At 43.0% G+C, this 71340-nt stretch overlaps 1 protein-coding gene and 1 long non-coding RNA gene across 3 annotated transcripts, besides 4 other annotated features; one reads left to right on the plus strand and one right to left on the minus strand.

Annotated features, from left to right (window-relative positions):
* Positions 9480 to 13222, minus strand: LOC124904329 (uncharacterized). Its single transcript, XR_007066422.1, has 2 exons — positions 12619 to 13222; positions 9480 to 11328 (listed from the first exon to the last, which is right to left on the minus strand). It is a non-coding gene; the product is annotated as an uncharacterized LOC124904329 (long non-coding RNA).
* Positions 11255 to 11926: an enhancer, noted in NCBI's record as "H3K4me1 hESC enhancer chr18:74961440-74962111 (GRCh37/hg19 assembly coordinates)". NCBI's record gives its function as "activates a minimal SCP1, AML or CMV promoter by ChIP-STARR-seq in naive H9 embryonic stem cells {active_cell/tissue: H9 hESC(naive)}" and the evidence as "EXISTENCE:reporter gene assay evidence [ECO:0000049][PMID:30033119]".
* GALR1 (galanin receptor 1) lies at positions 11619 to 39671 on the plus strand. 2 transcript variants are annotated; one of them, NM_001480.4, is made up of 3 exons: positions 11619 to 12985; positions 17929 to 17994; positions 30356 to 39671. In NM_001480.4, the coding sequence occupies exons 1-3, from the start codon at positions 12320 to 12322 to the stop codon at positions 30671 to 30673; spliced, it is 1050 nt and encodes a 349-aa protein (NP_001471.2). In that variant the 5' UTR covers positions 11619 to 12319; the 3' UTR covers positions 30674 to 39671. The 2 variants fall into 2 exon arrangements, with proteins under 2 accessions (NP_001471.2, XP_016881180.1); XM_017025691.2 differs by lacking the exon at positions 30356 to 39671 and adding an exon at positions 27226 to 27363.
* Positions 12598 to 13269: an enhancer, noted in NCBI's record as "H3K27ac-H3K4me1 hESC enhancer chr18:74962783-74963454 (GRCh37/hg19 assembly coordinates)". NCBI's record gives its function as "activates a minimal SCP1, AML or CMV promoter by ChIP-STARR-seq in naive H9 embryonic stem cells {active_cell/tissue: H9 hESC(naive)}" and the evidence as "EXISTENCE:reporter gene assay evidence [ECO:0000049][PMID:30033119]".
* Positions 52321 to 52821: an enhancer, noted in NCBI's record as "H3K4me1 hESC enhancer chr18:75002506-75003006 (GRCh37/hg19 assembly coordinates)". NCBI's record gives its function as "activates a minimal SCP1, AML or CMV promoter by ChIP-STARR-seq in primed H9 embryonic stem cells {active_cell/tissue: H9 hESC(primed)}" and the evidence as "EXISTENCE:reporter gene assay evidence [ECO:0000049][PMID:30033119]".
* Positions 52822 to 53322: an enhancer, noted in NCBI's record as "H3K4me1 hESC enhancer chr18:75003007-75003507 (GRCh37/hg19 assembly coordinates)". NCBI's record gives its function as "activates a minimal SCP1, AML or CMV promoter by ChIP-STARR-seq in primed H9 embryonic stem cells {active_cell/tissue: H9 hESC(primed)}" and the evidence as "EXISTENCE:reporter gene assay evidence [ECO:0000049][PMID:30033119]".

A 71340-nucleotide genomic window follows, 5' to 3' on the forward strand; every position in this document is an offset into this window, starting at 1 on the left:
GATCAGCAATTGGCATTGTTTTTACTATTGGTCCATTACATTAACAGATAGTTGATTACATCATAAATATGGAGAGATGTGATAAAGTTCTGTCATGAGGAATGCAAGTATCTTAAATAATAGAATCAGCTGAACTACAGAGAGAAGGAATAAAATACTAAAATAGTAGCATGTTAGAAGCAAGTATGTTAAAATGCAAACATTCACAAGCTGAATGGATGGATAACTTAAAAGTAGCATTTTTTCTTGCTTATTTTATGCCGTCACTTTTCTTGGAACTTTACATCTATTAGTTCATTTAATTTTCAGAACAACTCCATGGGGGAGGGACTATTATTATTTCTGTTTTACCAATAAAGCGTCTGAGGCAAAAGAAAGGAGGCAACTAGCGTAAATCCCCCAAATCGGAACAGTAGCTCAGCTGGGGTTACCCTGGGTTAGAGAGAGGACAGAAGAAGAAATTGGTTGTTTACTGCCAGCTCCATTAATCTATAATGTCTAAAAAATTTAAAAATCATTTTGCTATTTATTTTAGCATCTCACATTACACATTACTTCCTATAAGTAACATATGTGTTTCTCCTTATGATAAACAAATGTGATCATATGGAATGTGGAACAGTGTTTACCCTCAGCTCCTCCCCACTGTCAGGGCCTTGGAGCGAGGAAGCCAAGGGCTCAGGAGGCTTGGCAAGGGCAAAAATGCAGGAAGGAAGAAGGGAAGTTCCTGTGGCAGATGTGTGTTTCTGCAGGGGTTGGACACTGTTGGGAAAAGCTGGGTATTGGGAGAAGCTGAGGCAGGGCTTGCATGTCTGACATAATGTAAAAGAGTCTTGGAACATGAACAAGGTCCAGGGTCGAAAACCCCTCGTGGCGTTTGGAACACCAAGCTCTGTGCTAAAGGGTAGAAGGCTACCCTGACACACCACAGTCTAAGCCCAGGGCATAAAACCCCTCGTGGCTTGGATAGAATCCAGGGCTTGTGGCTCTGGAGTGTGTCTAGACTTGCTGCTTCCTTGCTCCTTGCTCTCCCAGGATCGATTGTATCTTGAGTTAAAAGAACCTGCTCCCCGTTATCTCAAGTAGCAGAGCAGATGCTAAACCATCACAGCTGTAAATCATGTGCTTAATGCAACCCTTCCTTTCAACCCCACATTCTCACCACCTGTTTCTTTGTTTGATCACCAATAAATAGTCTGGGCTTCCAGAGCTTGGGGCCTTTGCAGCTTCCACACTCGCAATAGCCCCCTGGTCCCACTTTCTCTCTCAAACTGTCTTTTCTCATTCTTTTGACTCTGCCGGACTTCGTCACCCCCATAACCTAGTTTTGGGTCTGATCACCCCAACAGACCCAAGGGGAACCTGTACAGCTGTAGCCTGGGCCCGTCCCCCAGGGGCTGCTGCTGTAGCCTCCCTGACCCTGTGGGGTTGCTGCTCTGCTGCCTCCCTGACCCTGTGGGCTGGCCATTCCTTCCTCACTCTGCTCCTCATTTCTCTTAACTTCTGAAGGGCCCCTGAGTCTCAAGGACTGCATATCACCTTTTGGTGAGGCCAAAGTTGGATGTATTAGTCATCTGAAACTGCTGGGAGTAAAATGTATACAGCAAAACAATAGATGGGAACTATATTTTAAAACTCAACAGATGGCTGGCCATGAGGTTCTCACCTTAAATTTGTCAGAAAACCGTCTCACTGTAGTCTTTGTAAGTTATTATTCTATTTTATTTGATTGAGATGGGTTCTTCTCTGTTGCTCAGGCGGGAGTACAGTGACATGATCATAGCTCACTGCAGCCTCCAACTCCTGGGGTCAAATGATCCTCCCACCTCATCCTCCCAGGTAGCTGGGGCCACAGGCACGCACCACCATGCTTGGCTAATTTTTGTATTTTTTGTAGAGATGGGGGTCTCACCATGTTTCCTAGGTTAACTCATTCTTTACATCTATTCTGTAGTTTAAGAAAATAAAACCTGGAGTGCAGTGGTGTGATCTCGGCTCACTACAACCTCCGCCTCCTGGGTTCAAGCGATTTTCCCACCTCAGCTTCCCAAGTAGCTGGGATTACAGGCACCCACCATCATGCCTGGCTAATTTTTTGTATTTTTGGTAGAGACGGGGTTTTGCCATGTTTGCCAGGCTAGTCTTGAACTCCTGACCTCAGCTGAACTGCCCACCTTGGCCTCCCAAAGTGCTGGAATTACAGGCCTGAGCCACCACGCCCAGCCCCCTTCTAGTTATTTTGATGCAAAACTTAGAAATGGAATAGAGGGATAGGTAGGAAATAAACTTATAAATAGACTTGGATAGATGAAATTGATAACTCCTTTAAATATTGGAATCCAAATGGACTTTAAAGAAGGGAAATAAGAAGTCAAATGTGTTGTTCAGAATGGACAAGTTCCAGTATTATATTGACATATAAAACATCAGCTATGTAAGTGGAAGATAGGCCATTTCTTCAGCTTAATTAGCCAGAAAACATTTACGAGCTGCAGTAGGTGACAAGCCGCGTGGGATTATCCATAATGTGCTGAATAATGTAAGCCAGACCCCCACCTCTAGGATTTATTAGTAGTCAGAAGTTAGGAACCAGTTCACGAAAGACACTCCCAGCTGCTCCAGTTCTTACAAGCATACTTCAGTGGGTTTTGAGGAGATTGATGAGGAGCTTCCGGAGGGCAGCCCTCGTTATTCAGAGATGCCCTGTTTCTGTTTTACACAGCTTTTGTGTTAGGGGACACAGTCCCTTTCTGGGAATGCAGAGGACTCTAATTGTAAGGCCCCTGCTTTCTGCATCTTCGATTTTCTTGCAGCATCCCCACCCCCAAACACACACTGACCTGCATTTTATGGAAGGTGTGTAAATGCAGCTTTCTTGAAGCACTGAAGAACTTTTGAAGATCTGCCACTCTGTAGACTTCCGATTCATGCACCTTTTTGTGCATTTATCATGCAAGTGAGTAAGATATGCTTGTTTAGGAAAAGCTGCACAGGGTAATCCTTTCTTAGTGGAAATTTCCTACATTTCATGCGTAGAGGAAGGAATTGTATTATGATTTAAATTTAAGTCTATTCCTTTGATGATTGAATGAATGAATGGAATGAGTTAATACAGAAAAAATCTTTAAAGCAATGACCTCTCTCAAATGCATGACCCCTTACTATTCTTTAAACTTTATTTTCTTAGTGACGTTAAGGGAAACAGTGATTACCTTAAATCTAAGTAAGAAGAAACTGGGTATGGTACCTCACACCTGTAATCCCAGCACTTTGGGAGGCCCAGGGAGGTGAATTGCTTAAACCCAGGAATTCGAGACCAGCCTAGGTAACATGGTGAAACCCGTCTCTACAAAAAATACAAAAATTAGGCTGGCATCGTGGTGAACACCTGTGGTCCCAGCTACATGGGAGGCTGAAGTGGGAGGATGGTTGAGCCCAGGAGGTAGAGGTTGGAGATTGCAGTGAGCTGAGATTGAACCACTGCACTCCAGCCTGGATGACAGAGAAAGACTCTGTCTCAAAAATAAATAAATAAATAAGCAAAGAGATAAAAAATTAAAATATTTAAAGTATTAAATCTGGAAAATAGACCAGAAGTATCTGGTTTCAAGTACCTATTTAATTTTTATCATTTTGCATTCTTTTTTCTTTCCTATGTATTTTATTTCTCAAATTGAGCACAAATAAATAGCTAAGATGCATTATGTATATTTCTCATGAAGCAGTGCTACATCAGGCCTTTTGTTGGTTGCAGAAACTTAACTAAAATGCACTTGTGAAGAGCAGGAGCTTATCTCATGACACTGGCAAGTCTAGGCGGGGCACTGGCTTCAGGCACAGCTGGATCCAGCAGATATAGTGACATCCTCTGGGCTTCTTGATTTCCATTTTTCACTTGGCTTCCCTCCACATGATTGGTGGCCTCAAGGGGCCTACTTCACACAGTGACAAAAGCAGCCGCCAACAATTCTAACTTTTTGTAGATGTGGCAGTTTGGAATATCAGGGGAAGATTAACCTGTGGGGTATTTGGATTGGCTAGGCCTGGGTAGATGCTGATTTCTAAAGCTAAGATGCATTATGTATATACAATATGTATATATTGTATATGATGAAGCAGTGCTACATCAAGCCTTTTTTTGGTTGCAGAAATTTAACTAAAGTTCACTTGTGAAGAGCGGGAGGTTATTATCTCATGGGACTGGCATGAGATAATATTCTAGTCCCATGAGATATGCCCCTCCACCCCATGAGTAGGGGGACATCTGGGGATGAATCTGCTTTACCATAGAGTGGTGAAACAATGTTTCTCGAAGGTAGGGATGCTGGACAGATAAATATGTACTTGCTTCAGGTATTTTCTACACAGGGAATGAATCTCCATGAATTTGTTTCAGAGGATACCATCTCTCACTATACTTTGACTGACATAGGTATATACTAAATATTCTACAACAGTATAAAGATTAAGAATATTGTATGTGGATTGAAATTGATCCAGCTTTAAATCCCATCACCACAAACAAAAATGTGCATGAGTCCTAAGGTTGGTTTAACCTTTCCAAGACTTGGCTGTTTGCTTGTAAAATGGTGAAAATAACACCAACTTTATAGAGTTGTTATGAGAATTCAAAGAGATAGTGAACATATTTCCTACAGTATAGCACATAAGACACTCTTTCAAAATTATTGCTAATTATTAATGACTTGGTTAATGCTGGTTTATTACTATTCATTCATTAGCATGCTCACATGCTAGCTTAGGATGCAAAGATGAGGAATGTGTCTGCTGTGTTTCAGAGTATGGAGGTGGTTAAATGAATGTGGCCAGATAATACTTTAAATGCTTCCTTTTCCATTTTGTTCTAGATATTTTATTTCTGTTCTACACCCTGTATATCACTAAAACCTAACTATTAGACAGGATTATGTCCCTCAGGGGGAAAATTACAACAGTCCCCAATGCCAGAGGTAGGGGTAAGGGAATGGCGTCCAACTTCTGCTGTGAGTTCCAAAACCTGCTGTTTAAAGCTACAGAGAGAGAGTGGCCTTGCTGGAACAGTGGTCCCTGTGTGGAGCCTGGAACATCCTAGAGACCCGAGAGTGGGGAGGGGTGCAGCGGACACCGAGGCTGGTGCTTGTGCCGTACCCTTGGGGCTGGATGCAGGGCAGGAGGGCCCAGCAGGGACTGGCTGGGAAGCCAGGGGGCTGGGTCAGTGGCAGAGGGGATGGTGGCCCCCTGCCCCCCCAAATCCCCAGGAGTTTGTGACTCCAGCAGTGCCTGTGCAGCTGCCCTCAGACCCCAGGAGTGTGCTTCATCCACCCAGTGGGCTGCCTGCATCTCCAAGGTGACCGGAGCAGCCAGGTCCCCAGGCTGGCCCTGCCCCTGTTGTCACAGACACACAGGGCCCATGGGCAAGCAGGGAGGATGCCGATGGCATCCATCCCCAAAAGTCCTTCCCTGGCCAGTGCCTGGCTGTGTGGAAGACCTCCAGAGACCCAGAGCAGCTGCCTGGAGCCGACCCCAATGTGCTCTGGAGAGACTCCCGGGTTAAAGGACTGCGAGATGCTTGCCCGCGACATGCGAAGTTACAAAGCATTGTGAGGGTGCTTTGGGAAGCCAGGACAGAGTTTTCTGCGAGTATAGAGGGAGGAGTGATGCGCCCTAACAGGGACAGCCAAAAAGACTCTGGAAATGAGATAACATTGCAGCTGGGACTTGAACGATGAGTCAAAACATCCTAGGTGTAATACAATGAAAATTGACATTCAGATAGGTGGTCTGTCTGTCATGTAGGAAGAAAAAAAAATTAAGGAAGAGCAGAGTATGTTAGGACGCTTACTAAGAGTCCACTTGGCTGGAACAGCTATGGGGAGGGTTCTTCCATGTGGCTTGGAAGCTTCTCTTTCTTTTCTATTTGATTGGACATAACTGATTCTGCAGACCTGCAAAACATCAATGGGGCTGAGAAGTGCAGTCTTCCAGGAGCCTGGAAGGGGAGAACTGAAAATGTGGTGAACACACATAACATCTGTCACAGATTATTATTATTATTTTTTAGAGATGAGGTCTTACTCTCTCACCTAGGCTGGAATGCAGTGGTATGATCATAGCTTACTGCAGCCTCCAACTCCTGGGCTCAAGCAATCCTTCTGCCTCAGCTTCTCAAGTAGCTGGACTATAGCAGGTGCCAGCATGACCAGCTAATGTTATTTTTATTTTTATTGTAGAAATGGGATTTTGCTTTGTTGCCCAGGCTGGTCTCAAACTCCTAGCTTCAAGCAATTCTCCCTCTTTGGCCTCCCAAAGTGATAAGATTATAGACATGAGCCACTGTGCCTTGCTGAGTTTTAAAATTTCCATTAGGAGAGACTAGGTCGTCTTGAATTCAACTCTAAGAGAATTGGAATAAGACAGAATAAGACAGATAATTGAGACCCTTGTAAAAATGCAGGATCCTTGAAAGGCTACACTGTTAGTGAAGGATTCACCTATAAAAAGTTTCCTGGCAAAGAAGTGCTGTAGTCAGCTTTTGCTGCATTAAGCTGCAGTAACAAGTAGCTCACAGCCACAAAGGCTAATTTCTTGCTAAGGGGACATTTTAACTGGGGTCAACTGAAATCCTGTGGCACGTATTCATGGAGAACACAGCCCAAAGCAGCAGCCTGCACTGGGATGCACAGTCTTCGTACCTGAGGGGGATGCTCAGTGTTCGTACCCGAGGAATGAATCCCATGGTATTGCTTAGACCTTGAGCTCAGGATGACCTCACAGCTGTTGCACTCACATTGTCTCAGCCAAAGCCTGAAGGAAATGGGTAAGACTCATTTCTGCCCTGAGAGGAGCACAGAAATTCACCTGGGAGAGGCAGGATTACAGAATCTTCCAATAGGGAGCGCAGTAAATGAGTGGGAACAACAAAGCAATCTGCCCACAAACACTTCTAGAAAACTCCGTGGCAGCCTTAGGGCCAGGTGGGAGGGAAAGACCTGAGAATTCACTCCCCCATTACCTCTCTTATGTAGGTTTTGGGGTTTGAATTTACCCTTGTGTGTCCTGATGCATATCATGCTGAGAAATTAACTTAAAAATGTCCTGAGTTGATGGTACCATTGGGCCAATGGCAGAGCAAATAAAAACACTTTTATAGGAGTATGCACTTAACTCAAGTCTATCAAATCATCACAGGTATGTTCTGGCTTAACAGAAATCTAAAGGACAAAAACAAAACAAAACAAAACTGGAAACAAGCTACGAGAATAGGAACTTGGTAGAAGTAATAAAAGCATAATTAGACTCCAAGGACTTCAGATATTAGAATTTTCAGAATATAAAATCAGCACATTTAAAATATTCAGATAAATAGGAGAGGTAATTAGAAACATCAGCAATGAGGAAGAAAATATTAAAAAATAGGCCTGGCACATTTGAAAAAATTCTGTGAGAACTTAAGGAGAGTAGTTAAATCAAGGGTGTACAGCTGAAGAAATACCAATAAATTGGCACAGATGAAGAGATGAAAAGTATGAAAAAGTGAGTCAGTGATAGGAAGGAGATAGTGGAAAGGCCTAAGCTATGTCTCTCAGAATTCCAGGAGGAGAGAGTGCCAAGAATGGGGAAAGTAAAAGAGATAATGGCTGAAAATTTTTCCAGAACTGATGAAAAATATATTAATCTTTAGCTTCAGAAGCTCAACAAGAAGGGCTAAAAAATGAAAATCATCACAAACCTATCAAAGTGAAATTATAAAACATCAATGATAAAGAGAAGATATTAGAAATAGAGAAAAAAGTCAGATTATCTCTAAAGGAGTGACAGAAAGCACATCAGCTGATTTCTCAAGAGCAGGAGCAAAATCCAGAAGGTGGAAAAATATCCTCAGTGTACTGGGAGAAAAGAACTGTCCATCTGGCCAACTCCCATTCAATAATAAGAGCCAATGAGCAATTTTTATCATTGACTATCACTAAAGGAAAACTTAAAATATATTCTCTAAAAACAAGGAAAAGGCTTAAGATGAATAGAGGAAGGTGCAGAAAGCCATGGGTAAGAATGTGGGTCACCAAACTGGATATTGCCTGTATCACACAACAAATATGCCGAATTGGGGGGAAATTAAAAGAACTAAACAACTGGGCAACAAAACCAGGTAGAATGACAAAAAGTGACTGGAGTTAGAAGGCTTCCTGAAACTTGTATGGCTTGGGAGAAGGGGAGTGATAACAATTAATTTTAAATTCTATTTAATATTAATAGAATTTTAGTAACTTCTGAATCCATGTCTCCAGCTCTGGTCTCTCTCATTAACTCAAGACTAATCCACCCAACTGCAGTCTTGTCAGTCCCATGTCTAGCAAGCACCTAAAATTTAACTTGATGCTCCACACCTCCAAACCTGTTCCTTCCACTCTTTGTGTCAACTCAGTAAATGGTGATTTCCCATCCAGGCTGTCAGACTAAAACCGTGGTAGTCAACCTTGCTCTCCCTTTTCTCCCACCTTAAATCCATCCACCAACGAATCTCATTTGCTACAACATTGAGATATCCAGAATCCAGGTCCTTCCCACCACACCTAGAACGATCTGTTGTCTGGGTTCCTGCAAGCTTACTGGTTGGTCTTCTGCTCTTTTCTTTGCTCTTCTAATCTGTACTCCAGAATCATCATTCTGAATCGCAGGTCAGAGCATAACATCTCTCTGCTTGAAACTCCCTATAGGACTTCCTCCGAAGTCCAGAATGAAGTCCCAGGCCCCTTCCTTGCTCTCCAAGGTCTGAGGTCATCCATCCCCATTTTCCTGAACCAATGTTTTCTGACCTCGTGGCTGACAAATCTTCTTCCCAGCTGTTTCCATGACAGCAAAACTGTACTCCTCGTTCTTCACACAGCTTCCTCTGCTGCACTGTTTCCCGGGAATGTGTCATGCCACGTGTTTAAAAGGTTTCCTTCTGTACTTCCTTCAGGTTCCTACTCAAATGTCAGTTTTTCAGATGTTTCTCCCTATTGCCCTGTATATAGTTATACTCTCTAACTGCTCTCTATCCCTTATCCTGCATTCTTCTCTTTTAGGGTTGTATTAGGCCATTCTTGCATTGCTATAAAGAAACACCTGAGGCTGGGTACTTTATAAAGAAAAGAGGTTTCATTGGCTCACAGTTCTGCAGGCTGTACAGGAAGCATGGTGCTGGCATCTGCTCAGCTTCTGGGGAGGTCTCAGGAAGCTTCTAATCATGGCAGAAGGTGAAGGGGGAGCAGATACATCTTACATGGCAGGAGCGGAAGCAAGAGAGGGAAGGGAGGAGGTGCCACACACTTTCAAACAACCAGATCTTCAGACTCACTGTCCCGAGGACAGCACCAAGCCATGAGGGATCCACCCCATTGATCCAAACCCTCCCACTGGGCTCCACCTCCAACATTAGGGATTATAATTCAATAAGAGATTTGGCGAGGACAGATATCTAAAGTATATCAGTAGTGTTTACCACATGTGACATTATCATTTTATTTATTTTTAAATGTCGTGTCCATAATGAAATGTAAAATCCATAAAAGAAAGTACTTTGTTGTGTTAATTGCTCTATCTCCAGAACCTACAATAGTTCCTGGCACATAGTAGGCACTCAAGGGTAACCAGTAAAACAATAAATATACACTATATTTCTTCCTTTTCCAAGAATGTGGAGGGAGGGAGAAAACACTTTAAAATGCAATTCAAAAGATGTCATGAAAAGAGAGAGAGAGAGAGAGAGAAAAAGCACAGAAATAGAAAACAAATAAAAAGTACAAAATAAAATGTTAAAAATAAATCCATATAGGTTAGTAATAACAATAAATATAAATGACCTAAACTCACCAGTTAAAAACTAGAGATTTTAAAATTGTGTTTTAAAATAATTCAGTTATGTGCTATATTAAAGAGATACCTTTAAATTGCAGGACATAACATAGGAAGGCTGTAAAAGATGTAACAGGCAAATACAAAGCAAAGAATGTTGTTGTACTTATAGCAATAACAGACAAATTATACTTTAAGGCAAAAACAAACAAAACATGTACCATAATACCAACCACATAATGTTAAAGCAAAAAAAAAAAAAAAAAAAAAAAAAATCACCACAATATATTAAGATCATATGCGTATGCCAAAAATGTATAAAGAAATGACTAATAGACAACAAATTTAGGTTACTTGGAGATAGTGGGAGAGGTGGAGGTTGTGACTGGAAAATATATAAAAGTGACTTCAACTCTAGTGATAATATTTAAAAATTATTCTAAGCTAGATGGTGGGTGCATTGGTATTCAATGTAATTTTATCATATCTGTTTCATGTGAAAATAGTTCATAATTTAAAAACTCTCCCAAATCATATTACTACTAACTTTCAATGCAACAGAGCTGTCAAATACAACATGATACTTTGAAAGCCTGGGTCGGAGAGCGTCTCAGGGAAGAAAAGCAATACGGATTGGCAAGATCACCTGAGGAAGTTTCAAGGCATTCTCTCAGGTCGGGGCAGGTAAGAGCATTCTTGGCTTTAGCAGGATACCCAAATAGGCAAGTTGCTTACACTCAATTTTGTCTTCCAGAAAATGTGTGTGAATAGAACAATTCCCTTGCAAGGAACTCCCTAGCAATGAATGTAGATAAAATACATAGATGTTCAATGAACTGCATCAAGATTTATCTGGAAATGAGGCAGAACAGAGCTAGCAAGGTAGAAAAACAAGATCCTACTTCCTTAACTCCTCAAGGCAAAGAGCCCCTGCCCTCTTTGGTCTTTGGATTACCCATCCCCTCAGGCACTGCGTCCGCGCATAATGGACAGTCACCAGATGGTGAATGCTGGAAACGCATCGGTGTTTTTGAAAGTGAAAACAGACAAATCACCGCAAATAAAGGAATCAGTGTCAGCTCTCTAGCTGGGAACCACCAAGGTTACAAAGCTAACGTGACTGGCCCTGCTATACCGAAACGGCTTAATTTCTTTCTGGCAAATCCACATTTACGGCAGTAAGATACTAAACACTTTCTTTCACTTTAAAAATATTTCGTTTGTCACTGCTGCAGTTTATGTCCCTCAGATGAGTAATACAAGGCAAAAATGAAGTGAGGTTGGGTGGTGTGAACAGCCTTCCCCTTCCATGTCAGCCACGTCTATAGAGAAGCTCACGCGGCCCTTTCCCTTTGCACTTCTCTCCTCTGTAGCAGGCCGCGGGGTGAGGGTGGGATTAGGCGGCCAATTTTACAAAACTCCAGGGAGCGTCGCCAGCCTCGATTTCCTGGGGTTATTCCTGGGAGAGAGGCGTTCTCACGGACAGCCACCCTGGGGAGGAGGAGGAGGAAAGGCACTAATGGATGAGGAGGCCCGCGCACCCCTCCGCCTCCCACCCCGGCGCGCCCTGGAACGCCCTGGAGCGCGCCCGGCTTCCCTCGCCCGCCTGGCCCGCGGCATCCGGCAGCCCCGCCTTCAGCCCGCCGGGCAGGTCCGCACTCCGCAGAGGCGAGCGCGCTCCGGTTCCAGCCGGGAGGTGGGCGGCGACCCATCCCGCTAGAATCCGTCCAGTCTCTGCTCGCGCACCGTGACTTCTAAGGGGCGCGGATTTCAGCCGAGCTGTTTTCGCCTCTCAGTTGCAGCAGAGAAGCCCCTGGCACCCGACTCTATCCACCACCAGGAAGCCTCCCAAAAGAGCTCTCGCCCTGTGGACGACTCGGAATCCCTGGAAAAGCCGGGAGGGAGTCGGAGGCGCCAGCCCACTGGGGAGGTGGCGCTGGGCGCGCGGGATGCGCGGGGAGCCTTCTCTGCAGGAGCCGCACAGTGCACTGCTGCGCGCTGGGCAGTGCGGGGAAGCGCCGCGGGAAGGAGCGGCTCCGAGCAACAGGTGCAGCACGCAGCCCCTCCGGGAGCCAGGGAAAACCGCCGGCGAAGATCTGGAGCGGTAAGGCGGAGAGAAGGGTCTTTCCACCTGCGCGGCTGCAGCCGGCGGATCCCTCTTCCCAGGCTCCGTGGTCGCGCAGCGGGCGGAGGCGCCCGGGAAGGGGACCCCAGTGCTCTCGAGATCACCGTCCCTTCCCGAGAAGGTCCAGCTCCGGGCTCCCGAACCCACCCTCTCTCAGAAGGTCCCGGCGCAAAGACGGTGCCACCAGGCACGGCCACCGGATCCCCGCTCCCGCTGGCTCGCGCCTCGGGGGAAGCTCAGACTCCTAAACTCGCACTCTCCGTGCTTTGCGCCGGGACCCCTGGCCACCCCCGGCGCCTACTATCCCGCCCTCCCTCCCCGCGCGCCCCGCCGCTCGCCGGGACAGCCCCGCGGGCCATGGAGCTGGCGGTCGGGAACCTCAGCGAGGGCAACGCGAGCTGGCCGGAGCCCCCCGCCCCGGAGCCCGGGCCGCTGTTCGGCATCGGCGTGGAGAACTTCGTCACGCTGGTGGTGTTCGGCCTGATCTTCGCGCTGGGTGTGCTGGGCAACAGCCTAGTGATCACCGTGCTGGCGCGCAGCAAGCCGGGCAAGCCGCGGAGCACCACCAACCTGTTCATCCTCAACCTGAGCATCGCCGACCTGGCCTACCTGCTCTTCTGCATCCCCTTCCAGGCCACCGTGTACGCGCTGCCCACCTGGGTGCTGGGCGCCTTCATCTGCAAGTTCATCCACTACTTCTTCACCGTGTCCATGCTGGTGAGCATCTTCACCCTGGCCGCGATGTCCGTGGACCGCTACGTGGCCATCGTGCACTCGCGGCGCTCCTCCTCCCTCAGGGTGTCCCGCAACGCGCTGCTGGGCGTGGGCTGCATCTGGGCGCTGTCCATTGCCATGGCCTCGCCCGTGGCCTACCACCAGGGCCTCTTCCACCCGCGCGCCAGCAACCAGACCTTCTGCTGGGAGCAGTGGCCCGACCCTCGCCACAAGAAGGCCTACGTGGTGTGCACCTTCGTCTTCGGCTACCTGCTGCCGCTCCTGCTCATCTGCTTCTGCTATGCCAAGGTGCACGCCGGTCGCGGGGCCGAGACGCGCGAGGGAGGGCGGAGGGCCGGTGGGGGCCCTGGGGTCTCAGTGTCCCGCGGCCCTGCCGGAGCCTTGGCGGCAGCCTGGCCCCGGTGGTCCCCACTCTGGCGGCGCTGGTACGGATCTGTGCAGAGAGGCTTCCTGGCCGCTGCTGGAGCGTGCCATTGGCTTGCGCAAGAAAGTTACTTGGAGTCTGAGAGATGCTGGGGAAAGTTTGCAGTTCACTTCGCATGGTCCAGTAGAACCAGTTTCTCCTCCCCTCCCCTTCCTCGGCCCTGCGGCCCTTCAACGCCCCCAGGTTGCCTGGGCGGTAGGTAGGCGGGCGCTGCCGCATCCTTCCCGGTACAGCAAACCCCGCTCGGTTCCAGCAACTCTTCAACCAGATCAGCTGCGCGGGGAGGTTACCGCCGCGGCGCTGTGGGACCTGAGGAGAGCTCTGGTGGTCACCAGAGCGCGGACCTTTTGCGAGGGTGACGGGTCCCCACAGCTCCCTCCCGGGCTCTCAGCTGGCCGTGGCGGGGGGGACTCGCGGGGCGGCCCCTCTCCCCCGGGGTGCGCAGTTTGCCCTCGCTCCGAAGGCTTTGCGCACACCGGGCTCTGTGAAGCCGCTGCTCCCGGGGACAGAGCCTCGAATTTTATTTTATTCTGAAGCTTAGCTTTGTAAACCCAAGTGCAAAAGGGTGTTTCTTTACAGAGTCTTGACCGCAGGCTCCAGGAACTTGGAATGGAATGGACTCGAGCTTTCGGCTTCCCCATTTCAATCCTTTTTAGAAAGGTCTCCTGAACAGGGTGAAGTGGTTGAGGCGGCGGGTCTTCACCCTAACTGTAGCAGAGGCACCGTCCACGCGTGTGGGAGATAGTTTTTCCCTTTGTACAGCCGGGCAGAGCTCAGCACTCACATTCTTTTTCTCATTAAGTCCACAAGGGTTTGAAGACTTTATACTGATCAAAACGTCTTCAGCCTTTGACATACGTGTTTTTATTTGCGTAAACGGGAGCTTATTTTAATAATCAGGTGATGGCGATTCACCGGGTAAACCCTAATGTGCGCAACCTCCTCGCTCCAGAGCATCGCCATTTGAAATACAGCTGTTACCAGTTCCACCCGACTTCACCGCTGTCTCTCATTCTGTTTCAATAAGGCTGTGACTATACGACCACAAATAACCTGACTAGGTAGAACAACTATCACTTTTAATACTCAAGTCACAAGGTATTTTTATCAACAAAAGTGTTTACTATAAGCCACCTGTTTCCCCCCACCTATTTCATCTAGGTAGATTGTGTCTATTTTGAATAATAATATTGCTGGATATTATCTGAACGGCCTGCACCAAAAGGTTAAATATGAAGAAATACAGTACCACTTTGGGAGGCCGAGGTGGGTGGATCACCTGAGGTCGGGAATTCGAGACCAGCCTGACCAACAGGGTGAAACCCCGTCTCTACTAAAAATACAAATATTAGCTGGGTGTGGTGGCGGGCCCCTGTAGTCCCAGCTACTCCGGAGGCTGAGACAGAAGAATTGTTTGAACCCAAGTGACGGAGGGTGCAGTGAGCCGAAATCGTGCCACTGAACTCTAGCCTGGCTGACAACGGAGCGAGACTCTGTCTCAAAACACCACCACCACCACCACCACCACCATCACCACCACCACCATCACCACCACCACCACCACCACCACCATCACCACCACCACCACCACCACCACCATCACCACCATCACCACCACCATCACCACCATCACCACCATCACCACCACCACCACCACCACCACCACCACCACCATCACCACCATCACCACCACCACCACCACCACCAATATAGTAGCAGTAAGGGAATTTGGAAAAGAACTCTAGCTTAGCTATTTGGAAAATGGCTGGTTTATTAACGTGGTCTTCCGCAGATGCTAAACAAAGGCTATCTTACATAGCACAATTATCTGATATGTGCACCATCTCATTTAATTTGCACAACTCTGTGGCTTGGAGCTATTTTATTATTTACCCGTATTTTATTATTTAAGGAAAAAGAGCTTTGGAAAGGAACACCTGACCCAGATTATGAAGCTGGTGAATGATTCTGGAAGGATTTTAACACAGGGATTCCCAGTCTTCTGAGGACGGGACAGTTGGTGAGGCCTTGAGGACATTGAAGTCTGAGATTGAGATTCTTAACATATATGGCTGTTAAGTTCCTAATTACTGTGGAGAACTGAAGCACACGCTTCCTTATTTCCCCAAAGCCTTCAGGGAGAAGAGCTAAAATCTTCTTACTGGAAATGACAAAGTAAGATTTTAGGAGTAAATTGAATTCAGCATAATATTCATAATATTTGCAAGTTAATTTCAGGGCTGTCATGGATAGGTGGAGATTTCAGTTATTTCAAGTTGATTTTCTTTGGCTCAGGCATTAGGTGTGCACCATCCAGTTAAGGATTTTGCTACTTGAGTATTAGTTTCAGGATTAGCTGTTCCTCCAAACCCCAGGCCTTTTGGATAGCCTGAAAAAACACAGATGGCTAAAAGGGAACCTGAGGTTATGATGCTTTAAATAAACAAAAAAACTTAAGACAATTGCATTCCAGAGTTGCCTTTTGCCTCCAAATTCTCACAAGTTTGTAAGGGAGCAGTCTTTTGCACCAGACAGTTTCTGGGAAACTCATCGAATACATGGGTGGGAGGATGAGTCGAAGTGGTCTGCCCAGTGCCCCCTGAAGAGCCCTCCCCTCTGCTGCTATGGAGCTGTTCTTCACCAGGTCTGTGCCCCTCGCTCACTTCCCTTAGAGTGAATTACTGTCCAGAATCTCCTTGGTCTACCATGAGGATAAACTCAATGGGCCCACTCGACTAAGTTACTCCGAATCCCCAGGATGTAGCCAGCAGGACCTGGGTTTGGTTTGAGCTAGCACCTTCCTGTGCACACTCAGAAATTTACAGACTCACCAAGAGACCCCAGTATGTTATTATCACTCTCTTCTTAAACGTCGTCATACCCTATCATGGTACCTACATTCTTCCTCCTTTGCTGCTGAGACCTTCAGTGGGGTGCATCATAATATATCATTCTGTGCTCATAGTAGGAGCTATTGAAGAGAAGCAGAGCTAATAAAAATAGACTTGAGTATTTTCTCCATTGACCATTTAACAGCATTCAACATTCTTGGGTGTTTTGAAGTGGCTGAGCTGTGATCCGAATTCCTTTTTGGAAGGAACAATTGGAGCTCGGCAGCGTTATGAAGCTGGTCACATTTGGACATTTTGTTGTGATTTGTCCAGGTGTCCCTCTTTGATTTTGCTTGTGCGGCCTCTCCTGTTGTCTCTCCTGTGTCCTCAGTGACCAGTGTTGTCCTGTGGTTTCCCATTGGGAAGGCTGCCACTGAGCCATCTAGGCAGTCCTGTCCTCTTGGGCAGGGTCCTGCCTCCTCCAGCCCTTTCCTTCCCCTTTGAAACGCTCTCATTTGCTCCTGCAGGAAATCCCTGTTCTGTCGTTGCCTTGCATTCAGGTTTTGATACTCCCATTTCGGCTGGTAGAACAGTAAACTAACACCTTGTCAATGTATTGAGTGTTTTCCCAAATGCTCCTGCGGCACGTAAACACTTGTTTTGTTGCAGATGTTGCTGAGTCATTTCAGGAAGTGGGAAGCATTTCGGTAGGGGAGAGAATTTAAAGTCAGAAATTCACGTCCCTGGGGTGGCTGCTTGTTCACCTGCATAGGGCCTGGGCAGCTGGTAAATATATCCTGTGGCTTCCAAGTAAGGTGTGACTAATTGCTCTGAAAGTGCCTCATCTGGCTGAATGGAGCAGGCTTTTGCAATAAGTTCAATTCGATTAAATTATTTCCATGCTACAGGGAACAAAGAACTGGTTGGAACATGGCTTCCGGTTCCTTGAGAGACTTCTCAGCAATCTACAGATGCTCTAAAGCACTTAGTCGCCCTGGGGCTAGATTTTCTCTAGATTTTTCCCTCAGATGGGATATAGCAATGAACTTAAGTGACAGTTCTGCAGGCTTGACAACGTTGTCTAAGACCAAATATATGTTGGAAATTCCTACATCTAAAACCCCACATTTTCATATCATTTCTCCTGAGTATTACACTGGCAAGAAAAGACAAAAATAGTTTCTGTAATTGAGGGAGTCAGTGTGTTTCAAGGAGATTCCCTGACAGGGACATTAATTGTCAAACCTTGCAAAAATGTTCTGTAAATCATCAGTGACGCTGAATCCCCAATAAGTTGTCTGAAAGCACAGCACAGTGGGTAGGATTTGAATAAAGAATGAAAGGAAGCCTGATGGGAGGTGATTTGCCATACGGAGAATTGCAGTGGAGGCAGCCCATAAGAGGAAGGAGAAAGAATATTTTGGCACAAACGCTGGCAATATTTGGGTTGGCTGCACTGAAGAAATGTCTGATGATATTATCTTCATTTGTTTACTTGCCTGCTTTCCGCATCAGATGGTGAATTTTGGAAGGGCAAATCTCTAGTTTTTCGATGCATCCAGGATCTAACTTTGTGCCTGACATGTAGCAGGGACCTGGTGTTTATTAATATATGGGGTCCTGGAAGAAACCAAGGAAGACAATAGTGTAATAAGCACACCTGAGTGGGTCATGGCATGGCTGTTTCTGGGCAAAACCCCAGAGCTCCACGCCCTGGGCATTCTCTGCAAACAGGTGCTATGGCTGTGAACTTGTCTGGCTGTGCATCAGCCTTCCTGGCTGCTCCTAAGTGTTAGAAAAGAATGTATTTGGCAACTCATGTTCATTGTTACCTAATTACCTAATTTGAGTTTTTATTTTAATGATCTTATAAATAGTGATGTTACCATTTCAGCATGTCAATAATTGTTAATGCAACATAGGCAGTGGGTTATGAGAGGTGAGGCGAACTGATTTCAATAGTCTGTGTCTTTCAGGTCCTTAATCACTTGCATAAAAAGTTGAAGAACATGTCAAAGAAGTCTGAAGCATCCAAGAAAAAGGTAATGATCACAAATATATATATATATGTTACTTTTCAGAGCTTAGTTTACCTTTGTTTTTTTTACTTGTCCTCACGTCCATCCAAAGCCTGTAACATTTAGGACCCTTGGTGTGGCTAAGGAGGTTTGAGATGAGCCTCCCACCGTTAGGATGGGAATGGAGGGTCGGCCTTGGCAAGGGCACCGTGGGTCACTCCGTGCTGCATTCAAACTTAGCTGAAGATCTGGGGAGATGAGGAAATGCGGATTCTGCTGATTGTGCGCCTCACCAGGAGGTGAGTGCACTTAGGTTGACTGAGACAGAGTGCAGAGTGCAGAGTTGCTGACATGCATACTTAGAGGGAAAGTATAGTCATTTTGTTTTATGTTTTCAATCTCTGATGTGATTCCGAAAAGCCCTGGTTTGGTTCTTGTTTAAGACAACATTGTTATAATCCCTCCCTAAAGCCACCAGAGTGCTGGGCCATTCTTGCCTCTTTCACCCACATGTGCTGACTCTGACCCGGCAGGTAAAGACTGAAGAGTGGACAAGGCTGAAAGCAGATTCCTCCCGTTGCTAACTGACTTTCTCATCCCCCAGCCCCGATTTAAACAAGCTTCTCCTGAGTGGTATTACAGCATCTAACTTATTGATGGTCATGATATTCTACATTTTGGGGGAAAACTATTTCACAAATCAAGGTTAAATGAACTCTTACTCAGAAAATATCTATATAGCTTCTAATTTTAGGAAGTAGAATGAGATTATTAGGCAATATGACTAAGGAGTAGGAGGTTATAACCAGATATTTTAACCCAAAAGTGTAATAATAACATCTTAAAATACCTTGTTTTTTCCTTATATTTATTATGATCAATGACATACCTAATTTATAGAAATTATAGTTTAGATCATGTTTAATCATGTTTACTTAAAAATTCTACTTGAATAAAGGACAGCTCTTCCTGACTTTCCTTCTTTATGAACAGTAATGTGGCTAAAAAGCCATCTGATAGTCCAGAGTCAAAACCAGTGGTAGAGAATTGGTTATAGAGCACAAACATTAAGACTTTTTTTTTTCCCTGGCAGCAAAAAATTAGCTTATGTTAGAAATGCAATCATACAGTGTTTAGGATAACCACCTAAGAATACAAGGTGCAGTATAAATAACAAGACCATGCTATGGCTTTATTCCATTGATCCTTTCTTACATCTGAACAATTATTATGAATATTTCATTTTAGGCATCTAGGCCCCGCATTAGAGCAGCTGACCAAGTGCTAAGTTATATGAATGGAATAAACCCTGTAAGTTGGTGCTTTCCTCCTCTCTTTTTAGTGATGTGCTGTTATGGTAGAGATTTTCCATTTTTCTGGTATATCTATTGATTTTTCCTCTGAGTCACACTTCTTATTTCTAAGACAATGGTTCTTTAAAGACAATTAAGGATAGTTTCTGACTTCTCCTAGGACAGTTATTTTTAGAGCACCTGCTCTGTGTAGGACCAAGCCGATCCAGGGGATTCTAAGAGGAACTGGCTCCGCATGGAAGCCAACATTGTAATGGAAGAGATCAATGTGTGAGTCCCAGAGGCCTGTTCAAGGGGGCAGTGTTTGGAGCATCAGGGAAGGGAGAGATTAATTTCCCTTGGGAGGGATTGGGCTCGTCAAACTTTAACTGAGAAGACACCATTGATCTGTGATAAATGTGTGTTAATGATTCAAAAGATTTTATGCTTACCAAAAGAAATAAAACCAAACATTTATTTAACATTTGCTGAATCTTACTTGTGTCGATGGTAGTTTTAGTCTCCATATTTGAAAAAGTATTGGAGAGAAATTGTGAAGGTCTCAGAGAAGAACAAAATACTGAAAAAATAGGTCTTATAAAAATGATTAGAAAAGCTTCTATTTTATTTTACAATAAAAAACCTAAAGATCAGTGATTAGTTCAGTCATTAGTTATATACACATACACATATATACACAAATATTTAGATTTATGTGAGTATATGTATATATAATACATATGTGCTTACATATATACATATACTAAATATATCTATATAAAATTATCTTTTGCTTATTCTTACCATGAGGATCTAGCATTTGAAGAAGGGATGAAGATTTTCTTTTTCGTTTTCACAGCCTCTGACCCTTAACAGCTACTGAACAGATGTCAGATCTTTGTTGATGTATTTAATTGCCTCCTTGTTTGCACAGAATAAATAAATGTGGTGGTGGTGGTGGTGATGATGGTGGTGGTATTGGTGGTGGTGATGGTGGTGGGTGGTAGTGGTGGTGATGATGGTGATCATTGTGGTGATGGTGGCGATTGTGGTGGTGATGGTGGTGGTCATAGTGGGGGTGGTGGTGGTCATGGTGGTGATGGTGGTGGTCATGGTGGTGATGGTGGTGGTGGTGATGGTGGTGATGGTGGTGGTGGTCATAGTGGTGGTGGTGGTGGTCATGGTGGTGATGGTGATGGTGGTGGTGGTCATGTGATGGTGGTGCTGGTGATGGTGGTGATGGTGATGATGGTTATGGTGGTGATGATGGCAATTGTGATAGTGATGGTGGTGGTGGTGGTGGTGATGGTGGTGGTGGTCATAGTGGTGGTGGTGCTGGTGATGGTGGTGATGGTGGTGGTGATGGTGGTGGTGATGGTGGTGATGATGGTGGTCATAGTGGTGATGGTGGTGGGCGGTAGTGGTGGTGATGATGGTCATGGTGGTGATGATGGTGGTCATGGTGGTCATGGTGGCGATTGTGGTGATGGTGGTGGATGGTGGTGGTGGTCACAGTGGTGGTGGTGTTGGTGTTGGTGGTGGTCATGATGGTCATGGTGGTGATGATGGTGGTCATGGTGGTCATGGTGGCGATTGTGGTGATGGTGGTGGATGGTGGTGGTCACAGTGGTGGTGGTGTTGGTGGTGGTCATGGTGGTCATGGTGGTGATGATGGTGGTGATGATGGTGGTGATGATGGTGGTGATGATGGTGGTCATGGTGGCGATTGTGGTGATGGTGGTGGATGGTGGTGGTGGTCACAGTGGTGGTGGTGTTGGTGTTGGTGGTGGTCATGGTGGTCATGGTGGTGATGATGGTGGTGATGATGGTGGTCATGGTGGCGATTGTGGTGATGGTGGTGGATGGTGGTGGTGGTCACAGTGGTGGTGGTGTTGGTGTTGGTGGTGGTCATGGTGGTTATGGTGGTGATGATGGTCATGGTGGTGATGATGGTGATCATGGTGGTGATGGTGGTGATGGTGGCGATTGTGATGGTGATGGTGGTGGTGGTGATGGTGGTGGGTAGTGATGGTGGTGGTGGTCATAGGGGTGGTGGTGATGGTGGTGATGATGGTGGTCATGGCAGTGATGGTGATGGTGGCGATTGTGATGGTGATGGTGGTGGTGGCGATGGTGCCAGTGGTGGTGGTGACAGTGGTGGCAGTGGTGGTGGTGGCAATAGTGATGATGATGGTGGCAATTGTGGTGATGGTGGTGATGGTAATGGTGGTGGTGGTATGTGTGTGTCTAAGAAAGAGATGGGAGAGAGGAGCAGAGAAAGGGTAAGAAGAGGGTGTGGAAGCAGAGGCGTGATGAGAAGGGAGGTGGCGGAGAGAGGGGGACAGAGGCAGGAGAGGTGAGACAGGGGAGACTCGGGAAGGAAAGCAAGAATACATGGCAACTTCCCTGAAGACAGGAACTGGGTTGGTCCATCGTGGGTATTTCCCCAGGTCTCAGCACAGAAAATTGCTACTGGTGCACACGTGTTCATCATTTGATTGGTAATGGAAGATGTGACAGGGATTTGGCTACTTGTTTCCAGCCCTTTCTCTCAATGTATAAGTAAAGTTCCCTTTCTCAGCTCTGTATCCACTGGTCTTAGTACGTTCAGGCTGCTTTAAGAAAATACCATAGTCTGGGTGGCTCATAAACAATGGAAGTTTATTTCTTGCAGTCCTGAAGCTTGGAAGCCTGAAATCAAGCTCCTGCAGATTCAGTGTTTGGTGAGGGCCGTTTTCTGGTTCATAGATGGCCCCTTCTCTCTGTATCCTCACAGAGTGGAAGGTGAAAGGCAGCTCTCTGCGCCCTCTTTCATAAGGGGACTGGTCCCATTATTCATAGGGTGGGAGGTGTAAGGCAGCTCTCTGGGCCTCTTTCAAAAGGGCACTAGTCTCTGTGTCCTCATAGGGTGGGAGGTGTGAGGCAGCTCTCTAGGCCCCCATTCATAAGGGCACGGATCCCATTATGAGGGCTCCCCCCACCTCATGACCTAATTACCATCCAAAAGCCCCACCTGTTAATACCATCACCTTGGTGATTAGGTTCCAATTTATGAATTTTTTGGACGGGGTGGGGACATAAACTTTGAGATGGTGCCGCCGTCCATACGGGGCTTTCCTGTTGAGAGTTATAATTATTATGGGGTGGGGAGATTGGTCTTTCATGATAAACATGCTAACAGTTATTCTCCATGTTTGGAGCAAGTGCAAAAGAAGAATAGGATTTCTACTGCAGGAATAAAGGGCTAGGATTGATCACATGCTTTTCTTAAACTCTGCTAGACATAAAGAAATGTTTCTGGCTCAAAGCTGATTGTTAAAACCTTGGAAGACCTCAAAATGGGATAGACACCCATACTGGATGGTTGCTTCCTGGAGAAAATTGGATTAAAGGACCTCTTGATGTCCTATCAAGCCACTGGGTTCTTTTAATGTTTGCTTTTTTTGTTGTTTCTTTGGCTTAAAGTAATTCAGTAAGGTTTTTGGATGTCATTTATACAATTTGTGAGGTTTTTTTTTTTTTTATCATTCTCACCTTTTATTCAGTTCTTTTCTCCCCAGCCAAATTCCATTAGACATATTGTGAGTAAAATTCTTTGAAGAAAGAACAGACATCTCAGATGATTTGAAAAAGAGCATCTCACAATAAGAAGAGAGACTAATATTTTTTCAGATACTTTCAGCAGAAGGAGCACAAAGAAACCATGCTATTAAAAGACCTAAACTCAAGTGTAAGAAGAATTTGTATAAAGATTTAGCACATAATTTTAAACAATAATTTTTTCTCCATCAAAAGATAATGTTGAGATTCTATACGCTAAATAGACAAAGGAGGGAAGCAGTGCACACACAGGGGACATGCCCGTCTGACGGAGACGGAGGACCCTGTAAGAGAGTAGAAAGAATCACGTCATAAATAAATTTTAAAAATCAGCCTCGTCCTCCACAGAGGGGAGTTCTCTATGTTACTTTCTCTGCGCTGTATCCACTGGTCTTAGTCTGTTCAGGCTGCTATAAGAAAATACAACAGCCTGGATGGCCCATAAACAACGGAAATGTATTTCTTGCAGTCCTGGAGTTTGGAAGTCTAAAATCACGCTCCTGCAGATTCAGTGTTTTGTTACTTTCTGATGTTACTTTCTGATGTTTCCATGGGAAAGACAGGAAGGAAGTGGCTTTTCCAGCCCTTTCTAAGGAAAGGAGATGCTTCAGCCTTAGGGGTTGATACCAAGCATTTTTTATTGCCTTTAAATTGAGGTGGGGAAGACAACTTTCCTTTTGTTGTGACTTTTATGTAATTCATCAGTGGTTCTCCAAACAGTTTCTTGAGCTCCTTTTAAATTTATTTTTAGGGATGGGGTCTTGCTTTGTTGCCCAGGCTGGGGTGCAGTGGTGTGATCATAGCTCACTGCAGCCTCAACTTTGTGGGCTCAAGAGATCCTCCCACCTCAGCCTCCTGCATAGCTGGGACTACACGTGCACACTGCTGCACCCGGCTAAGTTATTTGAAAACATTTTTTAAAGGTGGGGACTCAGGATGTTGTCCAAGCTGGCCTAGAATGCCTGACCTCAAGCGATCCTCCTGCCTCAGCCTCCCAAAGTGGTGGGATTACAGGCATGAGCCACTGTTATCTGGCTGAGCTTTTTAAAAAGGCAGATTCCTGGGTAACTAGTAAACTCTACCAATTGCTTTAAAGCCATAAGAGATGAGGTATAGCTATCCGAATTAAAAAAAAAAAAAAAAGCTTTGCACTGGTTGAGGATGGGCATACTAACCTACTTAAATCCCAGGGTTGAAATTAGTACACGTGCATTATTTTGCCAGATCTTTAACTTTGAGCGTGTCTATGCTAGGCATATATCGTTTCCCGAGTTTGACAGTGTGGAGCAGTAGTAAATCAAAAAAGATGGTTTTCCACTGGCATGGAACTTCTTGCCCCGTGTCCCATCTTCTACCAGCATCCGTTGCAAGGGAAGAATGAAGACAAAAATCATCTACTGTTTTCAACCATGCACATGGGTGTATTTGCCACATTGTCATTGCTACGACTGAATTGGACTCACCTCAAAGATAGCAGGACCAGGTGCCCAGGGCCTGTTTGCATGGAGTTGGCTTTTACCAACCAGGAGGCCTTCAACTTCAATGGCCTGAGATGCTTGATAAACAAGAAAATAGTAATCCCCTGGAGATATTTAGCTGGGAGGATAGTCAGTGTTGACAGGCCTTCTATTAAACTCTTTTGGGAACAATCTGAGACAGATGATATAGTTTATGCAAATACCCATTAAGCCTTCTTTCCTGATATTTATGTTGCAAACTGTAATTCCATCTCATTTCAAAGCTGCTGGTAAACCAAGAAAAAGAACCTGATTCTTATCCATGGCTCTAAGAGCAATGGGACTAGTAAAAATTAAAAGGTAAACTTGGAATGAGTCACAGACACACAAAGTTAACAAACACTGCCAGAGAAAACACTCCGGCCTCAGGGCACACTACCATTTGCCCTGTGGATGTTGATAAGGCATAGATCTTATCAGTAAGCTGCTGGGATAGATTTCTGCTTTGTACTTAGTAAAATTGTCTAAAAGAAACAATGAAATGCAATACCCGGAGGGTAACCATTCTGTGACATAGAGAGATGGTCTGATTGTCTTAGAAAGAAATGATGATGTTTTATATTCTATTTGTAGGTATAATTATATCTAGATTGTTTTGATTAAATCATCTGAGAATGGCATTTCTCATCCACTAATGGATAAATGGATTGATAGAAGGCACTCCCTTAATATATGTGAGCACATTATCTGCTTGCTTTGTGTGTCATGCAATAAGTGGCTTTAATATGTAAGCTTGTACCCTGTAAAACCCGTACTTAGATTTTTATACCTGAGTTGTTTGTCGTGTTTAAATAGATGAGGCATGGTCTAGGAATCATTTCATTGGTTCATCTTATTCTTAGCTGAGGAAGTTGAGGCTCAGGGAGTTTATGACATTTTGCAAAGGTCATACAACCAGCTTATGGCATGGCCAGGTGGGAACACAGACCTGCTGTCAGTCCTGGGGTCTTGTGCAATCCCTGGTGCCTCTCGATAGGGAGCTTAACTCTCATCTCCTGTCCACCTCGCTAGTAGGATTTGTCCTGGCCTTGATCTGAGATCTAGCCCTCCCTCTACTCTCTCTGCCTGGATCCTGGGCACAGCTTCCTGGCTTCCAGTCTCCCTCTTTGATAAACATCATTTCACGTCTTACTTTGCTACCTCATGTCAATCCTTGAAGAGCTGGCATCTCATGCGTTATAGTCTGGTTGTCATTTCTATTGCAGTGGGACTCCAGTTCATGGGAAGTGATAAGAAGAGTCTTTTTGGCCAGGCACAGTGGCTCATGCCTGTAATCCCAGCACTTTGGGAGGCTGAGGCGGACAGATCATGAGGTCAGGAGTTTGAGACTAGCCTGACCAATATGGTGAAAACCCGTCTATACTAAAAATACAAAAATTAGCCAGCGTGGTGGCACACACCTGTAATCCCAGCTACTCAGGTAGGTGAGGCAGAAGAATCGCTTGAACGTGGGAGATGGAGGTTGCAGTGAGCCGAGATTGTGCCACTGCACTCCAGCCTGGGTGACAGAGCGAGACTCCATCTCAAAAAAAAAAAAAAAAAAAAAAAAAAAAAAAGAATCCTTTTGCTATGTAGGATTTCCCCTCCTAGCAGTGTGGAGCTGTGGTTCCCACTGCCCTGTGATAGTCCTGCAGGGTGTGAGGTCCATGCAGGATCACTGTAGGAAGTCCTATGTCCCAAGGGAAAATCTGTGGTGGGACAGTGCTGTCTCAGTCATGGAGTCACTTTCCCATGTCTTAGTCTTCCCTCCATGTGAAGTTATAAGAAAAATAAGGCTCTGTTTATTTTCATTCTTTTTCTCTTTCTCTTCGTTCCCCCCAACTTTTCTTCTCCCACTTATCCATTTTAGAGTATTTCTGTTTAGAAAACAGACTGGTGGCCACAGGTAAACCCTTCATCACATCTGTATGCTGTGATGGGAAGGCCAGGGGAGGGGGTCTGCTTTCCTGCTCCATGAAACCCAGTGAGGTCTGGGAAGAGAGTGGGTATATTAGTCTGTTCTTGCACTGCTAATAAAGACATACCCAAGACTGGGTAATTTATAAAGAAAAGATGTTTAATTGACTCACACTTCCACAGGGCTGGGGAGGCCTCAGGAAACTTACAATTATGGTGGAAGGGAAAGCAAACACGTCCTTCATATGGCAGCAGGAAGGAGAAGAATGAGAGTAAAGGGTGGGAAAAGCCCCTATAAAACCATCAGATCTCATGAGAACTCATTCGCTATCATGAGAATAGCATGAAGGTAACTGCCCTCATGATTCAGTTACCTCCTTTTGGGTTCCTGCCACCACACATGGGGATTATAGGAACTACAATTCAAGATAAGATTTGGGTGGGAACACAGAGCCAAACCATGTCTTACTGCTCCTGGCCCCTCCCAAATCTCATGTCCTCACATTTCAAAACACAATCATGCCCTTCCAGCATTCCCCCAAAATCTTAACTCATTCCAGCATTAACTCAACAGTCTGAGTTCAAAGTCTCATCTGAGACAAGGCAAGTCCCTTTTGCCTATAAGCCTTTACAATCAAAAGCACGTACCTATTATACTTCCTAGATACAATGGGAGTACAGGCATTGGGGAAATACAACCATTCCAAATAGGAGAAATTAGCCAAAACAAAGAGGCTACAGGCCCCATGCAAATCTGAAATCCAGTGGAGCAGCCAAATCTTAAAGCTCCAAAATGATCTCCTTGGACTCCATGTTTCACGTCCAGGTCACACTGATGCAAGAGGTGGGCTCCCATGGCCTTGGGTAGCTCCTCCCCTGTGGCTTTGCAGGGCATAGCCCCCTTCCGGGCTGCCTTCATGGCTGATGTTGAGTGTCTATGGCTTTTCCAGGTGCAGGGTGCAAGCTTTGGATGGATCTACCATTCTGGGGTCTGGAGGATGGTGGCCCTCTTCTCACAGATCCACTAGGTAATGCCCCAGTGGGGAGTCTGTGTGGGAGCTCTGACCCCACATTTCCATTCTGTACTGCCCCAGCAGAGGTTCTCCATAAGGACTCTGCCCCTGCAGTAGACTTCTGCCTGGGCATCCAAGCATTTCCATACATCCTCTGAAATCTAGATGGAGGTTCCCCAACCTCAATTCTTGACTTCCGTGCACCTGCAGGCCCAACCTCATGGGTAAGCTGCCAAGGCTTGGGGCTTACACCTGCTAAAGCGATGGCTTGAGCTATATGTTGGCCCCTATTAGCCACAGCTGGGACACAGGACACCAAACCCCAAGACTACACAAAGAAGCAAGGCCCTGGGCTTGGACATGAAACCACTTTTCCTCCTAGGCCTCTGGGTGTGTGATGGGAAAGGCTGCCATGAAGACCTCTGATGTGCCCTGGAAACATTTTCCCTATTGTCTTGGTGATTAACATTTGGCTTCTCATTATTTATGCAAATTTCTGCAGCCTGCTTGAATTTCTCCTCCAAAAATGCGTTTTTTTCTTTTCTATTGCATGATCAGGTTGCAAATTTTCCAAACGTTTATATGCTTTGCTTCCCTTATAAACGTAAGTTCCAATTCCAAACCATCTCTCTCAAGTTCAAAGTTCCACAGATCTCTAGGGCAAGGGCAAAATGCCACCAGTCTCTTTGCTAAAGCATAGCAAGAGTGACCTTTACTCCAGTTCCCAAGAAGTTTCTGATCTCCATCTGAGACTACCTTAGCCTGGACTTCATTGTCCATATCACTATCACCATTTTGGTCAAAGACATTCAACAGTTTCTAGGAAGTTCCAAAATTTCCCACATCTTCCTGTCTTCTCAGCACCCCCAAGGCTCTAGGAAGTTTCAAACTTTCCAACATTTTCCTGTCTTCTTCTGAGCCATCCAAACTGTTCCAGCCTCTGCCTATTACCCAGTTCCAAAGTTGCTTCGACATTTTTGAGTATCTTTACAGCAGTGCCCCACTCTCTGCAGTACCAATTTACCGTATTAGTCCATTCTCACACTGCTAAGAGACATACTCAAGACTGGGTAATTTATAAAGGAAAGAAGTTTAACTGACTCACAGTTACACAGGGATGGGGAGGCCTCAGGACACTTACAATCATAGCAGAAAGGGAAGCAAACATGTCCTTCTTCACATGGCAGCAGGAAGGAGAAGAATGAGAGTGAAGGGTCGGGGGAAACCCCTTATAAAACCATCAGATCTCCTGAGAACTCACTGTCACGAGAACAGCATGAAGGTAACTGCCCCCATGATTCAATTACCTCTCACTGGGTCCCTCCCATTATGTGTGGAGATTATGGGAATGACAATTCAAGATGAGAGCTGGGTGGGGTCACAGCCAAACCATATCAGTGGGATTGCTGCCAGCTCACGCTCTGATGCTTCCCCTCCCAATGTCCAAGCATGCTCTAAAATATTACAGCCTGGACTATGTCTGAGAGAAAGAAGTTACTTGAGTCCTAACCTTTGGCCAAGAGGCTGAAAGGTGCACCTCTTTGCGCTTAATGTTCCTTTTTTCCTATGAGAAGTAAACTTGCTGGTGAAGTGAACAGAAAGCTGAAGCCATCGAACAGAGGAGGCTGGGGAAGCACTCTGTCCCTTCACGCCAGGGAACTGAGATGGAGGTTTTCTTATGGCAGCCTTTATTGCCCACACAGCTAGCATAATGCTTCTTGAGAAGCAGCCCTGTTGGGTGCAGAGAGGGAAGTGTGGCTTTTGATGACCAGAATTTTCCCTGCAGCTCAGCTGCCCAGTGCATGGGCTGGGGAGCATGTCGGCCTGGCTGCCAGCCCCACCTTTGCATTCAGCTGTGGGACACTGGGCATTTGCTCTTCCCCTCCTGAGTCTCAGTTTCCTCATCTACAACCTGTGGGTCATGACAGCATCTGCTTCATAGAGTCGTAAAGGACATTCGGTGAAATAATGCATGTGGTCCCATCATCGGTCCACTAGTTTCGATGGCTCTGTTGTGACCATCGCGGCACTAGAGGTTGTGTGTGGGTTTTGAGCTGCACTTGTTAGAGAACCATCTGTTTGAGGAGAGAACCAACTGATTGGTTTGTATTTTATAGTTTAAAAAATACTAGACTCCCGTAATTAAAGCATTTTAATAAATTGGATCATTGCCTTTTCTTTGAATCCAAAGACAGAGTTTTCAATTAATCACAAACTAAGCTATCTAGCTCTTGTCTTTCAACATGTGTGGAACAGACGAGGTTGCCCTGAGGCTTAATTCCAGTCCCATAGGTTTGTGGCCAGTGGAGGAGGCCATGGCCATGTATACAGGCACATGCTTGTTGAGCATAGGAGGTTGATGTCCTCTCCTGTTGAGGTCCCTAACCAGCGATGACTTCCTCCTACCATTTGCTCAGTAGAAATCACAAAAGAAACACGAAGACCCTGCCTCTGATTTCTAAGTATTTCTGATTTAGGAGCAGCAAAGAAAGAGTTAAAATGAAAGAAAGCAAAAGGGACTAATTCGGTCCATAGACTGAAACTGAAATGAAACACATCGCTGCATCAAGTAATTTGGCCTTGAATTTGCCAAAGTTTAACGAGGAGAAATAAACACTTACACACCTGCTCATAGAAGTGACTATTTGGAGCAAAGTCCAGCGCTCCTCCGAGATGCATTGCTGGTGATACAGCTGCGGTGGGTGAGATGCTTGAACAGTTTTGCTAGTTTAAAAGTTACAGTCTCTAACTTTGTACTTTTCTAGTTCCATGACTTGAAGCATACTTCCTATAATGCATTTCACATATATCACAAAATTATTACTATGGAAGGTAATGACAGGTCTTGGAAAAGTTATGAACAAAATTATTATGGGGAGTGAAGGTTAACACTTAAAGCAGATGTAGTATCCATTTTTGATCTCATGAAAATATACATAAAATTAGCTTAGGATGTATTTTAAAATGCTGGATTCCTTTTGTGTTGTAATCAATGAATTTCCTTCCTTCTTCTTCTCCCTTACCGCCTCCTCCTCCTCCTCCTCCTCCTCCTCTTCTTCTTTTCTAGACTGCACAGACAGTTCTGGTGGTGGTTGTGGTGTTTGGAATCTCCTGGCTGCCGCACCACATCATCCATCTCTGGGCTGAGTTTGGAGTTTTCCCGCTGACGCCGGCTTCCTTCCTCTTCAGAATCACCGCCCACTGCCTGGCGTACAGCAATTCCTCCGTGAATCCTATCATTTATGCATTTCTCTCTGAAAATTTCAGGAAGGCCTATAAACAAGTGTTCAAGTGTCACATTCGCAAAGATTCACACCTGAGTGATACTAAAGAAAGTAAAAGTCGAATAGACACCCCACCATCAACCAATTGTACTCATGTGTGATAAAAGATAGAGTATCCTTATGGTTGAGTTTCCATATAAGTGGACCAGACACAGAAACAAACAGAATGAGCTAGTAAGCGATGCTGCAACTTGTTATCTTAACAAGAATTCAAGTCGTTTTAATTAAATCCCACGTGTGTTAAAAAGTACTTTGATCCATTTAGGAAATTCCTAGGTCTAGTGAGAATTATTTTTCAATTTTATTTTAGTTCTAAATTATGTTTCAGAAACAAAAGACAATGCTGTACAGTTTTATTCCTCTTCAGACATGAAAGGGAACATATATATTCCATATATATGTTCAACTCTTCATAGATTGTGAACTGGCCCATCAATATGGTCAGGAATATTTGCAGTCTACATTTTAAAGCCAATTTATTTAGAAAAAAAAATTTGAGCTTTAATTCTTTAATTTTAAGAGAAGTAATATTGTGAACTATGTATTTTAAAATATGATCATGGACACACAATGATGAATTTTTTGGCCATTTACATAGACATATCTATTAAGTGGAAAGAAGGCTTTCTGAAGTCTGTTTGCACAGGTGGCATTTGCTTCCAATTGTAGCTAGCGCACAGAGCTTTGGAAGCCTGTCATTATGAGATACAGTCGGTTTACCTCAGGAGTCAATTCAGTGTTGTACTGGTGACCTGGGATGCAGTAGTAGGCACTGTTGATTCAAATTTATCCTGTGAAACTGGCTTTATAGAGTTAACAAAACAGAGTCAGAGACCACTGTCTTAACAGTGGAAGATGCAAATAAGTTTTTGAGAATAAAACTGGATTTTGAAATTTTACATTAGTACTTGACAAAAGTTTTCATTTTGCCTTGAATGGAACCTACTAAAAAGAGAGATGAAAAAAAATCAGCGAGGTTGATGTAGATAATAATTTCTATGGGACCAAAGACTAGACAGAATTCAGTAAGTCACATGAAGTAATGGTCATGCCTGTACATAAAGCATATTTCATGTTTGATTTAGATGACATTCAAAAAAAATCATGGGACTGAATATACCTGGGGTATCCTATCTTGTACAAATGCATGCTTTTTCATTAAATTTGTAATGATGTTTAATGAACATTTCCACCAAACATTATTTCCTCTAAAAATGTTAATTTGGGGTTAAAACCATCACCATTTGAATTTCAAATGTAGTTTTCATGACAATTTTATATTGATGTGTGTTTACAATGAGAAAATGGCATGAAAATATTAAATTGTCTTGTATCGGAAAAGTACTTTTCAGACTGTAAGACTTTGATATGTTTTAGGAGGCAACAAAAGCAAGAAGTTTTTTTTTTGTTTGTTTGTTAAAAAGGATTTGGCCAAGCACAGTGGCTCATGCCTGTAATTCCAGCACTTTGGGAGGTCCAGCTGTGTGGAATGTACTTGAGCTCAGGAGTTTGAGACCAGTGTGGGCAACATGGCAAAACTCGGTCTCTACTAAAAATACAAAAATTAGCTGGGTGTGGTGGCGCACGCCTGTAGTTTCAGCTACTCTGGAGGCTGATGTGGGGGATCACCTGAGCCCGGGAGGTCCAGGATGCAGTCAGTCAAGACTGCACCACTGCACTTCAGCCTGGATGACAGAGTAAGACTCTGTCTAAAATATATATATATATGTGTGTGTGTGTGTGTGTGTGTGTGTGTGTGTGTAATGTACCTCTGTGCCAAATCAGCACTCCACATGAAACATCAAATTTTAGATAAAAATGCAAACTTGACATAAGCCTTTGGCATGCTAATTTTTTTAGCTCATTCACTTACTTTCACTAATCATATTTCAGTGACTAGTGTTTACATTTGCAATGTTATTAATAACTCTCTGGATAAAAGGAAAGAAAAACGTTAGAAAGATTTTGAAGTGATGTATTATGTTTGTTGACTAGAAGAAGAAATTGTGTTTATGTGTAAGTGAGGGTCTTAAAGAATATGTCCTTTGCATCGAATGTTTTTTGCACTTTATTCAAATATATAGGAGCAGAAAAATTTTATCCTGACGATGATACTTCCTGTGATTTGTGGAACTTGAAGTTGCTGTTGCAAACTCCAGAACAACTTCTTTGGGTGTGAACTCACAAAACTGTGTAAAGAAGTGCCTTCTTGTTGTGTTTGAGTTTGCATGAATGGAAATGATTTCTTGCACCATGGCTATTTCTTTGTTTTCTCCTTCTGATCTGTAAGCATATAAATGGAAGTATTTAAAAAAATACTGTAGCTAATGTTGCTATTTTCTAGAGGCATGCCGAAAATGTGCTGTGCCTTTGGTCCTTCCCAGATGCTACTGGCACGTCTGAAGCTTGAGGCATGGTACAAAAAGTAATAGCTTGCGCTTGAAACCCCCCCCCCCCCGCCACTTTGCTAAATGTAAATGCTAATTGTTGCATTTTACAGTTAGATAGGATATACTTCCTGCATATTGTCATTCTAATCAATTCCTCTTACTCAGAGTTTTGGCTGAGTCTACTTCTAAAACAAATTTTGATAGGGATAATGACATCTTCTGCAAAGATCTAAACCTCTACAAAATTTTCTGAATAAAGAGTTTCAGAAGAACTCGTAAACAGAATGAAATTAACCAGAGAAGTATAGGAGTGTGTTGCGTTTGCCAAGCATCTGCTTCCCAGCTAGATTTCCCCCTAATATACAATGACCAATTCTGAAGCACCTTCTTTTCCGTCACTAAATAAAGACAGCTTCCCAAGGACACACTTTTTCTCCCAGCATCAGGTTGAGGGAGAAATATTGCTTATACCTTTGAAGTCAGGCTGCTTGAAACTCACATTTTCAGTTTACTTCAAAGAAAACTGATGCTTTCTAAGCAGATTTGGCTGTCTCAGTGCCCAAGGCAGCTGTTATTTTCCTAGGCTTTTTGCTTTCACGTAAGGAGACAGGCTTTGGGATATTTAGTAGCTGAAATGCTTGCTGTTTCACATGCATAAGCAACCATTTCAGTGTCCTGCTGATGAATACAGTGATGTGGATGGAAACGTTTTCTTGTCCTATATCCTGGGGATAGGAAACAGATTCTCTGTGCTCTTCTGACCGGGTATGTACTCAGCAACATGGGGGACTGAGGCCATTTTCTGAATACTTTAGGTAAATTACTTTTGCTTTTAACTAAATTGTTTTATTTTACACATTGGGAGTAAAACCATTTCCGCCCCATCCCAATCTCTTGTGCTTTTATCTTTTTTATCCTAACTCACTTCTATCCAGATTTCCTCTCGATAATATTTACCACAGATAAATTCATCTTTCAGCGCAGATATAACAAATCAGAGTGGGGAGGAGAGATGCTTAAGGAACTGCATGAGTCATGCAAGGCTCAGAACTTCTTGTGGCTCAACTCGAAATCATATTGCATTCCTGCATTCTCCCAGATGCTTTGAGGCAGTGCAGCGATCATTCTAATATGTTAACTGAGACCCAAGATCTCAGCAGGAGAGGACAGCTTATCCAAGCATCCCTTTCCTTTTCAGTCATGGCCATGGCTATCTGTAAACACCAAAATGCTCATGCTGAAGCAGCATTACATTGAGGAAAATAACCTATTGGGCAGCTTCATCATGTTCTTGCTTTAAATGATTTATCAAATACATGTATGTAAACTACATAGTCACTAACTGCGAAAATACATCAATGTGGCTACTTCCTCTGGAAAGTTACTGTCTAAAATTTGTAAATTTTAATCTTCACTGTTGCACATATTTTCCATGTCTTAAATTTGTAAGTGGGTTTCTATGAAAGGTAATCGTATTCTTCTTGACCATTAAAAATGTTGCATGTAAGGCTATTTCTCAAGTAGATGTTAATGACTTGTTTAATTATTGACTTACTTATTTTAAAAGCTGTATGTAGTAAGAACAAGTAGGTGGTTTAAAATTCAGATAGTTACATGTTGGCCTGGAAAGAACAAAATTATGAAATGGTAATTATATCTGATTTTATTTAACCATATTTTAATATTTTCTCTTTTAGAAGTGGAAAAGTTGAGCCTGAGGAAGAATTTAAAATGCTTAAGACATCTTTGATGGGGGCTGTATTTGCATTAGGCAGAGGTGTCTAAGGAGAGTGTATCGTGTATTGTGATGCATTAGCAGGATGTTTTGTTCATCGACTTGTGAAAGTGCTGTGGATAATAGATGGTGGTTTCTTTTCTTAGTGTGGCAGGTTCACTCACATTCATGTTTTTGACTTTAGCTGCCATCCTGGGGTTCTGAGGGTAGCATGTCTGTTTGACTGGGCAAGACCCTCACATACCTTGGCAGGCCCTGGCTTTCGTTTCTCTGTGGTGCCTGGTGCTACTCACAGGGCTGACTCACGGGCAGATGCTCCCCATCCTTCCCCATAGGCCCTGTTCCCGCATCCGATGATTCTCAGGTTTTGTTCTAGGTGCAGAAATAGTGGGAGAGGCCATAATCGTGAATGATGAATAAGAAGGGAAGGTGGGGCCGGGCATGTGACTTATGCCTGTAATCCCAGCACTTTGGGAGGCCGAGGCAGGTGGATCACCTGAGGTCGGGAGTTCGAGACCAGCCTGACCAACATGGAGAAAACCCGTCTCTACTAAAAATACAAAAATTAGCTGGGGGCACACATGTGTGATCCCAGCTACTCAGGAGGTTGAGGCAGGAGAATTGCTTGAACCCGGGAGGTGGAGGTTGCAATGAGCCTAGATTGCACCATTGCACTCCAGCCTGGGCAACAAGAGTGAAACTCTGTCTCAAAAAAATAAAAATTAAAAAAAAAAAAGAAGGTGGCCAGTGAGGGTTTTATCTTTGTATTCACTGGAAATAACCTCAGCTGAATTTTCTCTCTGAATCTTTTCAATGTTGGCTCCATTTGCCATACTCAGACAATTGCTTGAAGAGCTGAACTGTTAGCTCAAGATTTCGTTGGCACTGTTGGATAGAAAGCCTCTCCTTTTCTGCTGGAGAAGAGATTTCTCAGGCCAAGTTGTGTAGCTCCAAATTCTCCGCAATTAGAGAAGGCACAGTAAAGAAAAGATCCCTTGCTGATGGAATGGACTGGAACTGAGCTCCACTGTTTAAATTTTTGACTCTCAGGTAGTGGTGATCGTTATGGTAACCCATGAACTCGGATGAATTTCGGGGCCTGCTGTGGGTTTTCTATGGGACACCATATACCACAGTACTGTATTTCAAAATATTGGATATTGATTATGAACACTGGAACTATTTATGTGTCATCATTCCAAAGACCATTGTGATCTATGAAGCTCCTTTATTTGCTGGCTAGATTGTCCAAAAACAAGCTCACTTGTTTTTGGGCAATCTAGCCAAGGTGTCACATAATGGAGAAAAATGCAGATGGTCCTGTGGCTGGTGTGAATGAAGAATGACCTGGGCCCAACATAGAACTTTTCCAGTATGGTGAGCATCAAAGTAGGCAGACATCCAAAAGCCAAGTGAAGGGCAGATAGATCCCCAGGTGCCACCCAGGCTCTGCAGGCAAAGCTCTCAGGGCCCCATTTGTGTTTGTGTGGCCTGCACTGTGTAAGTGTCGTTCCCCTAGGACTTCTGCAATGGGATACCAAAGATGACGTGTAAGGCCTTCAGTATATAATGGACTTGTGCCAAGTACCTAAGGGTTCACTGCCTTGTTTGAGGAATCGCAGAGCATCATTTCTGATTGGTTCTTAGAGCCTGCATCTTGTACCACTGGGACTTCTGGAGACCTCTGGGGACCGTTGACTATGCTGGGAGGGTGCAGAAATGAAGCTGATGGCAGAAGCAGGCTCCCAGCTCCTCTTCTTCTGCTCAGCCAGGTGATTCTTACCTCCATTGGCCTTTGGATGTCTGCGTAATAATTTGTTGAGAATCATTAGAGAACAACTAATCCAAAAAATCTATCATCCTTTATTTGTGTTGACTTTCTGATTATGCCTTCATTCACTCTTTTTATTACTTATACACATGTCTGTTTTTATTCTTCCCTACTCTTTTCTTAAAGTTGGTCATATTTCTACACTTGAGATCTTCCAGTTTCTGTGAATGTTGAGGGGTTCACAAAGTGGCTTGGCCTCAGACCTCTATATCCTTGTTGTTCTGTTTGGACTTAGGACTTTTTTCCTGGCTATCCTGCCAATACTTTTCCATCTAACAGAAACGCAAGCTTCAAGAGCAAGTTATTTTTATAACAGATCATGTGAGCAATTCCTCCATAGCATTGGTTGTAGAACAGGTCAGTTGGCATGTGGCCTCCTGAGGGCCTTGCATGGGGTTCTGGACCCAGCGGGGGCCACATCTCTGAGAATTCGTTCCCTGTGGGTGTCTGGGGTGCATCGTTACTTCTGAGATGTTATGACTCAGCAGATGAGATTTGTCCGTCTGCTCAGTGAGAGGAATTCCAATGCTGGGTCTTGACTCCCGCTGCAGGGAGCTCTCTGGGCCCGGGCATGTTGGATGGAGTTGTGATGGGTGTGCCTCCCTCGGACTTACTCTGGCCAGGAACTGCATCTGCTCCTCTAAGGAGATTTGAGCAGGTGAATGGAGTTTCTGTCATTCCTGGTCTAGAGTTCATGTGTGAAGGTCAAATATAGGTGGGGACTTGGCAGCACACAACTCTGAGTGAAAGACACGATCAGCGTGATAGACAGGTGTCTTGCTATGTGACTTGCCATTGCGGTCACTGGTTATACAAAGTCTCTGTTTAGAAATAGCAAAGATCCAAGAAAGCAGAAGAGTGGGGGTGGGAGTGGGGCTAAATGTGTTGCTCTTCAGTGGAAATCTGCCCATTTTGTTGAAAAGAAAGGAAACAGGGTACACAAATGCTGTTTGGGAACATTGTGTCAGGATCACCTAGCTTTGACGATGAGAGTGTTTTTTAAAACGGAAACCATGTCATTTTCCTTCTAGAGAGAATTTCCTGGTATGTCAATGTAGCTTCAGAAATAGGTCTCAGTGTTCTGGCTCAGGGCGAGGTTACAAAAGAGGCTTCGGTAGCGTCCTCAGGCCCGCGTGCCCTGTGTTCTTAACAGCCTCATGGGGCCTAGAGGAACTTTTACATGGTAGACACTGAGTGAATACACAGATTCCTAGATTTGAGATATTTTCAAAATAGGGCTAGCATGTATAAAGAATCAAACTTAGTCATTCCATTGAAGTGAAATTGGATTATAATTTAGAAATATTTATAAGCCAGAAATGGTTGTGTAAATGTTAGTTTTCATATTTTGGTTTTCTAAGAGTCACATTTTATTGCCATATAGCACAAAATTTGACAATGAGGTATAGAAATCCAAAATTTTCTTGGGTACAATTGAACAAATCTTTTAATCTCTTCAGTTCTATCTGCCTAAGTGAGGAGAGTAGTTGTGGAGCATTGTAGAAAGGATAAAATGAACATTAGGATACTGAGGGTTTGGTCTGAATTCTGTTTTTTCATTGCTACTGGAAGTGCTGTCTTTGGTATCCTCATGCATACAAGAAGGATTTGGAAAATGTCAGTGAGTTTGAAACTGGCTGTACAGTTGAATGAGCTGGGCAGTTGAAAGTACCCGTGATGCTCTGGCCTTACCTTAGATCAGAGATTCTTATATTTTATCAAGCATCAGAATCACCTGCAGAGCTTGTTGAATGCAGATTGTTGGCCACATCTCCAGAATTTCTCATTCAGTAGATTTGGGATGGAGCCCAACGATTTGCAGCTGGTCCAGAGACCACCTTGTGAGATCTACTACCTGATTTAATTGGTTTGAAGGTGAAGGTGGAGTCCAGGCTTTTTAAAACAGTGTCTGTATTTTCAGAGCAGATAACCAATCAAATTGAGCAGATGGTCTTTTAAAGTCTAAGCTTCTATGGTTCTGTGAAAAAAATTGTTTACATGGAATTTAAATCATTCAGAATTTTTATTGCTTACATTGATCAGATCCATAAAATATCTGTTTAACTATTACATTACCCTAGCTACAGAAATTTGTAAGTTTTCAAAAGCATGAAGGAGTTTAATAACTTGTAAGACTTTCAGAGATTGTTATAATTTTTGCCTCAAAAAAATAAAATAAAATAGCTTGGTGGAAAAGAGCACCTATGCATTCAATTTGTTTCCCTCAAATGCTAAGGGTTAAAATAGTACTCAAAATTGTTAGATGTGAAGTTTTGAACCCAGTGTTTAAACTCAGTGTTTAAATATTTGCATGTCTTTCTATGTGACTGCTAATTTTTAACTACATTATTATCTCTAAGAGATAAATAAACTTTCCCTGTACTTAAAGTTTTTAAATTAAGTATCTTCTGATAACATAAGTAGTATGAGTAAGGAAAAAAAATCTATGTGTACTGTATTTTTAAATTTTAATAAGGTTTGATATGGTTTGGCTCTGTGTCTCCACCCAAATCTCACCTTGAATTGTAATAATCCTCACGTGTCAAGGACCAGCAGGTGGAGATAATTGAATTATGGGGCCGGTTTCTCTCATACTGTTCTTGCGATAGTGAGTTCTCAGGAGATCTGATGGTTTTATAAGCATCTAGCATTTCCCCTGCTGGTACATTCTCTCTTCGCCTGCTGCCATCCATGTAAGATGTGACTTGCTCCTCCTTGCTCTCTGCCATGATTGTGAGGCTTCCCCACCACTTGGAAATGTAAGTCAATTAAACCACTTTCTTTAGTAAATTGCCCAGTCTCGGGTATGTCTTTATCAGCAATGTGAAAACGGACTAATACAACGTGATTGTTTAAATGCTGATATGAAAGCAGTGCTGAATGTGGATCTTCTTATGCCAGATACTGTTATAATTATTCTCTAGAGAGCTGGCCATACAATTTATCTCATTATTTATAGATCTAGCATGAATGCCAGTAAGCTGACAAAGCCAAAAGCCAAAAACTAAGAGTTTGTATTAATCCAGTTAATGCCAAATCTAGTCATCCTCCATCATCCTACCTCTGTGTTCTGCATGAAATATAATTGGCCTTTGTGATGGAACCAGTTTTCTTGCATTGAAAATAAAATTTGTTCCTCAAAATGCTCTAGTTTAAGAGTGTGCTTTTTTTCCCAAACAAAATGGAAATAATTTTCTGTTCCCATTAAGTTCTTGAAGACACTGTATTCTTTAGTTACTGCATATTTGAGAATATTAATTTGTTGCCTTTATACCTGAAAAACAATGTGAGATGAAATTATTTTATTGCAGTATGTTTTTATTAAGATATCTCTAGACCCAGCTTAGAATTTTGAATGTTACTAGAAAAAAGTCAGAAGGCAAACTGATGCCCCCATTTTAGGTAACTAGCTTTTTTCCACTTGGATGAGCTGAGATTTTTAGAGTTACTGATGCCTGATACCTTCACCAGAATGTGTTTTCATCACTCTCTAATACCTGAATATTCTTCATAAATAGAATTATATTTCCATAAACATGAAAGGGACATTTAGACTGGTAAAGTGACCATTTAGTCTGGCAATTCCAAATCTTTTTTCATGTAAGGATTCTTTTACAAATATAAAATTATTCCCAGACTTTCATATGACAATAATGTACTTTTAGTATATGTCAATAAATACAAGATGAAAAATAAAATGAAAAATAAAACTACAGACCTCTATCTCTCGTGGATATAAACACAAAATCTTCAACAAAATGTTGATAAATCATATCCAGAAAGGTTTAAAAAGAATTATATACCATTACCGAGAAGGGTTTATTCCAGGAATGCAAGGCTGGATCAACAGTGAAAAATCAATCTATGTAATCTGCCATATTAGCAGCCTACTAAAGGAAAATTGGACTATCATAATTGACACAGAAGAAGCATTTGACAAAATCCAGCACCATTCATGATTAAAAAAATTCTCAGTAACCTAGGAATAGAGGAAAATATCCTCAATTTAATAAATAGCATCTACAATAAAACTCTAGAGCTAACATGTTTTAATAGTGAAAGACAGACTGCTTTTCCCTTAGATAAGGAAAAAGGCAAGGACATCTGTTCTTATTTAACGTGGTATGGAAGTTGTAGTCACTGCAATAAGGCAAGAAAAAAAGGAAAAGGCATATAGAGCAGAAAAGAGGGATTAAATTGTCTCTATTTACAGCGGACATGATTATCTATATAGAAAATCCCCCTGGCCGGGTGCGGTGGCTCACGCCTGTAATCCCAGCACTCTGGGAGGCTGAAGTGGTCAGATCATGAGGTCAGGAGTTCGAGACCTGCCTGAGCAACATGGTGAAACCCTGTCTCTACTAAAAATAGAAAAATTAGATGGGTGTGGTGATGGGCGCCTGTAATCCCAGCTACTTGGGAGGCTGAGGCAGGAGAATTGCTTGAACCCAGGAGGTGGAGGTGGCAGTGAGCCTAAAATAAAGGACTTGGCCACAGAATATTACATCTGGTTCCTGAGATTGTTCCAGTCTAGTATCTCCTTTCTGTAGTGATCAAAATTTTGAAAGACACTGTGATAAAATCAATAGATTTCAAGTGTAATGACTTTTAATATTGTCTGCTTTACAGTGACTTCCTCTAGCCACATCTGTAATGCTGCAGAGAGTTGCCTAATTTTTCTTTCCACTTTGGCTTGCTGATTATTTTATTTAGTAAGAAGAAGCTATTTTCCTTCTGCATACTTACACACATTTGATATGATTTTCTTTTCTTTCTTTCTTTTGTTTTTTCTTTTTGAGATGGAGTCTTGCTCTGTTGCCAGGCTGGAGTGCAGTGGCGCGATCTCAGCTCACTGCAACCTCTGCCTCCCGGGTTCAAGTGATTCCCCTGCCTCAGCCTCCCAAGTAGCTGGGATTACAGGCATGCGCCACCATGCCTGGCTGATTTTTTTTGTATTTTAGTAGAGATGGGGTTTCACCATGTTGGCCAAGATGATCTTAATCTCCTGATCTTGTGATCCGCCCACCTCGGCCTCCCAAAGTGCTGGGATTACAGGCGTGAGCCACCGCGCCCGGCCTTGATATGATTTTCTCTACATACAAGGGAAAATATTCTGGTTCATTGGTGTTGTCATCTGTGGTTAAGATAATTTTAAAAACAAATACAAAAATGACTGCAATTATGGTGTAAATAAGATCAGTGGGTCATTTATGTTTTTTTTAAGTGAAAAATATTTATTTAAAGAATTCATAGACTCAGCAGTTAAGAGAATATTATATCTTCAGTTGAAGCCATTTTAAAACTGCATATTCCAATATCATCATCTCAAGGTGTAGGTACTATTTAATGATAGAATAAAATATTACTTAATATTGCAGGAAAAAATCCAGGGCTGATGGTTTTCTTGTAAATGCATAAACACGGGGATATATGATGGGTTAGGTAGTTGCTGGGGCATCCATCCCGTGAGGGTGTGTTGCAGCTCGAGGTGTCTTCCTCGTCCCCTTTCCGTAGCATCGCACCTTTTACCTCACTGGCCTCTCACCAGACAGGCTTCTCTTGGCCTTGCACAAAGTCCCTCCACCGTCTGTGTCTTTGAGGACTTCCCTGGGCTCTTCTGATCCGTTGCCCTCCTTCATAATCAGGGCCTGACTCCCATGGCTTTGCCTCCAGCCCCTTGCAACTCACCTGCTCATCCGTCCTGTGTTTAGTTGAACTCAGAACTCTCACTATGCTCATCCAAGAAGCCCATCCACACGTTGATGGGATGTAGAGAAGGAATTCCCTGCCTCTGTCTCCTGACCCTTGACACCTGCAATCTCTTTTTAGATAATTGGTAGATATTGGTGGGTGCAGGCAGTAATGTTCCTTTCCTTGTTCTTAAACCATTCATAACTATAACAACAGGAATCTGAGAAGGGGATTCAGGCTGTTTCTGAAGGTGGTGCGTCCTCTGCTCTGGGAGCCCCCTTAGTCCCTTGCACTCTTCCTTGGCTGGGATGTTGTAGCACGTATCCATTGAGATAGCTTCTAAGGTTCTGGGATTCTAAAGTTTGGGGGACCAGGCCTGAGAAATGGTGTTCATGAAATAATTTCATGCAGGTGTTATTATTTTTTGTACATAGAGCTTTCCTGAGGAGTATATTATTAAGTTTTAAAGCTGTCATTTAAAAAACTTAAATTGGTACACTGAAAGCTGCTAATTGCCTTTCATTCTATTTTGTAAAATGTGATTAAACACATTTGACCTTTTGGGAATAACTGAGAGAAGAAAATGCTTGCAGAGACTTCAAATAAAGGTATTAATATATATATATATATATATATATATATAAATGGCATTCTATCCTCTGAAGTCTAAATTAAGTGTATGATGAATGTCTGTTAAGAAATAATAGGTGGGGAAGGAATAAATGAAATTTCAGAAATTTGTTTCTACCTAGGGTGATTACACTGTAGGTACAGAATACTGGTAAAGTAAATATCCATAAATCTTAATGCATTATCTGAATAATCAAAAAAATAATATGCTGATAGGGTTCATGTTGAATGTATAAGTTACCATAAATTGTCTCTTACAAGAAAGCATTTCATAAATATGATTTCAGGAAGATTATGTTACGTTAATGAATAATAGTTGTGGTCCCAAAATGAAAGTTTCTTTAAGTTGAAACCTTTTTTTCATTTTGCCAATCAATAAACTTTTTTTGAACATCTGTGTGCAATTCACCATGATAGGCATTGCCAGGAATAAAAATGAATATAATATATATTTCTTGTCACCAAAGGAATGTAAGCATATAATTTTAAGAAAGAAGATAGGCCGGGCGTGGTGGCTCATGCCTGTAATCCCAGCACTTTGGGAGGCCAAAGCAGGCAGTTCACCTGAGGTCAGGAGTTTGAGACCAGCCTGGCCACATGGTGAAACCCCGTCTCTACTAAAAATACAAAAATTATCTGGGTGTGGTGGCATGCACCTGTAATCCCAGCTACTTGGAAGGCTGAGGCAGGAGAATCACTTGAACCTGGGAGGCGGAGGTTTCAGTGAGCCGAGATCACGCCATTGCACTCCAGCCTGGGCAACAGGAGTGAAATTGTCTCAGGAAAAAAACCAAAAAACAAAAAACAAGATAGATTGTTGATAAAACAAGATAGATTGTTGATAAGACAAATTGACAAAAATATCAAGGGGCAAATGAGTGATCAGGCAGAAGCCTTATTAAGAGGAACCCCCGCTGAGTAGCAGAGTTACCTGAAAGACTCTATGTGGTAGTTTTTGTTTTAATAGACCCTGTTTTAAGACTGAATTGTTACATGTTTTATGCCCTTGGTCATTGAAACTCTATAAATTTGATAAAAGACATGTATCTAACATCCAAGAAGCTCAACAAACTCCAGATAGGAGAATTTCAAAGAGACGCATGCCTAGATACATCATAATTGAAGTAGTTTGGGTATTTGTCCCCACCTGAATCTCATGTTCAATTGTAATCCCCACGGCTGGAGGTGGACCTGGTGGGAGTGTTTACATCATGGGGATGGGAGTGTGGGAGTGTTTAGATGATGGGGGTGGCTCCCTCATGGCTTGGTGCTGTCTTCATGATGGTGAGTTCTTGTGAGATATGGTCATTTAAACCTGTGTGGCACTTTCACGCTGCCCACTCACTCTTGCTTGCTCCTGCTTTTGCCAGGTGATGTGTCTACTCCCCGTTCACCCTCCACCATAGTTGAAAGCTTCCTGAGGCTTCACTAGAAGGCATGCAGAGGCCAGCACCATACTTCCGTAAAGCCTGCAGAACCATGAGCCAACTAAACCTCTTTTCTTTATAAATTTCCCAGTCTTGGGTATTTCTTTTTAGTAATGCAAGAACAGCCAATATGATAATTAAACTGTTGAAAGACAAAGAGAAAGCTATTGAAAACATCAAGAGAGAAGTGAATTGTTATGCCACAATTGTGTGATTAATAGCTAACTTCTCATCAAAACAATGATACAAGTCAGTGGGATGACATATTCTGAGTACTGAAAGAAAGAAAGAAAGAAAGAAAGAAAGAAAGAAAGAAAGAAACCAACTCTTAACCAAGAATTCTTTTTTTTTTCTTTCTTTGAGATGGAGTCTTGCTCTGTCACCGGGCTGGAGTGCAGTGGCGTGATCTCGGCTCACTGCAACGTCCGTCTCCTGGGTTCAAGTGATCCTCCTGTCTAAGCCTCCTGAGTAGCTGGCACTACAGGCGCCTGCCACCACACCCAGCTAATTTTTGCATTTTTAGTAGAGACAGGGTTTCACCATGTTGGTCAGGATGGTCTCGATCTCTTGACCTTGTGATCCGCTCGCCTCAGCCTCCCAAAGTGCTGGGATTACAGGTGTTAGCCACCACACCCAGCCTTAACCAAGAATTCTACATCCTGCAAAACTAGCCTTTAAATATAAAGAAAAAAATTAACACATTTCCAGATAAATGAAAGCTGAGATAGTTTGCTGCCAGCAGACCTAACCCACAAGAAATACTAAAAGGAGTCCTTCAGGCTGAAATGACAGAAAATTAAACAGTAACTCAATTCCAAATGAAGAAATAAAGAGCACCAGAAAAGGTAACTACGTAAGTATATAGGAAAGAGTGTATGTTTGTACATTTGCTTGTAATTACACCTTTTATTTCCTCTACAATGAAAAAGACAACTGAATAATATAATAATTTAAATGTACGTTGATTGGCACACTATTTATAGATATGTAATATGTGAAAATAACACCATATGGGGGAGAAGAATGAAGCTATATAGGAAAAAAGTTTTTGTATACTATTAAAATTAAGTTGGCACTAACTTGGAAGGGAATTGTTTCATTTGAGATGGTAATTGTGATTGTGAGAGTAACCACTAGGAAAATGACTATACATAGTAAAGGAAATGACAAGAAGCTTAAAATGGTACAGTAGGAAATAACTATTCAACACAAAAGAAGGCAATGATGAAGGAACCGGAAAAAAAGATGTAAGACATAGAGAAAAGGGCATATATAAATCTTGCTTTACTAGTAATTACATTAAAGGGATGAAACGCTTCAATTAAAAGGCAGAGACTGGCAGAATGCATTAAAAAATGCTCCAACTGTGTGCTGTCTGCAACAGAATCACAGTAGAATAAAAGACACAAATAGGCTGGGAGTAAAAGGATGGAACAAGATATGCCATACAAACATATTTTTAACCAAATGGAGCTGGATTGGCCATGCTAATATCAGATACAATAGGCTTTAATATAAAACTTGTTAATAAAGACAAAGAAATACTTTTATAATAAAAATGTCAACCCATCAAGATATAACAATTATAAGGCTGGGTGTGGTGGCTCATGCCTGTAATTGTAGCACTTTTGGAGGCCAAGGTGGTGGATTGCTTGAGCTCAGAAGTTTGAGACTAGCCTGGGCAACATGGTGAAACCCCGTCTCTACTAAAAATACAAAAAATTATTCGGATGTGGTGGTGCGTGCCTGTAATCCCAGCTACTCGGGAAGCTGAAGTGGGAGGATGCTTGAGCCGGGGAGGCAGAGGTTGCAGTGAGCTGAGATTGTACCACTGTACTCCAGCCTGGGTGACAGAGTGAGGCCCTGTCTCAGAAAAGAAAACAAACAAGCACGTCTGCATTTAACAACAAAGTCCCAAAATACATGAAGCAAAAATGGACAGAATCAAAGGCAGAAATAGATACCTCAACAGTAGTAGGAGACCTGAAGACCTCATTTTCAATAATGAATAGAAGACATCGAAGATTAGCAAGGAGAAAGAAAACTTGACGACGATGTACATCATCTATGCCTAACAGGTATCTATAGAGCTCTCTACACAGCAACAGCTCTCAAGTGTACAGGAAGCATTCTCTAAGTACATTCTACATTACACCATCAAACACATCCAATTTGATTTCAAAGGACTGACGATATACAAAATATATTATCTGACAACAGTGGAAGGGAATTAGAATCAATAACAGAAGGGAACTTGGGAAATTCACAAATATGTTGAAATTGAACACATGCTCCTAAATAACAAATGGATCCCAAAAGAAATCAAAAGGTAAATAGGAAACCACGGTGGTGAGTTAAAAAGATACCAAAAATCATGAAAGTAACAGAAGTAGGGCTCAGAGAGAAGGTTAGAGTTGTAAACACCTATGCTGAAAAAGAAGAAACATCTCAAATCAATAATATAACCTTCAACCTTAAGACACTATAAAAAAGAGCAAACTAAATCCAAAGCTAGCAGAAAGAAAGAAGCAATAAAGATTAAAGTGGAAACAGATGAACTAGAGAATAGAAACAGAGTAGCAAAAAATCAATGAAACCAAAAGTCAGTCTTTGAAAACCTTTAAAAGGTTGAAAAAGCCTTAACAAGACTGACCAAGAAAAACAGAAAAGAATTAAATGACTAAAATCAAGATGAAAGGAAGAACAATACTACTGATCTTATAGGGAAAGAGGACGATAAAATAACACACAGTAAAGTGATTGGGTTAGTTATAATAATAAAAAAAACTTCCCACAAGGAGAAATCCAGGAGCAGATGGCTTCACTTGAGAATTCTTTTTTTTTTTTAATTATTATACTTTAAGTTCTAGGGTGCACGTGCACAATGTGCAGGTTTGTTACATAGGTATACATGTGCCATGTTGGTTTGCTGCACCCATTAACTTGTCATTTACATTAGGTATTTCTCCTAATGCTATCCCTCCCCCTGCCCCCGACCCCACGACAGACCCCGGTGTGTGATGTTCCCCGCCCTGTGTCCAAGTGTTCTCATTGTTCAATTCCCACCTATGAGTGAGAACATGTGGTGTTTGGTTTTCTGTCCTTGCAATAGTTTGCTCAGAATGATGGTTCCCACCTGCATCCATGTCCCTGCAAAGGACATAAACTCATTCTTTTTTATGGCTGCATAGTATTCTGTGGTGTATATGTGCCACATTTTCTTAATCCAGTCTATCAGTGATGGACATTTGGGTTGGTTCCAAGTCTTTGCTATTGTGAATAGTGCTGCAATAAACATACATGTGTATGTGTCTTTAAAGTAGCATGATTTATAATCCTTTGGATATATACCCAGTAATGGGATCGCTGGGTCAAATGGTATTTCTAGTTGTAGATCCTTGAGAAATCACCACATTGTCTTCCACAATGGTTGAACTAGTTTACACTCCCACAAACAGTGTAAAACCATTCCTATTTCTCCACATCCTCTCCAGCATCTGTTGTTTCCTGGCTTTTTAATGATTGCCGTTCTAACTGGGATGAGATGGTATCTCATTGTGGTTTTGATTCGCATTTCTCTGATGACCAGTGATGATGAGCATTTTTTCATGTGTCTGTTGGCTGCATAAATGTCTTCTTTTGAGAAGTATCTGTTCATATCCTTTGCCCACTTTTTGATGGGATTGTTTGATTTTTTCTTGTAAATTTTGTTTAAGTTCTTTGTAGATTCTGGATATTAGCCCTTTGTCAGATGGGTAGATTGCAAACATTTTCTCTCATTCTGTAGGTTGCCTGTTCACTCTGATGGTAGTTTCTTTTGCTGTGCAGAAGTTCTTTAGTTTGATTAGATCCCATTTGTCTATTTTGGCTTATGTTGCCATTGTTTTTGGTGTTTTACTCGTGAAGTCCTTGCCCATGTCTATGTCCTGAATGGTACTGCCTAGGTTTTCTCCTAGGGTTTTTATGGTTTTAGGTCTAACAGTTAAGTCTTTAATCCATCTTGAATTAATTTTTGTATTAGGTGTAAAGAAGGGATGCAGTTTCAGGTTTCTACATATGGCTAGCCAGTTTTCCCAGCACCATTCATTAAATAGGGCATCCTTTCCCCATTTCTTGTTTTTGTCAGGTTTGTCAAAGATCAGATGGTTGTAGATGTGTGGTGTTATTTCTGAGGCCTCTGTTCTGTTCCATTGGTCTACATATCTGTTATGGTATCAGTACCATGCTGTTTTGGTTACTGTAGCATTGTAGTATAGTTTGAAGTCAGGTAGTGTGATACCTCCAGCTTTGTTCTTTTTGCTTAGGCTTCTCTTGGCAATGCAGCCTCTTTTTTGGTTCCATATGAACTTTAAAGTAGTTTGTTCCAATTCTGTGAAGAAAGTCATTGGTAGCTTGATGGGGATGGCATTGAATCTACAAATTACCTTAGGCAGTATGGCCATTTTCATGATATTGATTCTTCCTATCCATGAGCATGGAATGTTCTTCCATTTGTTTGTCTCCTCTTTTATTTCATTGAGCAGTGGTTTGTATTTCTAATTGAAGAAGTCCTTTACATCCCTTGTAAGTTGGATTCCTAGGTATTTTATTCTTTTTGTAGCAATTGTGAATAGGAGTTCACTCATGATTTGCCTCTCTGTTTGTCTGTTATTGGTGTATAAGAATGGTTGTGATTTTTGCACTTTGATTTTGTATCCTGAGACTTTGCTGAAGTTGCTTATCAGCTTAAGGAGATTTTGGGCTGAGACAATGGGGTTTTCTAAACATACAATCATGTCATCTGCAAACAGGGACAATTTGACTTCTTCTTTTCCTAATTGAATACTCTTTATTTCTTTCTCTTGCCTGACTGCCCTGTCCAGAACTTCCAACACTATGTTGAATAGGAGTGGTGAGAGAGGGCATCCCTGTCTTTTGCCAGTTTTCAAAGGGAATGCTTCCAGTTTTTGCCCATTCTGTATGATATTGGCTGTGGGTTTGTCATAGATAGCTCTTATTATTTTGAGATACGTTCCATCAATACCTAGTTTATTGAGAGTTTTTAGCATGAAGGGCTGTTGAATTGTGTAGAAGGCCTTTTCTGCATCTATTGAGATAATCCTGTGGTTTTTGTCATTGGTTCTGTTTATGTGATGGATTATGTTTATTGATTTGCATATGTTGAACCAGCCTTGCATCCCAGGGATGAAGCTGACTTGATCGTGGTGGATAAGCTTTTTGATGTGCTGCTGGATTTGGTTTGCAGTATTTTATTCAGGATTTTTGCATCAATGTTAACCAGGGATATTGTTCTAAAATTCTCTTTTTTTGTTGTGTCTCTGCCAGGCTTTGGTATCAGGATGATGTTGACCTCATAAAATGAGTTAGGGAGGATTCCCTCTTTTTCTGTTGGTTGAAATAGTTTCAGAAGGAATGGTACCAGCTCCTCTTTGTACCTCTGGTAGAATTCGGCTGTGAATCCGTCTGGTCCTGGACTTTTTTTGGTTGATAGGATATTAATTATTGCTTCAATTTCACAGCCTGTTATTGGTCTATTCAGAGATTCAACTTCTTCCTGGTTTAGTCTTGGGAGGGTGTATGTGTCCAGGAATTTATCCATTTCTTCTAGATTTTCTAGTTTATTTGCATAGAGGTGTTTATAGTATTCTTTGATGGTTGTTTGTATTTCTGTGGGATCAGTGGTGATATCCCCTTCATCATTTTTTATTGGGTCTATTTGAGTCTTCTCCCTTTTCTTCTTTGGCAGTCTTGCCAGTGGTCTGAATATTTTGTGGATCTTTTCAAGAAACCACCTCCTGGAATCATTGATTTTTTTGAAGGGTTTTTGTGTCTCTATCTCCTTCAGTTCTGCTCTGATCTTAGTTATTTTTTGCCTTTTGCTAGCTTTTGAGTTTGTTTGCTCTTGCTTCTCTAGTTCTTTTAATTGTAATGTTAGGGTGTTGATTTTAGATCTTTCCTGCTTTCTCTTGTGGGCATTTAGTGCTGTAAACTTCCCTCTACACACTGCTTAAAATGTGTCCCAGAGATTCTGGTACATTGTGTCTTTGTTCTCATTGGTTTCAAAGAACATCTTTATTTCTGCCTTCATTTCGTTATTTACCCAGTAGTCATTTAGGAGCAGGTTGTTAAGTTTCCATGCAGTTGGGTGGTTTTGAGTGAGTTTCTTAATCCTGAGTTCTAATTTGATTGCACTGTGGTCTGAGATACAGTTTGTTGTGATTTCTGATCTTTTACATTTGCTGGGGAGTGCTTTGCTTCCAACTATGTGGTAAATTTTGGAATAAGTGCGATGTGGTGCTGAGAAGAATGTATGTTCTGTTGATGTGGGGAGGAGAGTTCCGTAGATGTCTATTAGGTCTGCTTGGTGTAGAGCTGAGTTCAAGTCCTGGATATCCTTGTTAACCTTCTGTCTCGTTGATCTGTCTAATATTGACAGTGGGGTGTTAAAATCTTCCATTATTATTGTGTGGGAGTCTAAGTCTCTTCATAGGTCTCTAAGGACTTGCTTTATGAATCTGGGTGCTCTTGTATTGGGTGCATATATATTTAAGATAGTTAGCTCTTCTTGTTGAATTGATCCCTTTACCATTATGTAATGGCCTTTTGTGTCTCTTTTGATCTTTGTTGGTTTAAAGTCTGTTTTATCAGAGACTAGGATTGCAACCCCTGCTTTTTTTTGCTTTCCATTTGCTTGGTAGATCTTCCTCCGTCCCTTTATTTTGATCCTATTTGTGTCTCTGCACATGAGATGGGTCTCCTGAATACAGCACACTGATGGGTCTTGACTCTTTATCCAGTTTGCCAGTCTGTGTCTTTTAATTGGTGCATTTAACCCATTTATATTTAAGGTTAATATTGTTATGTGTGAATTTGATCCTGTCATTATGATGTTAGCTGGTTATTTTGCCCATTAGTTGATGCAGTTTCTTCCTAGTGTTGATGATCTTTACAATTTGGCATGTTTTTGCAGTGGCTGTTACCGGTTGCTCCTTTCCATGTTTAGTGCTTCCTTCAGGAGCTCTTGTGAGGCAGGCCTGTTGGTGACAAAATCTCTCAGCATTTGCTTGTCTGTAGAAGATTTTATTTCTCCTTCACTTATGAAGTTTAGTTTGGCTGGATATGAAATTCTGGACTGAAAATTCTTTTCTTTAAGAATGTTGAATATTGGCCCCCACTCTCTTCTGGCTTGTAGAGTTTCTGCCAAGATAACCGCTGTTAGTCTGTTGGGCTTCCCTTTGTGGGTAACCCGACCTTTCTCTCTGGCTGCCCTTAACATTTTTTCCTTCATTTCAACCTTAGTGAATCTGACAATTATATGTCTCGGGGTTGCTCTTCTCGAGGAGTATCTTTGTGGTTTTCTCTGTATTTCCTGAATTTGAATGTTGGCCTGTCTTGCTAGGTTGAGGAAATTCTCCTGGATAATATCCTGAAGAGTGTTTTCCAACTTGGTTCCATTCTCCCCATCACTTTCATGTACACCAATCAAACCTAGATTTGGTGTTTTTACATAGTCCCATATTTCTTGGAGGCTTTGCTCATTTCTTTTTACTGTTTTTTCTCTCAACTTCTCTTCTTGCTTTATTTCATTCATTTGATCTTCAATCACTGATACCCTTTCTTACACTTGATCAAATTGGCTAATGAAGCTTGTGCATGTGTCATGTAGTTCTCGTGCCATGGTTTTCAGCTCCATCAGGTCATTTAAGGTCTTCTCTACACTGTTTATTCTAGTTAGCCATTCATCTAATCTTTTTTCAAGGTTTTTAATCCTTGCGATGGGTTCAAACATTCTCCTTTAGCTCGGAGAAGTTTGTCATTACCGACCTTCTGAAGCCTACTTCTGTCAACTTATCAAATCTTTCTCCATCCAGCTTTGTTCTGTTGCTGGCGAGGAGCTGTGATCCTCTGGAGGAGAAGTGATGCTCTGGTTTTCATAATTTTCAGCTTTTCTGCTCTGGTTTCTCCCCACTTTTGTGGTTTTATCTACCTTTGGTCTTCGATGTTGGTGACCTACAGATGGGGTTTTGGTGTGGATGTCCTTTTTGTTGTTGTTGATGCTATTCCTTTCTGTTTGTTAGCTTTCTTTTTTAACAGTCAGGTCCCTCAGCTGTGGGTCTGTTGGAGTTTGCTGGAGGTCCAGTCCAGACCCTGTTTGCCTGGGTATCACCAGCAGAGGCTGCAAATATTACAGAACAGCAAATATTGCTGCCTGATCCTTTCTCTGGAAGCTTCATCCCAGAGGGGCACCCAACTCTATGAGGTGTCAGTTGGCTCCTAATGGAAGGCATCTACCAGTTAGGCTACATGGGGGTCAGGGACCCATTTGATGAGGCAGTCTGTCTGTTCTCCAAGCTCAAACACCATGCTGGGAGAACCACTGCTCTCTTCAGAGCTGTCAGACAGGGACATTTACGTCTGCAGAAGTTTCTGCTGCCTTTTGTTCAGCTATGCCCTGCCCCAAGAGGTGGAGTCTACAGAGGCAGCAGGCTTTGCTGAGCTGTGGTGGGCTCCGCCCAGTTAGAGCTTCCCTGGCTGCTTTGTTTTCCTCCTCAAGCCTCAGCAGTGGTGGACGCCCCTCCCCCTGCCAGGCTGCTGCCTAGCAGGTCAATCTCAGACTGCTGCGCTAGCAGTGAGCAAGAGTCCATGGGTGTGGGACCCACCAAGCCAGGCGCGGGATATAATCTGGTGTGCCATTTGCTAAGGCCATTGGAAAAGCGCAGTATTTGGGTGGGAGCGTCCTGTTTTTCCAGGTACCATCTGTCATGGCTCCCCTTGGTTAGGATAAGGACTTGAATCCAGACTATATAAAAGAGTTTTACAACTCAACAATGAGAACCAAACTATTATTAAAAAGTAGTTAAAAAATTAGATAAACATATTTCCAAAGAAGATATACAATATAAACAAGCACATAAAAAGATATGCACCATCGTTAGTCATCAGTGAAATGCACATCAACGCCGCAAGGAGATACCACTTCACACCCAGCAGATCACTATAATTTAAATGGAAAAGGAAAGTAAATGTTGTTCGGAATGTGGAGATATTGGGACCTTCATATACTGCTGGTGGGAATTTAAAATGATACACCTGCTAGAGAAACTAATCTGGCAGTTCCTCAAAATGCTAAACATAGACTGACCATACACCCTAGAAATCCCACTTATGTGTATATATCAAGAGAAATGAAAACATATGATCTTACAAGAACTTGAACAGGAATGCTCATGGCAGCATTGTTCATGTTAGCTAAAAAGTGGAAGCAACCCAAATGTCCATTAACTGATAAATGGATAAGAAAATTGTGGGATGTGCATACAGTGGTGTGCTATTAGCCGTGTTATAACCTGGAGGATCTGTGAAAACATCGTGCTACATGAGAGAAGCGAGACACCAATGGCAACACATTGTGGGATTCCATTTACATGGATTGCTCAGAATAGGAAAATCCATAAGACGGAAAGTAGATGTATTAATCCATTCACACTGCTATAAAAATACTACCTGAGACTGGGTAATTTATGAAGAAAAGAGGTTTAATTGACTCAGAGTTCTGCATGGCTGGGGAGGCCTCAGGAAACTTACAATCATGGTGGAAGGTGAAGGGGAAGCAAGGCACATCTTACATGGTGGCCGGCGAGAGAGAGAGAGAGAGCAGGGCAAACTGCCACTTATGAAACCTTCAGATCTGTGGGAATTCACTCACTATCGCTAGAACAGCTTGGGAGAAATTTCCCCCATGATCCAGTCACCTGCTACCAGGTCCCTCCCTTGACATGTGGGGATAGCGATTAGAGATGAGATTTGGTTGGGGACACAGAGCCCAGCCATGTCAGTAGATTAGTGGCTGCCAGGGGCTTTGGGGAGGAAAGATTGGGAGTGGTGGTTAAGTGGTTCAAGGCCTCTTTTTGGGGTGATAAAAATGTTTTGAAATTAGGGATGGTGATTTTACAACCTGTGAATATACTAAAAACCACTGAATTTTACCATTTAAAATAGTGAATTATGATAGTAATTATCATATATGAGATATATGAGTTATAGATCAGTAAAAAACAAACCCCTCTCCTTGAACTCCCGTCAGGATTGTTTTGTTTGTTTGCTTTTCTCACTGTGCCACAAGTTTGATTTATTGACCAGGCCCATGAAAATCTTTTAGCATTTTAATTTTAGTAGATGACTATAAGATACATTTATGTACCATGGTACATATTTAATGCTTATTGGGCATCCATATTTCCCAACCACAACTGAACATCATGAGACATTGTTTTGGATTTTTAAAAAAGAGATTTTATTCTGTGGAAATAAGTATCAATAAGTTTAAACAGACAGGACGTTTACACACATCAAAAAACTATTTCTCTCAGAATTTGCCTTTGTTCTAAGGGCCTCTGCCTCTTCTTGGGTTGAGACCGAGTGACCCTGGGTCAGGAAGTGTACTGGGTGTCCACTGCAACTAGGGGAATGTGCTGCAGTGGGTTCCTACTAGCAGGTGATTTTCTCCCAGTTCTTCTATAGTTGCATTTCTCCTAAAAAATAGACAGTGACATTTGGAAGATGCATTATGGTTTACCCATAGATGAAATATATTCACTTTTAGGACCAAAAATCTCTGTATCTGGTAAGCAGGAGTTGTTGGCTCAATGGTGACCGAATTTAAAATAGATGACTTTGGGAGGCAGAGGTGGGCAGATCACGAGGTCAGGAGATCAAGACCATCCTGGCTAACACGGTGAAACCCCATCTCTACTAAAAATACAAAAAAAAACAAAGCTGGGCTTGGTGGCAGGCGCCTGTAGTCCCAGCTACTGGGGAGGCTGAGGCAGGAGAATGGCGTGAACCTGGGAGGCAGAGCTTGCAGTGAGCCGAGATTGCGCCACTGCACTCCAGCCTGGGTGACAGAGCAAGACTCCGTCTCAAAAAAAATAATAAAATAAAATAAAAATAAATAAATAAATAAATAGATGACTGCTGCATACCCTAATTTAAGAGAGGGCAACATCCAACCACACTAATTAAGAATTTTAAAGGCATTTGATTCAGTTTGGCACACTCTTAGTCATGGTTCAAAAAATGTTAGCAGGAAATAAAACACTTTGAGATGTCCTTGCACATCCAAGTCACAGCTATGTAAAAATATGAATATAAGATAAATCAGTACTGAATAAAAAATTTAATAAAGAGGTGAATGAAAAGTAAATCATTGGTAGACTAGAGAAAAAAACCTTTAGCTTTATTGGAGATAATACGTTTATTTATTTACACAATAACTGTTGAGACTTTACACTCTGCCAAGTGATCCAGTTTGGATGTTTGTCCCCACCAAATCTCATGTTGAATTGTAATCCCCAGTGTTGGGAGGAGGGGTCTGGTGGGAGGTTTTTGGGTCATGGGAGTGGATCCCTCGTGAATGTCTTGGTGCTGTCCTCGTGATAGTGAGTGAGTGAGTTCTCATGAGAGAACCTCTCCCCTCCACTGTCTCTCTTGCTCCCTGATGTGGTTTGGCTCTGTGTCCCCACTCAAATCTCATGTTGAATTGTAATCCCCAGTGTTGGGAGGTGGGGTCTGGTGGGTGGTGTTTGGGTCATGGGAGTGGATCCCTTGTGAATGTCTTGGTGCTGTCCTCGTGATAGTGAGTGAGTTCTCATGAGAGAACCTCTCCCCTCCACGCTCTCTCTTGCTCCCTGATGTGGTTAGGCTGTGTCCCAACTCAGATCTCATGTTGAATTGTAATCCCCAGTGTTGGGGGAGGGACCTGCTTGGAGGTGACTGGATCATGGGTGCCGTTTGCCCCTTGCTGTTGTTGTGAGTGAGTTCTCATGAGATCTGGTTGTTTAAAAGTGTGTAGCAATTCCCCTTTGCTCTCACACGCTCTCTCTCTCCATCTCTCTCTCTCTGTCTCTCTCCTCTCTATCACGTCGCCATGTGAAGATGTGTTTGCTTCCCCTTCACCTTTCTGCCATGATTGTAAGTTTCCTGAGGCCTCACAGCCATGCCTGCTGTACAGTCTGCAGAACTGTCAGTCAATTAAACCTGTTTTCTTTACAAACTACTCAGTATTGGGTAGTTCTTTATAGCAATGTGAGAATGGACTAATACATTATCACTCTTGCCATGTGAGATGCCTGATCCCACTTTGCCTTCTGCCATGGTTGTAGCTTCTTGAGGCCTCCCCAGAAGCTGAGCAGATGCTAGCACCATGCTTCCTGTAGAGCCTGCAGAACCATGAGCTAACTAAATTTTCTTTCTTTATAAATTACCTAGTCTCAGGTATTTTTTAGCAGTGCAAGAATGGCTTAATGCACCAAGGATTGTGTAGGATGACAGGGATTATTGAGTGCATATAATCTATTTTGCTTTTCAAGGAGCTCCTGGCCCAGGGGAGAGATCAAAATCCCTCAGACAACACAGACAATCACACGGGACTTGAGCATGTACTGTGGGAACAGAGCATGGCCATCTCTGTCTCCCTGGGAAGGAAGATGTGGAGAGGCTTGGATAATGATTTGATAACACCTTGTGCATCCTCCTAACCCTCCTGAAAAAAACAAAGTGAGGAAAGGAGGAATTTTAGGAAAAAGGAGAAAACCAAGGAACTGGAAGAAACAGAAGAGTACCCAGCCATTTGGGGATGAGGAAGCAGCTTACGATGATGGGGTTCAGTTTGGACTGGGATTGCAGCAGAAAGGGGCACTTGGAAGGCAGGGGGAAGAAGTCTACAGATGACCTTTAGATTTTGGGTTCAGGAGTGTGAATTTTAGCTGATGAGCGAGGGGAGACTTTGGAAGGTTGGTGTTATGGCAGTGCACTACACCCTGCGAAGGTCTCTCTTACAGAAGTGAGGACAATGCATCTCAGAAGATGGAGAATGGAGGCAGGAAAAACAAGAGATGTGTCTTAGTCACTCTCTGAGCTGAAGATTATAGAAAACCAAACCAGAGTGGATCTAACTAATAGTCGTGTTCTGTTGACTTTCTGGTTTGTAAAGAAAAGAACTAGGTAGCCTGTCATTGGCTTAGAGCTCAATAACTTCAGTCTCTATGCCCCTCTATTTCTCTCACATTCTTCTGATGGTCACAAAATAGCTACTGCAATTCTAGTATTTACTCCAGTCAATAAAGGAAGAGGAGAAGGAAGGAAGGGGAAGCCGCAGCAGAATTCCACTCTGGCTTCCTTAGGTGGAGCTATGTCAGATGGCTCCCCATGCCTCCAGGGGACTAAATATTGTTGCTTTTCCAGTCTCTGGATTTGAGACAGGCAAGGGAGAAGGTGGCTGGGGATGTGTGCTGGGAAATCGGGTCTAGAGTGGGTGCCACAGGAGGCCAACATAGACGTTGCTGAGTAAATATTAATTGATTCAGTCTTAGCATGTGGTAGATGGCAATGATGGGACTGGAGGAGGGCTAATGAATTTGAAAGTGATTTTCCATGCAGAATAGACAGGAGCTGGGAGCTTATTGGATATGGGCAGCTGCAAGCAAGGCAAAACCAGGGAAGGTCTAGGAGCAGGCAAGAAAGGCCTGGAGACTTGTGACTTATATGGCAGGAGGGTTAGCGGTGTCAGGAACGGGGACAGATAGGACAGAAAGAGAGGTATTTGGGGAAAAACAAAGACTCATCTCAAGCACACTGAGGTTAATCCAGGGAAAAACATGCAGTTGGCAGTTGGAAATGAAGTATAGAGCAGGATTTCTCAAGGGACTTGGGACGTCTTACTCTCTTGATGATTTGAGGACCCCAAAGAGTTTTGGTTTATGTAGATTGTCTCTACATTTACTCTGTTAGAAATTAAAACAGAAATTTAGTAAAATTCATTAATTTGTTAAAATAGCAATCATTAACTCCTTGAATATTTTTATGCAGATAATCATGTTTTAAAAAAAATTGTAATGAGGGAGTGGCTTTGTTACCTGTTCTTCATTCCTCCTATGGGGCCACTGCCTTGGTTAGTGTTAAACTTCCGCAGTTCTCCCCGCTATTGCTACTGCATCTCCAGTGCAAATTTTAACACAGTGAAAAAGGCAAATAGCAGTGCCAATGTGGAAATGGCTTTTCCCTATGCAGATGACTTTTGGACAATGTCTGGAGCTGAAGGGGAGAATCTGAGTTAGAGACGAGCCTTGCAGGTTTGGATGAGACGACCCAGGAGACTGAGCTGAGCGAAGAGGCTCAAGTGTAAATGTCTATGGAGCAGCCCCACTGTAGGGCAGGCAGAAGAAAAGGTGACCTGAAGGGAATTTGTGAAGAAAGGGCCAGAGGCATGAAGATAACCAGAACTATAAGGTGTCTCAGGTAAGACATAGAGAAGTGATAAACACCGGAAGCCAAAAAGAAGCTAAATAAAATGCTGCTTAAAAGTGCCCGTTGGATTTGCCATTGAGGACAACATTGGTAGGATTAGTTTGGATGGCTGCAGTGGAATAGTGGGAAGTCAGACTTCATGGACTTCAAGCAGGAAAGGAAGGTAACAAAATGCGTCTGTTAATTTTGACCAATGTTTTAGAAAGTTCTTCAGCAGAGGTGTGGGAAGAGATATAATTGTAGATAGAAAGCACTATATGAGTGAAGTGGATCTTGATTTTTTTCTTCTTCCTTTAAATATGGTAGATATGTGTAAGAAAGAGCCAGATTGAACTGTCTGTCTTCTGAAATAGGAAAGAATGAATCTTTCAGGAGAGAACTTAGAAGGTGAGATGGGACAGAAGGTGAAGATAGGATTGTCTGATAGCCTTTCATAGCCTTTAATTTCCATGTTGTGAGATGCTATTTTGTTAACCAAGGGCAAAGTGTGTGGCAGGTGGATCACGAGGTCAGGAGATCCAGACCATGCTGGCAAACATGGTGAAACCCCGTCTCTACTAAAATACAAAAAAAAAAAAAAAAAAAAGAAGAAGAAGAAAAAAAATTAGCCAGGCGTGGTGGCATGTGCCTGTAGTCCCAGCTACTCAGGAGGCTGAGGCAGGGGAATCGCTTGAACCCAGGAGGCGGAGCTTGCAGTGAGCCGAGATCTTGCCACTGCACTCCAGCCTGGTGACAGAGCGAGACTCTGTCTCAAAAAAAAAGAGTCAAGCAAAGTGGTAAAACTTTCTTCTGCATGTTGTGACAGAAGAGGGAGAGAAAGGAAGTGGACCAGGACAAATTAAGAGACCACCACTTTTAATGAGAGCTCACTTAGTTCTAAAGCTACACGTGTAGTGGCAGTGACCTGCGAAGGTGTACTCTGTTTTTCCAGCGAGTCACAGCAGGCTGGGTCTGAGTCTCAGTTTGCCAGATGCAAAGTGATTTTGCTTTCCCGGGGTGCCTGATGTGGTGCGTTTCTCATCCGTGGACGTGGCCTGTGAGGGACCCGGTCTGTGGCTCTGTTTTCACAGCATCTGGCAGTGGTGACTGCAGTAGGAAGTGCTTGATGCAGGCTCATTGTGAAGAGTCAACAGAAGGCATCAAAGCTTTTGAACAAGAAAGAGACAGATTGAAAGTGATTTCGTAGGGCATGTAATTGGGTGGCGCTGATGTGAAGAATTGGAGTGAAGACCTGAGTCAGAAAAATCATGCAAGAGACTTGGAAGGGAACGGGGGCTCTTGAAAGGCTGGGAAAACACAGTGGTGAATGAAAGTGATGGAGAACAGAGCATGCCTGAGGGAAAACAGGTCATTTCATTAGAATTAATGGGCCGACTGCACACCGTGTCTTGGTTTTCAAATTACCGGCCAAATCACCAAGCCAGAACCCTCGTTCCCCACATACCTCATTTTGGCTATGAAACCACCCCGAGATTGATTTAGAAAATGGGTGAGGTCCATGGGGTGAAAGGCCTCCAAGGTGGATTAATTACCTCTGGCTTGCGTTCGATGATGAGCAAACAACCCTAGGCCAAAAGTCATCATGGGAGGGACTTCTGTCCTTAGGTTAACACTCACACATTGTTTATCATCCAGACAAAGCCTGCGTTTTGGGAAGGATACTTTTCTGCCTGCAAAGATCTTTACCACCTTAAAATGCAATTTCCTATGCAGAAAACATGGCAAGAAAGGATCAGGGAAATTTGTTTTTATGTTGAGTTTTGTTTCGTCTTTTTCCATGGATACTGCAGCATCAGATATTTTTAGCTGATTTTGAAAAGGATAATTTCTAAATAAGTCAGAAGACTTGTATGTTTAGTGTTTGGTTCATAACACAAAATTTCAATTTGCTAAGCACCCATTTAATGACCATTCTCATCTCATGCTTTATTATGACATTGACATGTGGTCATATTTCATATCTACATAGCCACTGAAGCACTGAGACCAGGTCATCCTTCAGGCCGGTTTAAGTTAGAAATTGCAATATGCACACAACGGCGATTCAGTCTGCTCCTGCCACAGAACAGTAAGAGTGCCATGCTGTAAAATGCAACCAGGGAACCCCTCATTGGGGATTGCTGTGAGGGTTACAGTTTAAAGGATACTAAACTGTGCCTTATCAAGGGTTAGATGCAATTGAGTGTTAGCTATTGTCATTGTCACCATCATCTTTGTGTCATCATGTCACCATAGTAATGTTTTTATACCTTGGTGGTAGCAACAGGGTTTTCTCTCCCCGTAATTCACTTTGGAATTATTTTAGGAGAGGAGTCTTTCTTTCTTCTTTACCCACAGTGCTCAGTAAATACTTGTTAAGGCAGGTTGAAGATCTTCGTCCCGGGCTTTCCATCACCCGCGGAATGAAGCTCTACCTCCTTCCCCCGGGGTCAGGACCCTGAGCAGCAGGGACTCGCGGACCCCTGCTCTGCCCTGCTCACACTGAGTGTCGCTAGGGCCATGAAGGGCCAAGCTCCCCCCGCAAGCTCGTTTTTTCCCTTGATGCACCATTTGAACTGCTTGGTCTCCCCTTGCACCCAGGTTTCCTCTCCTCTGTACTCATAGGCAGATTACATGCATTTGCATTTTTTTTCAGCACTCAGTTTATCCATCACTTTACCCAGGAAGCCTGTGCTGACTCTTGGATGGAAGGCATCGTGCTCGGGAGCCTCCCTGTGACTGCTTTGACTCATGTGCCCATGTGCACTCCTCCATCTCTTGTGCGTTGCTCGCTGCATGGGAGACTCAGCTGGTCAGGAACTGTGGGTCACCTAAGGGTCATTGTCTTCACAGTTCAGCCCTAGGGTATACCGCAGTGCATCACACCTGCTGGGTGCATAAGTACCATTTGTTGAACATTTGAATAGCCCTATGTAAAAAATACCTGAAGGCAAGTCTGGATAAAGTCTCCTGTTCGCTAAAGACAGGTAGGGTAGATAAACGTTTAACAGTATGAATCTTCTTTGGGGAGTGCCCCTGTCTAGCAGTGTGATCTTACATATGAGACACAAGCACTGCATGCCTCGGCTTTCTCATCTCTGAAGTGGGGTTAATGGCAGCACTGCTGTCTGATGAGCCCGGTGCATGTCATCTGTGACTCACGTGGGCATTGCCTGCAGATGCCTGGCTGATGCTATGGCCAGTGCTGGCATCACCAGCCTTAGGAGCTTCCTATTTTAGGCCCACAATGTGTCTAACGGCTTTATCACAATCTTACATAAAAGCTATGTATATTTGTATGCTGTATATGTAGGTATGCATCTATATGTTAATTCACTAGTGTAATTCTTATTGATTTATTAGTTATAATCCTTCCAAAAGAAGTCATTGGTTTTAAATTCACCAAGTTGAAGGATGTAAGAGAAATACACATATGAGAAGAAGTTGTTGGGCATGGATTATTTTCAGCAAATGGTACCACCATGAGTGTTTGGGAAATGATAATTCTCTCGTCCATTGTACTGAATCAGATTTTAGTTCTAAATTTCCATTCGTCTCATTGAGTGTCATAAATTTGCTTGATGCTCTAAGTTCTTGATGCCTGTGTGATTTCTTATTTTGATGACATTTTCCAATGCCACGTGATATTTTTGAAATGAAAAAATTTGTACATTTTGATCAACTTGCCAGCAAACACCCCTTGAGAGCCCTCCAGCTCCAGGAGCTTAGACGTCGTGACTCCGGCACCCACCGGATGCTCCACTCACTTTGTTTTGGCCTTCACACAACAAACCTGACTTTAATACAAACCCAACTGAAAAGCACTGGACGTTGCAAGACTTCAAAGGCCACTCATCAGCACCTTTCCCAAGCTCCTGCTTGCCACCTGCACATGACAGATGTGACAGCTTAGACGAAACCCATGAGGTTTTTCTCCCCAGCCTTTGGTGCGGAGCTCCCATCTGGAGCCGTGTTTCATCTGGCACTGCGGGGCATGAGAACTAACAGCTGGTTAATGGCCTGGCTCCCACAGCATTGTTCCCCTCACCCCAGCTCTGTGAAGCCGCTCTTGTGCCCAGGTGACCGGCATTAGCAGCTGTGAGCTCCTGTAAGGAAAGCCACAACTTTGGACTCAGAGTCTCTGGTTTTGAAGCCCTTCCCCTTCCCCATTTTTCCCCATACCTGGGGGAGCTCTGTGAGCTTAGGTTTCCTTGTATGTAATAGCGGAATATCAATACCTACCTTATAGGGCTATTGTAGGGAGCACACAAAGAACATATTAGTAAAAGTAAAGCTCTTCAATCAATGTTTGCTTTTCCTGTTGAGAAGCACAGATTTCTGAATTCTACTAGTAGCATAATGAGAAACGGAAAGCTTACTTAGAACACTTTTTTTCAAACCCAAACTCCAGCTTCTCCCCTTCAATGTCCCCTCTCCGAAGTAGCCTTCCTCCTCACTCGGTGATTGGGGTGAGGTATTTGGAACATTGATGGGCACGTGCTGGGGAGTGGGGGTGATATGGAGGCCAAGATTGTTTCAGACTGAACGCCGTCATGACTGCAGCCTCCATAGTCGGTCTGGGCTTCCCTAGCAGACACCTCCTTTACCCTAGAGGCTGAACGTTTAAATGATTCCATCAAGGACAGGTACAGATTGTGGCAGGCCCAGAGCTGTGTTCTAGGTCTCCTGATTATTGAACCAGACCATTTTTAACAGCTGTGCTGACGTGCTATGTGCACATTAAGAGATGGAGGTGACCGTGGTACAAGAGGAAATCATGGTGAATAGGATTTTAAAAAGTGCCTGCAACACAGCAGAGCCAGCAGTGTCACCATCGATGGGATCCTTCGGGTTCCAAGAGACGGAAACCCAAGTCAGCTTCCTTAAGCAGATGAGGATGGTGGCAACAAAATAAAATCAGGCATTTTCACCATCAGGTGTTTGGGGAATCTCGAGTTACAAATGGTTGCATGGAGAGGGGTCAAATGATGTCACCCAGGTGCTTGCCGTCTTTCCTTCTTTTTTTCTGTTCTGCTTCTCTCTCATTTGTTTCTTTCTTGATAGGCTCCTCATCTATGTGATGAGTAAGATAGTTGTCATCAGTCCTCGGCTTATACTTCCAAATTTAATTACCAGCCATGGCAGAAAGGTCCCATAGACGACGCAGAGCAGCTCCGTTTTAGCACAAGTTCAGAGGGTGTGAATTCCTTACTGGCCCTGCCATCGCGACCGCAGGGCTGGGGAAGAGCACTCCTCCAAAAGAAAACTAGGCACTGTTGTAAGAAGAGATTTCATGCAGATGCCAACATAAGGCATTTTGCTATGGCACCCTTCTCTTTTACTGATTAAATGATCTCAAAAACAGTAGTAGTGCCATCTGTTTTTGAGACATGGTCTTGCTCTGTTGCCCAGGCTGGAGTGCAATGGCACAAAAATAGCTCACTGCAGCTGTGAACTTCTGGACTCAAGTGATCCTCCTGCCTCAGGCTTCTGAGTAGGTGGGGCAACAGGTTTACATAACCATGCCCAGCTAATTTTATTTTTATTTTCACTTTTTAGAGATGGAGCGGTCTTGCTATGTTGCCCAGGCTGGTCTTGAATTCTTGGCCTCGAGGAATCCTCTCACCTCAGCATCCTTAGTCACTGGGATTATAGGCATGAGCCACCAGGCCTGGCTACAATGTTTTTTTTGTAACATCACGTGAACATTCATTTTTAAAACCAGTCAAGTATATTTGGAAACCAAATAGGCCCGGTTTAGTAGATCAGTAGCAGAGATGCTCCTGCATTGCTAAACTAAAGTTGGCTGAAAGAAAACTTGAGAAATGGTTTATTTTATTACCCACTTTCATCTAGACCACTACAGCAGATGCAATTTTATCTCAATGTATACTGCATCCAAAGAAAGCAAAAAACCAATGATAAAATCTTAGAGTTGAACATGACTTTACTCTGGTAAAGTATCCTTATGCCTTAGGTTAGGATAACAAAACCCTGATGTAGCACATTTTTTGCTCAAAGTCATTCCACTGGTTTCTCTTTGGCTGTTTGTGAAAGATGAGGCAAAACACTGCTTTCCTGATTAGAGTGATGAATGAACCCACATGATTTCTGGCCTGTGGAGCTGAGAGCCTAGCAGGAATGCCACACATCTAGCAAGCAGCCACAAGTGCAGTGAGTACGACAAGAAGGACAAGCCTGAGAGCCATGTGGGGTCCAAGGGCAATATGACATGCCTGTGAGATATGGTTTGGCTGTGTCCCCACCCAAATCTCATCTTGAATTGTAATAATCCCAGCATGTCAAGGTCAGGGCCAGGTGGAGATAATGGAATCATGGAGATGGTTTCCCCCATACTGTTCTCATGGTAGTGAATTCGTCTTATGAGATCTGATGGTTTTATAAATGGGAGTTCCCCTGCAGAAGCTCTCTTGCCTTCCTCTGTGTAAGACATGCCTTTGCTTCTCCTTTGCTTTCTGCCATGATTGTGATGCCTCCTCAGCCTATGTGGAACTGTGAGTCCACTAAACCTCTTTCCTTTATAAATTACCCAGTCCCCGGTATGTGTTTATTAGCAGCATGAGAATAGACTAACATTGTGTTTGCAGAGGCAAGGAAACTATTCCTAAAAAAGAACGTACAGGTGTCAAGTGTATGGAGGTGGATGAGAAAAATCGCAGGCAGACAGGAAGGTGAGAAGAGAGACCAGGACGTGGTGGATCCACAGACACACAGCTCTTGAAGCAGAAGATTATTTTGCAGTCTTGCATGAAGACTGCATCCTAAGCAGGTCTTTACGGGCTGGAACACTGAAAACCAGCGGCAGAATGGCACAGCGTGAGGCTGCAGAGGACACAGGACCAAGGGTGGGAAGGGCTTGCAGGGGCTAGGTGAGCACTTTGGACTTATCTTTGTCAGTTTTTTTTAACAATATAAAATATATTTGACTGTTTTTAAAAGGCTCAAGCCTCAGTTTTTCAATAGGCTGCACACATCTGTCTCATCTGTTGGACGTCTCTCACCAGATCAACCTGGCTTCAGCTGGCAGCACTTCATTCCATCCACAAGAAAAAGACCAACTTAATTTTGAGAAAAGAAACTCCAGGTCTGAGAACAATGAACGTTAATCTGTAATTGAAAATAAAATTAGGGTGAATGTCTCATGTTGCTTTCTAGAGCCTTCTCCTCACACAGAGCCAGGTGTGTGATCTTCCTAAGTTAGCAGACGCTGATGCTGATGGATGCTGTGCACATGCACACACATGTACAAATGCACACATGCACACACGCACACATGCACACACATGTACAAATGTACACGCACACACAATGCACACATACACACGCACATATGCACACACATGCACTCACACATGCATCAAAAACTGCTGACAAGTCTGCTGCGATGAGGATGGGGGATCTCTCCTAGGTTTGGCATCACAGCAGTGACTAAAATCCTAAATGAGAGCAGATAGAGCTGGAATGGGATTGGAAGAATGCAGATTGGGATATCTTGAGGCAGGAGTAAGAGGTAAAGAAATCGTTGCAGCAGATCTGGTGGCAACAGCACAGAGACTGTTTTATCTTCTTAGCACTGGCGATGGCGATGGTGCCCAAGCACATCTCAGGCTCCTTGCTGCTGGGTGGACGCACGACTGATCCCATCAGTGGGCAGTGGCTGAAGCTTGAAGGAGCTGACTAATGACCAGGGGAGGCCTGTGCTCCAGATGGCGCAGCTGCAAGAACAGCAAAGCATTTGTGGCTGAGCAACTGCGTCTCAGAGGATTGTAGATCAGAGACCTGTTTTGGCCCATGAGACTGCATTCTCTTTAAGGAGAAACCTTAAACATAAAAGTGTTGCCTTTAGGCAGCAAGAATAAGAAATAAGTATTGGGTATGTTAAATCACTGGACTGCCGCGGCTGTTTGCTAGTGCATCCTAAGCAGAGATGAGGTTGGTGGGGCTTCTATTGTGGCAGACACCGAGATACAGAGGTGGTTCACTGCTCAGCTTTACCCTAGCTCATCCTGAAACTGGAAGGGCAGTGCCATTTTAACAAAAACTCAGCATATTCATCATTGGTTCAGGGTCTCGTGGTGCGTGGTGGTAAAACTGTTATCGCTGTCTGGAAAGATGGCAACACGTATTAGCCAAGTGCCTGTAACTGAGGTCAGTGATAACTCGAGAGACAGCTTGTGCAGCAGTTGGACGTACAGCTCTAGGGCAAGAAACCACTCGGTTTTGTAAATACACTACAGGAAAGAGAAAGCATTTTCCAGTTTGCAAGCAGAAGTAAAAGGATATGGAGAAACTCCAGCAATTCTGTGCCTTTCAAATTTGGAAGCACAGGCTGTTTCTGGCCCCCAGATCATGAATATTATATTGAGAAAGATTTCTAGAGACAGACACCTGGTAAAATCTTCCAACTGATTAACTTGTCAAGTGGCAAAGATGAGATTTAAGATGTTGCACCCAATAAATCCTATTAGATAGATGAGAAGAGTCAGATCAACCCATTTATGCCTGAGATTATAATTTTTTGAATTTTTGTGATCAGACCTTGGCAATGACCTTGAGCAGTAGGATATAAATAACTTCCACGTGCTTAGCGTTCCAATAATGGAACGCTAGGCATAAAGGGATCAAGGCTCCCTACAGAAGCCAGACAGCCTCAAGCTGCCTTCTAGTGCAAAAGAGACAGGCGTAAAGGCTGATCCAGTCTGTAGAGCAGACCTGAGGACCTCGAGTGTGGCAGCTGGCATACAGAATCGACTTGAACAAAGGGGATAAGAAGCCTGCAAAGTTTTTAAGTGATTGCATTGCCAAAGACAGCATGAAACAGAATTCGTCATTTCATGAGCATTCAAAATTTTAAATGACATTTGAGCCCCAATTTATTTAAATAGGAAATGGATGAGAAAACTGCATTCTCTTTAAGGAGGGGCCTTAAACTCTTTAAAAAATTTTTTCTTATTTTTTAGACAGAGTCTCGCTCTGTTGTCCAGGCTGGAGTGCAGTGGCACGATCTTGACTCACTGCAACCTGTGCCTCCTAGGCTAAGATTTTTTTGTGTTTTTTTGTAGAGTCAGCATTTCACCATGTTGGGCAGGCTGGTCTCAAACTCCTGGCCTCAAGGGATTCACCCACCTTGGTTTCCCAAAGTGCTGGGATTACAGGCGTAAGCCATTGCACCTGGCCAGGAATATTAAAATCTATAGGGCATTACTTTTATGCAGCAAGAATAAAAAATAAATATTGGGCATGTTAAATCGCTGGACCACTGGGGCTGTTTGCGTCCTAAGCAGGCCTTCTGATACTGACTAGTGCGCAGTGGCACAGTGCTTATCTGAAGTGGGAAAGACTCCACTGAGAAGGTGCTTCCATAAGCGGACTGCAGAGTAGAAGAAATCTTCAGGTGATGCCCAGGCTTTATGCTTGGGGAGGAAGACGCTGTCTTCATGAGGATGTTTGAGATGAGAAGAGCAGAGCTGAGCACTTTGCTGGAGGATGAGAAGAGAGCATATCCAGTGGGGAGCTGAGTGCAGTGACCTGGGAGACATCATGTCCTCAGTGGGGATCTGGAGCCTGCTCGGCGGTATTATTTTTCATCATGATGCCAACGGTATGAACTGAAACTACAGAAATTACAATTTAGCCATGCCACTAGATTTCTTATGGAGGAAGGTAGAATGTGCATCAGGAATTTCTTTCTTTATTGCTCTAAAATTTTATTCTATGAACGTATTACTATTTGCTTACCCATTCTACTGTTGATGGACATTTGACAACATATGCTTGTGGCCACTCAACGAACATTTTCTTATTCCTTTAATTGTCATCTTCTAGAACGTACATGAAAGGATAGATTATTTTCACAGTTCTTGTTTTCCCTATTAGAAGGTCAAGAATGAATTGCTGACAAGTTGCGGTGGTTCAAGCCTGTAATCCCAGCACTTTGGTAGGCTGAGGCGGATGGATCACCTGAGGTCAGGAGCTTGAGACCAACATGGTGAAATTCCATCTCTACTAAAAATACAAAAATTAGTCAGGCATGGTGGCAGGCACCTGTAATCCCAGCTATTTGGGAGGCTGAGGTAGGAGAATCGCTTGAACCTGGGAGGTGGAGGTTGTAGTGAGCCTAGATCATGCCAGTACATTCCAGCCTGGGTGACAGCACAAGACTCTGCCTGGAAAAAAAAAAAAAAGAATAAATTGCTGTGTATTTTCACATGTATTTTCATGAAAAGTATTTGTAAGAGAAGAATTTACAATAGGCAGAAGAAAAAATGGTAAGGAACAGATTTAAGGTGAACATTTATTTAATAAAGACTCACCCCCCCATATTCTCACTTTAGATTGAGTTGTGGAAATTTGCATTATTGGGCAATTCTCATAAGTTTGAAGGTAAACAAATTATGTTTTTTTAAAAAGGTTGAAATTGTCAGAATTTAAAAATGACAATAGATTTTCAGATTTCTAGATGATAACGGAAATTTAAAACAATTTGAGTTCTTCCTCACACTTTAATTAGAAGGTCTTTCATTTCTTAACCTCTTCCAATTATCCTATAATGTATGAATTTATTTTGCTTAAAAATGGAACTGTCTCCCTTTCTATTTCCATCTAGTGGGGAATTCCCCTGCACTGTGCACTGTGCGAGGTGCCAGGTATAATGCAGTGAACCACAAAACAAGAATAAACCCTGGTATTTTGAATTGTCCTTCAACCGCATCACTCCCTGTGCTGTTGCTGTGGCCTCTGAGATACCATCTGTCTCGATATTGCACTAAACAGTGCTCCTTAAAAGCTTAACTGGGTCAATTCGTGCCTCGTGGTTATTTCAAAACACCAACCTTCATGGGTCACCATCAAAGTCAGGAGACTCAGAGGATCCGTCATCAAAGTCAGGAGACTCAAAGGGATCTTGGGTTAAAATGCAAACAAGGCTTTTTGAAAAGACCTGAGGGGAAGTCTATTTTGCCAGCTTCATGGGCAATGGTTCTTTGAATATTAAATCATTGTCATTATCAACTTGCATAATCTGTTTAAAGGTCGCCTATACACGTGGGTTATGGGCACAAGAAAATGGTATAGACATTCGGACCGACCTGGGCTCAGGGCCGGCTGTAGAAGAATGAGCATCCCCACCACGTTGCTGGGACGAGGTGTCTTTGCTCTACTCAGACCGCGAGAGAAGCACAGAGGGAAGAGTGTGTGCTCATGTTAATGCACTTAAATTAATTATTTCAGAAATGGTGGAATTTATTTAAAGTGTTTCTTTTTCATGAGCCATTTAGAAACCAAGAAAATAATGGAAAATTTGTTTTGAATATTTCTCCCCAAAACGTGTGTGTGTGTGCTGTATGAAATTTGCACTTCAGGGATTAAAGAGTAATTTCCTGTGCTCTTGTTGTTTAAAAGTCTGCACAGAAGAGCTCCATGGCCTGAACTTTTCTGGGCAATGTGCAGAGCTGTTTTTAGCTTGGACTACAAATAACAGGTGAATCCAGCAGGATTCCCAGGGGGAGTGCTGATCCTGCGGAGGTATAACTCAGGACTGAAGAGAACACAGAATGCTGTAGGGACAACAGGAAATTGGAGCCCAGTCCAGTCCTAAGTTAGCACATGCGTGGTGCTTTTTGGCACCCTGAAGCAGCTAAAAGCATGGCTCTGAAGTCAGACTTCCTGGATGCCAGTTCCTCACCGCTCCCCAGCTGTGCCGCTGAGACTTAGATTTTCGTTATGTGCAAAACTGGGGTGATAATATTAGATCTGTAGGAGGGCTTCATGCTTTTTATACAGTCCCTAGGACAGTGACGGGCACATAATATTGGCTCAAGATAGGTTAACTATTGTTATTTAAACTGTGCCCAAACCAGAAAAACACAGTGGGGCCAAGTTTTGGTTCTCTAATTGAACACATTAGATATCGCAGATAAACAGGACCCCAGGAAGTGTGGGAGTTTTACTCAGTAATCCTGAGGCTGCAGCAGTCATTCCATCATGGAGAGAGGGTAGGCAGATCTGAAGGTGCCAAGGTAACCTGGTGCTTCTGCAAACCTGAAAAATAGACTTGGCACAGGCTCAAGTCAATCCCCGTATTGCCTTTTCCAATACTTTGCATTCATTTGTCTGTGCAACAGTTTTTTTTTTGTATACCTACTGTGCGCCAAAGCAGTGATGAGCCATGAACACATAAGGTGAACAGGACACCTGGATTTGTGCCCTCACAAGACACAGGTCTGTAAACAAAGAAACAACTCTATCTATCATCTATCTATCTATCTATCTATCTATCATCTATCATCTATTATCTATCATCTATCTATGTATCTATCTAGAAATAGCACTAGTATCTAGAAATAGAAATAGGCACTACAGAACATGAAGTATGAGTACAATTTTACAATGTTGCCTGTATATTATGAAGAACTGATTGAAATTAGATCATGTGTTTTTGTCTATTCTACTTGGGTTCTCAAGTGTGGTTTTTCATGAGACCAAATCTCATGAGATAATTATTTGTGCTTTTTTTTCTTGCGGATTGATTTGAGTTCTCATTAAAAAGTGAGCAAATGAGATGAACAGACATTTCTTGAAAGAAGATATATAAATGGCCAAGAAACATATGAAAAAAATGCCTAATATCACCAATCATCAGAGAAATGAAAATTAAAACCACAGTGGGGGACACCACCTTCCTTTAGCCAGAATGGCCAGTATTAAAGTAAAAAAAAAAAAAAAGATGCTGGCATGAGGTGGTGAAAAGGGAACACGTATA

The sequence above is a fragment of the Homo sapiens genome, chromosome 18, assembly GCF_000001405.40.
Source record: "Homo sapiens chromosome 18, GRCh38.p14 Primary Assembly".
Taxonomy (NCBI): domain Eukaryota; kingdom Metazoa; phylum Chordata; class Mammalia; order Primates; family Hominidae; genus Homo; species Homo sapiens.

Coding starts and splice junctions, on each gene's coding strand:
- GALR1 (NM_001480.4), top strand. CDS start 12,320: ATGGAGCTGGCGGTCGGGAACCTCAGCGAGGGCAACGCGAGCTGGCCG. Junction 12,986..17,928: donor TCTGCTTCTGCTATGCCAAG/GTGCACGCCGGT, acceptor TGTGTCTTTCAG/GTCCTTAATCACTTGCATAA. Junction 17,995..30,355: donor CTGAAGCATCCAAGAAAAAG/GTAATGATCACA, acceptor CTTCTTTTCTAG/ACTGCACAGACAGTTCTGGT.